The following is a 68,614-nucleotide window of genomic DNA, read 5'->3' as shown; positions in this document are numbered from 1 at the left end:
ATGACCCAATACCCCATAATGACCCAATACCCCATAATGACCCAATACCCCATAATGACCCAATACCCCATAATGACCCAATACCCCATAATGACTAAATGAAAACAGGTTTTTAGAAATGTGTGCAAATGTATAAAGAAACTAAAACAGGAAGACCTTCTTTACCCTGATTAGCATTCAGACGCTTTGCTATGAGACTCGGAATTGAGCTCAGGTGCATCCTGTTTCCATTGATCATCCTGTTTCCATTGATGTTTCTACAACTTGATTGGAGTCCACCTGTGGTAAATTAAATTGATTGGACATGATTTGGAAAGGCACACACCTGTCTATATAAGGTCCCACAGTTGACAGTGCATGTCAGAGCAAAAACCAAGCCATGAGGTCGAAGGAATAGTCCGTAGAGATCCGAGACAGGATTGTGTCGAGGCACAGATCTGGGGAAAGGTACCAACACATTTCTGCAGCATTGAAGATCTCCAAGAACCATCATTCTTAAATGGAAGAAGTTTGGAACCACCAAGACTCTTCCTAGAGCTGGCCGCCCGGCCAAACTGAGCAATCGGGGGAGAAGGGCCTTGGTCAGGGAGGTGACCAAGAACCTGATGGTCACTCTGACAGAGCTCCAGAGTTCCTCTGTGGAGATGGGAGAACCTTCCAGAAGGACAACCATCTCTGTAGCACTCAACCAATCAGGCCTTAATGGTAGAGTGGCCAGACGGAAGTCACTCCTCAGTAAAAGGTACATGACAGCCCGCTTGGAGTTTGCCAAAAGGCACCTAAAGACTCAGACCATGAGAAACAAGATTCTCTGGTCTGATGAAACCAAGATTGAACTCTTTGGCCTGAATGCCAAGCATCACGTCTGGAGGAAACCTGGCACCATCCCTACGGTGAAGCATGGTGGTGGCAGCATCATGCTGTGGGGATGTTTTCCAGTGGCAGGGACTGGGACACTAGTCAGGATCGAGGGAAAGATGAACGACGCAACGTATAGTGAAATCCTTGATGAAAACCTCCTCCAGAGCGCTCAGGACCTCAGACTGGGGCGAAGGTTCACCTTCCAACAGGACAACGACCCTAAGCACACAGCCAAGACAACGCAGGAGGGGCTTCAGGACAAGTCTCTGAATATTCTTGAACCCGATCGAACATCTCTGGAGAGACCTGAAAATAGCTGTGCAGCGACGCTCCCCATCCAACCTGACAGAGCTTGAGAGGATCTGTAACGTAACAAAATGTGGGAATAGTCAAGGGGTCTGAATACTTTCTGAATACACTGTATTTAAATTGCATCCCTGTTAATACATATTTAAATTGCTCATTAAATATAGGAAAAATAATCTTTGTTTTAGACGAGGGCCTGGAATATCTGGTACATAAGTGATCTGATGTGTATCCATGAACTGTATCGGTTCAGCCTTCCTCTCAGGCTGTTCAGACTCTGCTATTAAAAGCAGACAACTTGTCCAGAACACTGCAGCTGGGATTTGAACCAACACTAGAAGACATGAGCACATCACTCCAGTTGTATCTGCACTCCACTGGCTGCCTGTCAAGTCTCAGTCTGATTTTAAGGTCTTACTCTTAACTTCTAAGGCACTGCAGGGCCTCGGCCCCTCTGACCTGACAGACACGCTCGCTCCATACAACCCAGTGAGGGCGCTCCGTTCCCCAGGAGCCGGTCTGCTTACGGTTCCTAGATGCAGAACCAAGGAGCCGGTCTGCTTACGGTTCCTAGATGCAGAACCAAGGAGCCGGTCTGCTTACGGTTCCTAGATGCAGAACCAAGGAGCCGGTCTGCTTACGGTTCCTAAATGCAGAACCAAGGAGCCGGTCTGCTTACGGTTCCTAGATGCAGAACCAAGGAGCCGGTCTGCTTACGGTTCCTAGATGCAGAACCAAGGAGCCGGTCTGCTTACGGTTCCTAGATGCAGAACCAAGGAGCCGGTCTGCTTACGGTTCCTAAATGCAGAACCAAGGAGCCGGTCTGCTTACGGTTCCTAGATGTAGAACCAAGGAGCCGGTCTGCTTACGGTTCCTAGATGCAGAACCAAGGAGCCGGTCTGCTTACGGTTCCTAGATGCAGAACCATGTGCCGGTCTGCTTACGGTTCCTAGATGCAGAACCAAGGAGCCGGTCTGCTTACGGTTCCTAGATGCAGAACCAAGGAGCCGGTGTGGTTACGGTTCCTAGATGCAGAACCAAGGAGCCGGTCTGCTTACGGTTCCTAGATGCAGAGCCAAGGAGCCGGTGTGGTTACGGTTCCTATATGCAGAACCAAGGAGCCGGTCTGCTTACGGTTCCTAGATGCAGAACCAAGGAGCCGGTCTGCTTACGGTTCCTAGATGCAGAACCAAGGAGCCGGTCTGCTTACGGTTCCTAGATGCAGAACCAAGGAGCCGGTCTGCTTACGGTTCCTAGATGCAGAACCAAGGAGCCGGTCTGCTTACGGGTCCTAGATGCAGAACCAAGGAGCTGGTCTGCTTACGGTTCCTAGATGCAGAACCAAGGAGCCGGTCTGCTTACGGTTCCTAGATGCAGAACCAAGGAGCCGGTCTGCTTACGGTTCCTAGATGCAGAACCAAGGAGCCGGTCTGCTTACGGTTCCTAGATGCAGAACCAAGGAGCCGGTCTGCTTACGGTTCCTAAATGCAGAACCAAGGAGCCGGTCTGCTTACGGTTCCTAGATGCAGAACCAAGGAGCCGGTCTGCTTACGGTTCCTAGATGCAGAACCAAGGAGCCGGTCTGTTTACGGTTCCTAGATGCAGAACCAAGGAGCCGGTCTGCTTACGGTTCCTAGATGTAGAACCAAGGAGCCGGTCTGCTTACGGTTCCTAGATGCAGAACCAAGGAGCCGGTCTGCTTACGGTTCCTAGATGTAGAACCAAGGAGCCGGTCTGCTTACGGTTCCTAGATGCAGAACCAAGGAGCCGGTCTGCTTACGGTTCCTAGATGAAGAACCAAGGAGCCGGTCTGCTTACGGTTCCTAGATGCAGAACCAAGGAGCCGGTCTGCTTACGGTTCCTAGATGCAGAACCAAGGAGCCGGTGTGGTTACGGTTCCTAGATGCAGAACCAAGGAGCCGGTCTGCTTACGGTTCCTAGATGCAGAACCAAGGAGCCGGTCTGCTTACGGTTCCTAGATGCAGAACCAAGGAGCCGGTCTGCTTACGGGTCCTAGATGCAGAACCAAGGAGCCGGTCTGCTTACGGGTCCTAGATGCAGAACCAAGGAGCCGGGTCTGCTTCCACGGTTCCTAGATGCAGAACCAAGGAGCCGGTCTGCTTACGGTTCCTAGATGCAGAACCAAGGAGCCGGTCTGCTTACGGTTCCTAGATGCAGAACCAAGGAGCCGGTCTGCTTACGGTTCCTAGATGCAGAACCAAGGAGCTGGTCTGCTTACGGTTCCTAGATGCAGAACCAAGGCTGGGGGCGGAGCGTTCTCTATTAAAGCCCCTCAGGTGTGGAGCGTCTTGCCCTGTCAGGTAATAGGGGCCGACATCATTGAGGTTTTTAAATCCCACCTTTTTAGCCGTGCTTTTAATAAGCGATTGTTTTACACATCCTCAGCTTTGGGTTATTTAATTATTGTTTTCATGTAAAGTGTGTTGCAATTTGAAATGCACTTTTAAATAAAGTTTGATTTGATTTGACCTGTTTAGGTCGGTACACTCTTAGAAAAAAGGGTTCCAAAAGGGTTCTTCGGCTGTTCCAATAGGAGAACCATTTTTGGTTCCAGATAGAACCCTTTTTGGTTCCAGATAGAACCCTTTTTGGTTCCAGGTAGAACCATTTTTGGTTCCAGATAGAACCCTTTTTGGTTCCAGGTAGAACTCTTTTTGGTTCCAGATAGAACCCTTTTTGGTTCCAGATAGAACCCTTTTTGGTTCCAGGTAGAACTCTTTTGGGTTCCATGTAGAACCCTCTGTGTAAAGGGTTCTACCTGGAACCAAAAATAGTTATTCAAAGGGACAGCCGAAGAACCCTTTAGGTTCTAGATAGTGTGCTGAATAACACACACTGGCTGAACACAGATATGAATCCCTTTATTAAATCACAGATATGAATCCCTTTATTAAATCACAGATATGAATCCCTTTATTAAATCACAGATATTAATCCCTTTATTAAATCACAGATATGAATCCCTTTATTAAATCACAGATATGAATCCCTTTATTAAATCACAGATATGAATCCCTTTATTAAATCACAGATATGAATCCCTTTATTAAATCACAGATATTAATCCCTTTATTAAATCACCGATATGAATCCCTTTATTAAATCACAGATATGAATCCCTTTATTAACTCACAGATATGAATCCCTTTATTAAATCACAGATATGAATCCCTTTATTAAATCACAGATATGAATCCCTTTATTAAATCACAGATATGAATCCCTTTATTAAATCACCGATATGAATCCCTTTATTAAATCACAAATATGATTCCCTTTATTAAATCACAGACATGAATCCCTTTATTAAATCACAGATATGAATCCCTTTATTAAATCACCGATATCAAACCCTTTAATAAATCACAGACATCAAACTCTTTATTAAATCACAGGAATAAAACCCTTTATTAAAACACATATATCAAACTTGTATTAAATCACAGGAATCACAGGAATTAGGACAGTGTGTACCTTTCATAAAGAAAGAAGCCGTAATGCCTCTTGATATTTACTGCCTGTTGCAATGATGAATTTCTGCTAGCTTGTAATATGATATACATAGCGTAATTGCGTGTCCTATTTTGCATACTTTGAATATATTTAGCATTTTTTTTGAATATATTTAGCATTTTTTTGAATATATTTAGCATGTGTTGAATATATTTAGCATGTGTTGACTGAAAGCCTCTCCTCTGATCATTTGCTTCTGTACTGCAGCGTCGACACATATCCTATCTATGGTCATTTAATTTCTCTCCGGGATATATTTTCCTCTTAAATAGTAACTTCATAGTTGGTCTTACGGTGAAATGATGTTTAATATAATAAAGGTGTTAAACGATTCATAAGAGCTGCCAGTAGAGGTCTTTGAGAAAACAGATCCCTTTCCCCCGACTCACATCTATATCATATGATCTGCTAGCTATCTCCTCCATTCTGTTTTATGCTTCAGTATGAATGGGATATTATTGTGCCTCTGTTTCCTTCACTGTTTAGACTCAGAAGAGCTTTGTTTTAACTGTTTGAAGCCAGCCTAACACTGTAACCCTGTAACTGCGCCTGAAGCCCTTTAGGTTGTGTCCTAAACGACACCCTATTCCCTAAGGTGCACTACTTTAGACCAGAGCATTATAAAACACCCTATTCCCTAAGGTGCACTACTTTAGACCAGAGCATTATAAAACACCCTATTCCCTAAGGTGCACTACTTTAGACCAGAGCATTATAAAACACCCTATTCCCTAAGGTGCACTACTTTAGACCAGAGCATTATAAAACACCCTATTCCCTAAGGTGCACTACTTTAGACCAGAGCATTATAAAACACCCTATTCCCTAAGGTGCACTACTTTAGACCAGAGCATTATAAAACACCCTATTCCCTAAGGTGCACTACTTTAGACCAGAGCATTATAAAACACCCTATTCCCTAAGGTGCACTACTTTAGACCAGTGCATTATAAAACACCCTATTCCCTAAGGTGCACTACTTTAGACCAGAGCATTATAAAACACCCTATTCCCTAAGGTGCACTACTTTAGACCAGAGCATTATAAAACACCCTATTCCCTAAGGTGCACTACTTTAGACCAGTGCATTATAAAACACCCTATTCCCTAAGGTGCACTACTTTAGACCAGAGCATTATAAAACACCCTATTCCCTAAGGTGCACTACTTTAGACCAGAGCATTATAAAACACCCTATTCCCTAAGGTGCACTACTTTAGACCAGAGCATTATAAAACACCCTATTCCCTAAGGTGCACTACTTTAGACCAGAGCATTATAAAACACCCTATTCCCTAAGGTGCACTACTTTAGACCAGAGCATTATAAAACACCCTATTCCCTAAGGTACACTACTTTAGACCAGAGCATTATAAAACACCCTATTCCCTAAGGTGCACTACTTTAGACCAGAGCATTATAAAACACCCTATTCCCTAAGGTTGCACTACTTTAGACCAGAGCATTATAAAACACCCTATTCCCTAAGGTGCACTACTTTAGACCAGAGCATTATAAAACACCCTATTCCCTAAGGTGCACTACTTTAGACCAGAGCATTATAAAACACCCTATTCCCTAAGGTGCACTACTTTAGACCAGAGCATTATAAAACACCCCTATTCCCTAAGGTGCACTACTTTAGACCAGAGCATTATAAAACACCCTATTCCCTAAGGTGCACTACTTTAGACCAGAGCATTATAAAACACCCTATTCCCTAAGGTGCACTACTTTAGACCAGAGCATTATAAAACACCCTATTCCCTAAGGTGCACTACTTTAGACCAGAGCATTATAAAACACCCTATTCCCTAAGGTGCACTACTTTAGACCAGAGCATTATAAAAGGAATAGGGTGCCGTTTGGGATGCATCCTTAACCTGCATGGAATCAGAGCTCTCTCTCTCTCAGCTCTGTCTCAGATCTGTCTCTGTCTCAGCTCTCTCTCTGTCTCAGATCTGTCTCTCTCTCTCTCAGCTCTGTCTCAGCTCTGTCTCTGTCTCAGCTCTGTCTCTGTCTCAGATCTGTCTCTGTCTCAGATCTGTCTCTGTCTCAGCTCTGTCTCTGTCTCAGCTCTGTCTCTGTCTCAGATCTGTCTCTCTCTCTCTCAGCTCTGTCTCAGCTCTGTCTCTGTTTCAGCTCTGTCTCTGTCTCAGCTCTGTCTCTGTCTCAGCTCTGTCTCTATCTCAGCTCTCTCTCTCTCAGCTCTGTCTCAGCTCTGTCTCTGTCTCAGCTCTGTCTCTGTCTCAGATCTGTCTCTGTCTCAGCTCTGTCTCTGTCTCAGCTCTGTGTCTGTCTCAGCTCTGTCTCAGCTCTGTCTCTGTCTCAGCTCTGTCTCTGTCTCAGATCTGTGTCTGTCTCAGCTCTGTCTCTGTCTCATCTCTGTCTCTCTCTCAGCTCTCTCTCTGTCTCTGTCTCTGTCTCTGTCTCTCTCTGTCTCTCTCTCTGTCTCAGCTCTGTCTTTGTCTCAGCTCTGTCTCTGTCTCAGCTCTTCCTCTGTCTCTCTCTCTGTCTCTTCCTCTGTCTCTGTCTCAGCTCTGTCGCTCTCTCAGCTCTGTCTCTTTCTCAGCTCTGTCTCTTTCTCTGTCTTAGCCCTGTCTCTCTCTCTCTGTTTCTCTCTCTCTCTGTCTCAGGTTTGTCTCAGCTCTGTCTCTGCTCTGTCTCTGTCTCAGGTCTGTCTCAGCTTTGTATTTCTCAGCTCTGTCTCTGTCTTTCTCAGCTCTGTCTCTGTCTTTGCTCTCTCTCTCTCTCTCTCTCTCTCTCTCTCTCTCTCTCTCTCTCTCTCTCTCTCTCTCTCTCTCTCTCTCTCTCTCTCTGTCTCTCTCTCAGCTCTCTCTCTGTCTCTGTCTCTGTCTCTGTCTCTCTCTCTCTGTCTCTCTCTCTGTCTCAGCTCTGTCTTTGTCTCAGCTCTGTCTCTGTCTCAGCTCTTCCTCTGTCTCTCTCTCTGTCTCTTCCTCTGTCTCTGTCTCTCTCTCTGTCTCAGATCTGTCTCTGTCTCAGCTCTGTCTCTGTCTCAGCTCTGTCTCTGTCTCAGCTCTGTCTCTGTCTCAGCTCTGTCTCTGTCTCAGCTCTGTCTCTGTCTCAGATCTGTGTCTGTCTCAGCTCTGTCTCTGTCTCAGCTCTGTCTCTCTCTCAGCTCTCTCTCTGTCTCTGTCTCTGTCTCTGTCTCTCTCTGTCTCTCTCTCTGTCTCAGCTCTGTCTTTGTCTCAGCTCTGTCTCTGTCTCAGCTCTTCCTCTGTCTCTTTCTCTGTCTCTTCCTCTGTCTCTGTCTCAGCTCTGTCGCTCTCTCAGCTCTGTCTCTTTCTCAGCTCTGTCTCTTTCTCTGTCTTAGCCCTGTCTCTCTCTCTCTGTTTCTCTCTCTCTCTGTCTCAGCTCTGTCTCAGGTTTGTCTCAGCTCTGTCTCTGCTCTGTCTCTGTCTCAGGTCTGTCTCAGCTTTGTCTTTCTCAGCTCTGTCTCTGTCTTTGCTCTCTCTCTCTCTCTCTCTCTCTCTCTCTCTCTTGTCTCTGTCTCTGTCTCAGCTCTGTCTTACCTTTTTCTCTGTCTTAGCTCTGTCTCAGCTCTGTCTCTGTCTCAGCTCTGTCTCTCTCTCAGCTCTGTCTCTCTCTCAGCTCTGTCTCTGTCTCTGTCTCTGTCTCTGTCTCATCTCTGTCTCTGTCTCTGTCTCTGTCTCAGCTCTGTCTCTGTCTCAGCTCTGTCTCTGTCTCTGTCTCTCTCTGTCTCAGCTCTGTCTCTGTCTCAGCTCTGTCTCTGTCTCAGCTCTGTCTCTGTCTCAGCTCTGTCTCTGTCTCAGCTCTGTCTCTGTCTCTGTCTCAGTTCTGTCTCTGTCTCAGCTCTGTCTGGCTCAGCATACATTAGAGACAACACTGTTATGAGTTGAGTAGTGTTCTATCTTCCCACAGAGCTGAGAGAGTCCTGTTTCTGTTTCAGGCTGTAGTGCACTATGTAGGGTATAGGGTATAGGGTATAGGGTATAGGGTATAGGGTATAGGGTGTAGGGTCTAGGGTGCCATTTGGAATTAATGAACACCAGGAGAGAGAGTGCACTATGTAGGGTCTAGGGTGCCATTTGGAATGAATGAACACCAGGAGAGAGAGGAGTTGACAGAGTTAACAACTCCAGTCCGTTCAATCTGATAAAACATGCAAGCTTAGTCGGACTGATTCCATGGCTGATTTTTGGAACTAATCAGTGCCTCCCAGTTTTTCCCCCCGGCTTGACAAAGGCTGCTTGTCTCAGCTATTAAAGGGAAACTGCATCATGTGATTCTGCAGTTCTTATGGCAGTAGTGCCCATGCCAATTAAATGTTCCTTTGTTTAGAAAACGTTTGATTTTTTAACAGAATAACGAGGTAGCATGTGGAGTTGGACTGTGGTCTCCATATTCTGGAATTGTTATCTTCACAACATCATCCCTCAATAACTTCAAGAGAAGCCTGGGGGGTCAGCCTGATGAACCAAACGACTCAGTAATCTCCTCCATGAAGACTGGGGGTCAGCCTGATGAACCAAACGACTCAGTAATCTCCTCCATGGAGACTGGGGGTCAGCCTGATGAACCAAACTACTCAGTAATCTCCTCCATGGAGACTGGGGGTCAGCCTGATGAACCAAACTACTCAGTAATCTCCTCCATGAAGACTGGGGGTCAGCCTGATGAACCAAACTACTCAGTAATCTCCTCCATGGAGACTGGGGGGATCAGCCTGATGAACCAAACTACTCAGTAATCTCCCCCATGAAGACTGGGGGGTCAGCCTGATGAACCAAACTACTCAGTAATCTCCTCCATGAAGACTGGGGGGTCAGCCTGATGAACCAAACTACTCAGTAATCTCCTCCATGGAGACTGGGGGTCAGCCTGATGAACCAAACTACTCAGTAATCTCCTCCATGAAGACTGGGGTCAGCCTGATGAACCAAACTACTCAGTAATCTCCTCCATGAAGACTGGGGGTCAGCCTGATGAACCAAACTACTCAGTAATCTCCTCCATGGAGACTGGGGGATCAGCCTGATGAACCAAACTACTCAGTAATCTCCTCCATGAAGACTGGGGGATCAGCCTGATGAACCAAACTACTCAGTAATCTCCTCCATGAAGACTGGGGGTCAGCCTGATGAACCAAACTACTCAGTAATCTCCTCCATGGAGACTGGGGGTCAGCCTGATGAACCAAACTACTCAGTAATCTCCTCCATGAAGACTGGGGGTCAGCCTGATGAACCAAACTACTCAGTAATCTCCTCCATGAAGACTGGGGGGTCAGCCTGATGAACCAAACTACTCAGTAATCTCCTCCATGAAGACTGGGGGTCAGCCTGATGAACCAAACTACTCAGTAATCTCCTCCATGAAGACTGGGGGTCAGCCTGATGAACCAAACTACTCAGTAATCTCCTCCATGGAGACTGGGGGTCAGCCTGATGAACCAAACTACTCAGTAATCTCCTCCATGGAGACTGGGGGTCAGCCTGATGAACCAAACTACTCAGTAATCTCCTCCATGAAGACTGGGGGTCAGCCTGATGAACCAAACTACTCAGTAATCTCCTCCATATAGACTGGGGGTCAGCCTGATTAACCAAACTACTCAGTAATCTCCTCCATGAAGACTGGGGGTCAGCCTGATGAACCAAACTACTCAGTAATCTCCTCCATGAAGACTGGGGGTCAGCCTGATGAACCAAACTACTCAGTAATCTCCTCCATGAAGACTGGGGGGTCAGCCTGATGAACCAAACTACTCAGTAATCTCCTCCATGAAGACTGGGGGTCAGCCTGATGAACCAAACTACTCAGTAATCTCCTCCATGGAGACTGGGGGATCAGCCTGATGAACCAAAGACTGGGGGTCAGCCTGATGAACCAAACTACTCAGTAATCTCCTCCATGTAGACTAACTCTCACACACTCACATGCACACACACATTTAAACAAAACACATATTTATTTATTTCCTGATTACCTGATGAATTCATTTATACATTTATAATTAGTAGGTTTTGTTATCTGTTTTTTTTTTGTACTTATTGTATTTAGTTTATTTGTGGTGTGGTATTTATATAAGCACTTGGGTTTCCAACCTCACCTTTATCTGTATGGTTGTCTATCACTTGTTTTCTTTGGTGCAAATAAATACATTCTCCAGCTCCCAATAGCTCTTCAGAGCTCAGTGTAATTATCAATCAATCAAACAGTAACAGCTAAATGCTTCAAGCTCTTCCTCAACAACGCAGTGATCAATATCTAGAAGATCCTGAATAGATCTTAAAAAGCACGAAATCAATACTAGGTCAAATTTTAAAACACGAGAAATAAAACACCAGAGAATGTACGCTATATACAAGGTTATTACCAGTATTACATTTAAGTCATTTAGCAGACGCTCTTATCCAGAGCGTCTTACAGGAGCAATTAGGGTTAAGTGCCTTGCTCAAGGGCACATCGACAGACTTTTCACCTAGTCGGCTCGGGGATTAGAACCAGCGACCTTTCGGTTACTGGCACAACGCTCTTAACCACTAAGCTACCTGCCTCCCCTCCCAGTATCATATCAATGTGCAGGGATACACTATATACAAGGTTATTACCAGTATCATATCAATGTGCAGGGATACACTATATACAAGGTTATTACCAGTATCATATCATTGTGCAGGGATACACTATATACAAGGTTATTACCAGTATCATATCAATGTACAGGGATACACTATATACAAGGTTATAACCAGTATCATATCAATGTGCAGTCTCCAGTATCCAGCCTACAGCAGTCATGAAGTGAACCATATAATTAGCAGCCTTCCATAACTCAGGATGGTTATACCCTCAGTCTCTAGAAGACATGTGGTGCATCATAGAGGAAGGACTTGGTAGAAATCAACATCAGAACAGGGAAGTGCTGCTCATTGTGTGACTATTATCATAATCACCAGCCAGGAGGTTCTGAACAGTGATAAATACTGATTATGTTTCCCTGACTGACTGACTGACTGACTGACTGGCTGGATGACTGGCTGACTGGCTGGCTGGTTGACAGGGAGAGGAGAGGAGAGGAGAGGAGAGGAGAGGAGAGGAGAGGAGAGGAGAGGAGAGGAGAGGAGAGGAGAGGAGAGGAGAGGAGAGGAGAGGAGTTATATCACAACACTTTATATCACAACACTTTATATCAGTTTATATGAGCCATCCTGACTGACAGGTGTCATGTTAAAACAGCAGTTTGGTTCTGTAGTAAAACCTCATATAAACCTCATATCCCACAGATCTGGACTGTAACACAGAGATACATGATCATTGTATTGGCATTGCAGAGTGTTTCAGCTAGGCTCCAGCCTCTGCTTCACGGCCTGAGGTGAACAGTGTGAGTGTTTCAGCTAGGCTCCAGCCTCTGCTTCACGGCCTGAGGGGAACAGTGTGAGTGTTTCAGCTAGGCTCCAGCCTCTGCTTCACGGCCTGAGGGGAACAGTGGGAGTGTTTCAGCTAGGCTCCAGCCTCTGCTTCACGGCCTGAGGGGAACAGTGGGAATGTTGTCCGGCAGTACGGAGGGATAAACCCATTCAAACGGTGTCTGTATTGTGGTGCAGGTTCATCAAAGCAGGAGTGACTGAAGAGCCGTATATAAAACAGTGAAGCTGGTTCAGAAGGGAAACCCCAGTGTCTGTGTCAGCTGAGATTGCACCAATCAGATGTTAACAATACTTCCTACCTTAATATGGCGGTCTAGTCAAGCTGACCGCTTCTGCTCACACATCCTCTGCTGTCGCTTCCTGCTACTGCTAGGATGTTCTGATTCACACATCCTCTGCTGTCTCTTCCTGCTACTGCTAGGATGTTCTGATTCACACATCCTCTGCCGTCTCTTCCTGCTACTGCTAGGATGTTCTGATTCACATATCCTCTGCTTTCTCTTCCTGCTACTGCTAGGATGTTCTGATTCACACATCCTCTGCTGTCTCTTCCTGCTACTGCTAGGATGTTCTGATTCACACATCCTCTGCCGTCTCTTCCTGCTACTGCTAGGATGTTCTGATTCACATATCCTCTGCTTTCTCTTCCTGCTACTGCTAGGATGTTCTGATTCACACATCCTCTGCTGTCTCTTCCTGCTACTGCTAGGATGTTCTGATTCACACATCCTCTGCTGTCTCTTCCTGCTACTGCTAGGATGTTCTGATTCACATATCCTCTGCTGTCTCTTCCTGCTACTGCTAGGATGTTCTGATTCACACATCCTCTGCTGTCTCTTCCTGCTACTGCTAGGATGTTCTGATTCACACATCCTCTGCTGTCTCTTCCTGCTACTGCTAGGATGTTCTGATTCACACATCCTCTGCTGTCTCTTCCTGCTACTGCTAGGATGTTCTGATTCACACATCATCTGCTGTCTCTTCCTGCTACTGCTAGGATGTTCTGATTCACACATCCTCTGCTGTCTCTTCCTGCTACTGCTAGGATGTTCTGATTCACACATCCTCTGCTGTCTCTTCCTGCTACTGCTAGGATGTTCTGATTCACACATCCTCTGCCGTCTCTTCCTGCTACTGCTAGGATGTTCTGATTCACACATCCTCTGCTGTCTCTTCCTGCTACTGCTAGGATGTTCTGATTCACACATCCTCTGCTGTCTCTTCCTGCTACTGCTAGGATGTTCTGATTCACATATCCTCTGCTGTCTCTTCCTGCTACTGCTAGGATGTTCTGATTCACACATCCTCTGCCGTCTCTTCCTGCTACTGCTAGGATGTTCTGATTCACACATCCTCTGCTGTCTCTTCCTGCTACTGCTAGGATGTTCTGATTCACACATCCTCTGCTGTCTCTTCCTGCTACTGCTAGGATGTTCTGATTCACACATCCTCTGCTGTCGCTTCCTGCTACTGCTAGGATGTTCTGATTCACACATCCTCTGCTGTCGCTTCCTGCTACTGCTAGGATGTTCTGATTCACACATCCTCTGCTGTCTCTTCCTGCTACTGCTAGGATGTTCTGATTCACACATCCTCTGCTGTCGCTTCCTGCTACTGCTAGGATGTTCTGATTCACACATCCTCTGCCGTCTCTTCCTGCTACTGCTAGGATGTTCTGATTCACACATCCTCTGCCGTCTCTTCCTGCTACTGCTAGGATGTTCTGATTCACATATCCTCTGCCGTCTTTTCCTGCTACTGCTAGGATGTTCTGATTCACACATCCTCTGCCGTCTCTTCCTGCTACTGCTAGGATGTTCTGATTCACACATCCTCTGCTGTCTCTTCCTGCTACTGCTAGGATGTTCTGATTCACACATCCTCTGCTGTCTCTTCCTGCTACTGCTAGGATGTTCTGATTCACACATCCTCTGCCGTCTCTTCCTGCTACTGCTAGGATGTTCTGATTCACATATCCTCTGCCGTCTCTTCCTGCTACTGCTAGGATGTTCTGATTCACACATCCTCTGCTGTCTCTTCCTGCTACTGCTAGGATGTTCTGATTCACACATCCTCTGCTGTCTCTTCCTGCTACTGCTAGGATGTTCTGATTCACATATCCTCTGCTGTCTCTTCCTGCTACTGCTAGGATGTTCTGATTCACACATCCTCTGCTGTCTCTTCCTGCTACTGCTAGGATGTTCTGATTCACACATCCTCTGCTGTCTCTTCCTGCTACTGCTAGGATGTTCTGATTCACACATCCTCTGCTGTCTCTTCCTGCTACTGCTAGGATGTTCTGATTCACACATCCTCTGCTGTCTCTTCCTGCTACTGCTAGGATGTTCTGATTCACATATCCTCTGCTGTCTCTTCCTGCTACTGCTAGGATGTTCTGATTCACACATCCTCTGCTGTCTCTTCCTGCTACTGCTAGGATGTTCTGATTCACACATCCTCTGCTGTCTCTTCCTGCTACTGCTAGGATGTTCTTTCTTGCTCCCCACCTCCACCTGTTAGTTCTGTTCTCCTTCCTGTAGTGGGATTGGTACAGAATACCGTGCTCACTGCCTGTAGTGATATATTGACGCTGTGCTCTGGCAGTGAGCTACCCTGAAGGAGCGGAGCCTATCACCAAGACCTAATGTATTGGTGATATTTTCTAAGAAATGGTCAAACCAATACATGGTGTTTCCTTTCTGAAGCATGTTTCTGTCTGTCTTCATGTTCTTAAAGGACTTCTCTCTCTCTCTGATAAATAACATGTCTCTCCTCTGTCCCTCTAGGACTAGTGATGACGGGGACCAGAAGCGTGTGTCGGTGCTGTCTTTCCCCCAGTATTGTTGCTACATATACTCTGTACTGGGTTTCTGTCTGTCTTTATCCATGTTGTTAATCCCTGTCTGTCTGTCTCTCCTCTGTCCCTCTAGGTGATGACGGGGACCAGAAGCGTGTGTCGGTGCTGTCTTACCCCCAGTATTGTCGCTACCGTTCCCTATTGGCCCGGCTGAGAGAGAGACCCTCCTCCCTCCTCACCTCACAGGTGGTTCTGGCCCTGGGGGGCGTGACCTCACTCACAGACCACACCCACATCCTGTACTGCAGGGACACCTTTGAACACCCCACCCTCATCGACAACGACAGTGTCTGTGACGAGTTCGGTGAGTGGCTGAAATATTACTACCACTGAGCTGAAATACCCCTGTGCTGAAATACCACCCTGTTGCACTGAGATGCTCTGTCCTGTCAAGCGGTGACACTGTTCTCCACACCTCTGACCCTGCTTGTCACTTCCTGGTTTGAGTAGGCAACCCACCAACGTTAACATGGGCTGATGTTTCCATGGCGCTGAGCCTAATGCTACTGTATGTTACTGATACTGATGGTACAGATGATGGGGAGGAGGATACGGTGCCATTTGGGAAGCAGCTCCCCTCGAGGGCTGATTAGCACAGCCTGCCTGGTCTCCTTCAGGTCCTCCTGCCTCAACATTCTATAATGACATCATACAGCTAATGACCTTTAACCTCCAGAACTAGAAAATTCAAACTGCCGTCGGCACGGTTACTGTAACCATCTGTAAACGTCTGTTGTTTCTCCAACGGTGAAGGATGATCCTCACCATGTTAGTTGTGCGTGTGTTGTTTGTATTGTATGGTGATATTGGCGGCAGGTAGCTTAGTGGTTAAGAGCGTTGTGCCAGTAAACGAAAGGTCGCTGGTTCTAATTCCCAAGCCGACTAGGTGAAACATCTGTCAATGTGCCCTTGAGCAAGGCACTTAAACCTAATTGCTCCTGTAAGTCGCACTGGATAAGAGCGTCTGCTAAATGACTAAAAAAATTATAAAAAAATGAGCATGTCATTAGTGTGATATTGGAATATTACCAGATCATCCTCTGGTTCGGTACAGGGGACTAAAGGTTTAGTGTGATATTGGGATATTACCAGATCATCCTCTGGTTCAGTACAGGGGACTAAAGGTTTAGTGTGATATTGGGATATTACCAGATCATCCTCTGGTTCAGTCCAGGGGACTAAAGGTTTAGTGTGATGTTGGGATATTACCAGATCATCCTCTGGTTCAGTACAGGGGACTAAAGGTTTAGTGTGATATTGGGATATTACCAGATCATCCTCTGGTTCAGTACAGGGGACTAAAGGTTTAGTGTGATATTGGGATATTACCAGATCATCCTCTGGTTCAGTACAGGGGACTAAAGGTTTAGTGTGATATTGGGATATTACCAGATCATCCTCTGGTTCAGTACAGGGGACTAAAGGTTTAGTGTGATGTTGGGATATTACCAGATCATCCTCTGGTTCAGTACAGGGGACTAAAGGTTTAGTGTGATGTTGGGATATTACCAGATCATCCTCTGGTTCAGTACAGGGGACTAAAGGTTTAGTGTGATATTGGGATATTACCAGATCATCCTCTGGTTCAGTACAGGGGACTAAAGGTTTAGTGTGATATTGGGATATTACCAGATCATCCTCTGGTTCAGTACAGGGGACTAAAGGTTTAGTGTGATATTGGGATATTACCAGATCATCCTCTGGTTCAGTCCAGGGGACTAACGGTTTTACGTTACAGCAGTATAGCTGGTCCTCAGACTGGGATCACAATCAGACAAGGAAAATAAGGAAACGGCCGTTACAGCGCTCACAATGGAAATGGATTTCAGATGGTGTACATGAAGACAGGAACATTTCTGGACCGTGTTAATGTTCTGTTTGGAATGTGTTCTCTATGACTTTGTTGTCATGTTAAAGGGAGATGTGAGCAGGACTGACAGGCGTCGGCATGTTAACTGCCCTGATTGCCCTCCTGAGTGGTTTAAACAGTGTTTGGCTAGGGGTAACAGAATCCAAATGGGACGTACACTGTGTTTAATCCACTGCTGAATGGTGTTTATTAAGGACAGATCTCAGCAGTATGAAGTCATTGTTCATGTTACAGAACTTCACCACACAATGGAGTTATTCTAAAGAACACATCGAAGACATGTTCAGAATGAGGGTTAGTTGGTGGGAAATCTGCTGCATTTAGAGTAGCCATTAACTTCCAGCCCTGTGTCCTCAATGGCATCCTATTCCCTATTTAGTGCACTACCCCATGGGCCTTGGTCAAAAGTAGTGCAGTATATAGAAAATAGGGTGCCATTTGGGACGTATGACATAATTGTAAAGCCCTTTGGCAACAGAGTAACAACATGAGTTAGTATGAAGAAGCAGAATAAAGAGAAAATAATACGGTGGCTCTGCCTCTCACACTGTTCTGACTGCTTCTCAGTCATTCCTGGAGTGCTCCTGATATAACTAAACACAGAGTGCTCCTGATATAACTAAACACAGAGTGCTCCTGATATAACTAAACACAGAGTGCTCCTGATATAACTAAACACAGAGTGCTCCTGATATAACTAAACACAGAGTGCTCCTGATCTAACTAAACACAGAGTGCTCCTGATATAACTAAACACAGAGTGCTCCTGATATAACTAAACACATAGTGCTCCTGATATAACTAAACACAGAGTGCTCCTGATATAACTAAACACAGAGTGCTCCTGATATAACTAAACACAGAGTGCTCCTGATATAACTAAACACAGAGTGCTCCTAATATAACTAAACACAGAGTGCTCCTGATATAACTAAACACAGAGTGCTCCTGATATAACTAAACACACAGTGCTCCCAAACTAACTAAACACAGAGTGCTCCTGATATAACTAAACACAGGGTGCTCCCAATCTAACTAAACACAGAGTGCTCCTGATATAACTAAACACAGAGTGCTCCCAAACTAACTAAACACAGAGTGCTCTTGATCTAACTAAACACAGAGTGCTCCTAATCTAACTAAACACACAGTGCTCCTGATATAACTAAACACAGAGTGCTCCTGATCTAACTAAACACAGAGTGCTCCCAAACTAACTAAACACAGAGTGCTCCTGATCTAACTAAACACAGAGTGCTCCTAATCTAACTAAACACACAGTGCTCCTGATATAACTAAACACAGAGTGCTCCCAAACTAACTAAACACAGAGTGCTCCTAATCTAACTAGACACAGAGTGCTCCCGATCTAACTAAACACAGAGTGCTCCTGATATAACTAAACACAGAGTGCTCCTGATATAACTAAACACAGAGTGCTCCTGATATAACTAAACACACAGTGCTCCTAATCTAACTAAACACAGAGTGCTCCTGATATAACTAAACACACATTGCTCCCAAACTAACTAAACACAGAGTGCTCCTGATATAACTAAACACAGGGTGCTCCCAATCTAACTAAACACAGAGTGCTCCTGATATAACTAAACACAGAGTGCTCCCAAACTAACTAAACACAGAGTGCTCCTGATCTAACTAAACACATAGTGCTCCTAATCTAACTAAACACACAGTGCTCCTGATATAACTAAACACAGAGTGCTCCTGATCTAACTAAACACAGAGTGCTCCCAAACTAACTAAACACAGAGTGCTCCTGATCTAACTAAACACAGAGTGCTCCTAATCTAACTAAACACACAGTGCTCCTGATATAACTAAACACAGAGTGCTCCCAAACTAACTAAACACAGAGTGCTCCTAATCTAACTAAACACAGGGTGCTCCCAATCTAACTAGACACAGAGTGCTCCTAATCTAACTAAACACAGAGTGCTCCTAATCTAACTAGACACAGGGTGCTCGCAATCTAACTAAATACAGAGTGCTCCTGATCTAACTAAATACAGAGTGCTCCCAATCTAACTAAATACAGAGTGCTCCCAATCTAACTAAATACAGAGTGCTCCCGATCTAACTAGACACAGAGTGCTCCCGATCTAACTAAACACACAGTGCTACTGATCTAACTAAATACAGAGTGCTCCTAATCTAACTAAATACAGAGTGCTCCTAATCTAACTAAACACAGAGTGCTCCTGATCTAACTAAATATACAGTGCTCCTAATCTAACTAAACACAGAGTGCTCCTGATCTAACTAAACACACAGTGCTCCTAATCTAACTAAAGACACAGTGCTCCCAATCTAACTAAATACAGAGTGCTCCTGATCTAACTAAATTCAGAGTGCTCCCAATCTAACTAAATACAGAGTGCTCCCAATCTAACTAAATACAGAGTGCTCCCGATCTAACTAGACACAGAGTGCTCCCGATCTAACTAAACACACAGTGCTACTGATCTAACTAAATACAGAGTTCTCCTAATCTAACTAAACACAGAGTGCTCCTGATCTAACTAAATATACAGTGCTCCTGATCTAACTAAATACACAGTGCTCCTAATCTAACTAAACACAGAGTGCTCCTGATCTAACTAAACACACAGTGCTTCTAATCTAACTAAAGAAAGAGTGCTCCCAATCTAACTAAACACAGAGTGCTCCCAATCTAACTAAAGACAGAGTGCTCCTAATCTAACTAAAGACAGTGCTCCTAATCTAACTAAAGACAGAGTGCTCCTAATCTAACTAAATACAGAGTGCTCCTAATCTAACTAAATACACAGTGCTCATAAGCTAACTAAATGTAGAGTGCTCCTAATCTAACTAGACATGGACTGCTCCTAATCTAATTAACGACAGAGTGCTCCTAATATAACTAAACACACAGTGCTCATAAGCTAACTAAATGTAGAGTGCTCCTAATCTAATTAAAGACAGAGTGCTCCTAATCTAACTAAACACAGAGTGCTCCTAATATAACTAAACACAGAGTGATCCTAATCTAACTAAATACAGAGTGCTCCTAATCTGACTAAAGACAGAGTGCTCCTAATCTAACTAAAGACAGAGTGCTCCTAATCTAACTAGACACAGAGTGCTCCTAATCTAATTAAAGACAGAGTGCTCCTAATCTAACTATACACAGAGTGCTCCTAATCTAACTAAAGACAGAGTGCTCCTAATCTAACTAAAGACAGAGTGCTCCTTTATTTATTTATTTATTTCACCTTTATTTAACCAGGTAAGCCAGTTGAGAACAGGTTCTCATTTACAACTGCGACCTGGCCAAGATAAAGCAAAGTAGTGCAATAAAAACAACACAGAGTTACATATGGGGTAAAAAACATAAAGTCAGAAATACAACAGAAAATATATATACAGTGTGTGCAAATGTAGCAAGTTATGGAGGTAAGGCAATAAATAGGCTATAGTGCAGAATAATTACAATAGTATTAACACTGGAATGCTAGATGTGCAAGAGATTATGTGCAAATAGAGATACTGGGGTGCAAAAGAGCAAATTAAATAACAATATAGGGATGAGGTAGTTGGGTGGGCTAATTTCAGATGGGCTGTGTACAGGTGCAGTGATCGGTAAGGTGCTCTGACAACTGATGCTTAAAGTTATTGAGGGAGATAAGAGTCTCCAGCTTCAGAGATTTTTGCAATTCATTCCAGTCATTGGCAGCAGAGAACTGGAAGGAATGGCGGCCAAAGGAGGTGTTGGCTTTGGGAATGACCAGTGAGATATACCTGCTGGAGCGCAGACTACGGGTGGGTGCTGCTATGGTGACCAATGAGCTAAGATAAGGCGGGGATTTGCCTAGCAGTGATTTATAGATGGCCTGGAGCCAGTGGGTTTGACGACGAACATGTAGTAAGGACCAGCCAACAAGAGCGTACAGGTCACAGTGGTGGGTAGTGTATGGGGCTTTGGAGACAAAACGGATGGCACTGTGATAGACTACATCCAATTTGCTGAGTAGAGTGTTGGAGGCTATTTTGTAAATTACATCGCCGAAGTCAAGGATCGGTAGGATAGTCAGTTTTACGAGGGCATGTTTGGCAGCATGAGTTCCTAATCTAACTGTGTCAGCGTTTGTTGCTGGCATGTCATACCCAAGTTTGCTAATCTTGCCAATGAAAAAATCATTAAAGTAGTTGGCAATATCAGTGGGTTTTGTGATGAATGAGCCATCTGATTCAATGAATGATGGAGCTGAGTTTGCCTTTTTGCCCAAAATGTCATTGAAGGTGCTCCAAAGCTTTTTACTATCATTCTTTATGTCATTTATCTTTGTTTCATAGTGTAGTTTCTTCTTTCTATTCAGTTTAGTCACATGATTTCTCAATTTACAGTAAGTTTGCCAATCGGTTGTGCAGCCAGACCTATTTTCCATCTCTTTTGCCTCATCTCTCTCAACCATACAATTTTTTAATTCCTCATCAACCCATGGGGATTTAATCGTTTGGACAGTCATTTTCTTAATGGGTGTGTGCTTATTAGTAACTGGAATAAGCTATTTCATAAATGTGTCAAGTGCAGTGTCTGTTTGCTCCTCATTACACACCACGGACCAGTAAATATTATTTACAACAACATAGGAATCACTACAAAACGTATTGTATGACCTCTTATACACTATATTAGGCCCAGCCTTTGGAACTTTGGTTTTCCTAGATATGACTACTATATTGTGATCACTACATCCAATGGATTTGGATACAGGGAAGGGGGACAGGGGAGGGTAGGGGGACAGGGGACGGTAGGAGGACAGGGGAGGGTAGGGGAACAGGGGACGGTAGGAGGACAGGGGAGGGTAGGGGGAGGGGGACAGGGGAGGTAGGGGGACAGGGGAAGGGGGACAGGGGAGGGGGGACAGGGGGAGGGTAGGGGGACAGGGAGGGGGACAGGGAGGGGACAGGGGAGGGTAGGGGGACAGGGGAGGGGGGACAGGGGAGGGTAGGGGGACAGGGGAGGGTTGGGGGACAGGGGACGGTAGGGGGACAGGGGAGGGTAGGGGGACAGGGGACGGTAGGAGGACAGGGGAGGGGGGACAGGGAGGGTAGGGGGACAGGGGAGGGTTGGGGGGACATGGGGAGGGTAGAAAGGACAGGGGAGGGTAGGGGGACAGGGGACGGTAGGGGGACAGGGGACGGTAGGGGGACAGGGGACGGTAGGAGGACAGGGGAGGGTAGGGGGACAGGGGACGGTAGGAGGACAGGGGAGGGAGGGGGACAGGGGACTGTAGGGGGACAGGGAGGGGGACATGTGAGGGTAGGGGGACAGGGGACGGTAGGGGGACAGGGGGCGGTAGGGGGACAGGGGAGGGTAGGGGGACAGGGGGACAGGGGAGGGGGACAGGGGAGGGTAGGGGGACAGGGGGGGGGACAGGGGAGGGGGACAGGGGAGGGTAGGGGGACAGGGGACGGTAGGAGGACAGGGGAGGGGGACAGGGAGGGGGACAGGGGACGGTAGGGGGACAGGGGAGGGTAGGAGGACAGGGGAGGGGGCAGGAGGGGACAGGGGACGGTAGGGGGACAGGGGACGGTAGGGGGACAGGGGAGGGTAGGGGGACAGGGGACGGTAGGAGGACAGGGGAGGGGGGACAGGGGAGGGGGGACAGGGGACGGTAGGGGGACATGGGAGGGTAGGGGGACAGGGGAGGATAGGGGGGTGTGAACTAGAGAGAGAGGCAGAAAGAGATTCATTTTATGTTAGTTAGATAATTATTCAATGCCAGTTAGTCATGAGTTAATAATGCTGGGTGACTGTAATAAGCCTGTGTGTGTTTGGACAGTGCGCTGACCATATCTGGAACAGGAACACGTGACATAACAGAACACAGTGACAGAACCTGGGTCTATACATCCATCCACTCTGGCTGGGTGGCCTCCTCAGTCCGTCCACACGTTTCTCTACTACATGTTTAGTCATTTAGCAGACGCTCTTATCCAGAGCGACTTACAGGAGCAATTAGGGTTAAGTGCCTTGCTCAAGGGCACATCGACAGATTTTTCACCTAGTCTGCTCAGGGATTAGAACCAGCGACCTTTCGGTTACTGGCACAACGCTCTTAACCACTAAGCTACCTGCCACCCTACTACCGTGTGTGTGTGTGTGTGTGTGTGTGTGTGTGTGTGTGTGTGTGTGTGTGTGTGTGTGTGTGTGTGTGTGTGTGTGTGTGTGTGTGTGTGTGTGTGTGTGTGTGTGTGTGTGTGTGTGTGTGTGTGTGTGTGTGTGTGTGTGTGTGTGTGTGTTTACTGCAGTCTTTAGCACTGCGCTGCCACTGTACTGAATCATCATGGGACTTTCAGGTCCACGTCAGCAGCAGCACTCTAGCTGCAGCACCCCTTGTTAGGGACACTGAGTCCCAAATGGCACCCTATTCCGTATGTGGTGCACTACTTTTGACCAAAGGTAGTGCACTATACAGGTTAAAAATATTGCACTATATAGGAAATAGGGTACCATTTGGAACTCACTCCCTCTCTGTGACATTGCCTCATTGTTCAGACAATCTGTTTATATTGTAAAACTATAAATGTTCATGGATCACAAAGAAGCCTGATAATATTCTCCCTTTTCATCAGTCGGCCTCAGAACTGAACCTTCCTCCTCCTTAGAGGACGTATCTCAGAACTGAACCTTCCTCCTTCTTAGAGGACGTATCTCAGAACTGAATCTTCCTCCTCCTTAGAGGACGTATCTCAGAACTGAATCTTCCTCCTCCTTAGAGGACGTATCTCAGAACTGAACCTTCCTCCTCCTTAGAGGACGTATCTCAGAACTGAACCTTCCTCCTCCTTAGAGGACTTCTCTCAGAACTGAACCTTCCTCCTCCTTAGAGGACGTATCTCAGAACTGAACCTTCCTCCTCCTTAGAGGACGTATCTCAGAACTGAACCTTCCTCCTCCTTAGAGGACTTATCTCAGAACTGAACCTTCCTCCTCCTTAGAGGACGTATCTCAGAACTGAACCTTCGTCCTCCTTAGAGGACTTATCTCAGAGCTGAACCTTCCTCCTCCTTAGAGGACTTATCTCAGAACTGATATCTAAGATAAAGAGAAGGACCAGTTGTCAGATCAGATGGGAGTTTATCCAAAGCGACTTACAGTCATGTGTGCATACATTTTTGTGTATGGTTGGTCCCGGGGATCGAACCCACTACTTTGGCGTTACAAGCGCCGTGCTCTACCAGCTGAGCTACAGAGGACCACATTTATCATTTATTTATCATTTATTCATGTTGTATGTTTTCCTCCTTCTGGGCCTCAATACGCCATCTGCTGTATATAACTGTATAAAAAATCACAGAGGGAGAGATGGGTGGAAAGAGAGAGAGAGTGAGAGAGACGGGGAGAGACAGAGTGAGAGAGAGAGACAGATGGAGGGAGGGAGGGAGGGAGTGGGGAGAGAGGGAGAGAGGGAGAGAGTGGGGAGGAAGGAAGGAAGAGAGGAGAGAGAGAGAGAGAGAGAGAGAGAGAGAGAGAGAGAGAGAGAGAGAGAGAGAGAGAGAGAGAGAGAGAGAGAGAGAGAGAGAGAGAGAGAATAGAGGTCGATTTATCTCCTTGCAGATGGTGTGCTGTGTACTGCTGATGTGTAATAGGTTGGAGGACAGATTGCTGTGGTGTGATTGGCTGGTGGACAGATTGCTGTGGTGTGATTGGCTGGTGGACAGATAGCTGGTGTGTGATAGGCTGCTAGACAGATCCGAAGTGACATCTCCTCTCTCTCTCTCAGCTGTAACACATTGATATGAATGTTTCTGGAGATTGGTGGTGTATTATGGTGCAGCTGGGATCAGGATGTGGAGGTTGATGGTTGTGAATGTTTCTGGAGATTGGTGGTGTATTATGGTGCAGCTGGGATAAGGATGTGGAGGTTGATGGTTGTGAATGTTTCTGGAGATTGGTGGTGTATTATGGTGCAGCTGGGATAAGGATGTGGAGGTTGATGGTTGTGAATGTTTCTGGAGATTGGTGGTGTATTATGGTGCAGCTGGGTTAAGGATGTGGAGGGGAGGAGGGGGTCTGCTTTGAGGGTCTAAGGTTCCTCTGGGTTTGTCCCAACTAAGTGGCACCCTATTCCCTATATAGTGCACTACTTTAGACCAGAGCCCTATGACACCCTATTCCCTATATAGTGCACTACTTTAGACCAGAGCCCTGTGACACCCTATTCCCTATATAGTGCACTACTTTAGACCAGAGCCCTATGACACCCTATTCCCTATATAGTGCACTACTTTAGACCAGAGCCCTATGACACCCTATTCCCTATATAGTGCACTACTTTAGACCAGAACCCTATGACACCCTATTCCCTATATAGTGCACTACTTTAGACCAGAGCCCTATGACACCCTATTCCCTATATAGTGCACTACTTTAGACCAGAGCCCTATGACACCCTATTCCCTATATAGTGCACTACTTTAGACCAGAGCCCTATGACACCCTATTCCCTATATAGTGCACTACTTTAGACCAGAGCCCTATGACACCCTATTCCCTATATAGTGCACTACTTTAGACCAGAGCCCTATGACACCCTATTCCCTATATAGTGCACTACTTTAGACCAGAGCCCTATGGCACCCTATTCCCTATATAGTGCACTACTTTAGACCAGAGCCCTATGGCACCCTATTCCCTATATAGTGCACTACTTTAGACCAGAGCCCTATGACACCCTATTCCCTATATAGTGCACTACTTTAGACCAGAGCCCTATGACACCCTATTCCCTATATAGTGCACTACTTTAGACCAGAGCCCTATGGCACCCTATTCCCTATATAGTGCACTACTTTAGACCAGAGCCCTATGACACCCTATTCCCTATATAGTGCACTACTTTAGACCAGAGCCCTATGGCACCCTATTCCCTATATAGTGCACTACTTTAGACCAGAGCCCTATGACACCCTATTCCCTATATAGTGCACTACTTTAGACCAGAGCCCTATGACACCCTATTCGCTATATAGTGCACTACTTTAGACCAGAGCCCTATGACACCCTATTCCCTATATAGTGCACTACTTTAGACCAGAGCCCTATGACACCCTATTCCTTATATAGTGCACTACTTTAGACCAGAGCCCTATGACACCCTATTCCCTATATAGTGCACTACTTTAGACCAGAGCCCTATGACACCCTATTCCCTATATAGTGCACTACTTTAGACCAGAGCCCTATGGCACCCTATTCCCTATATAGTGCACTACTTTAGACCAGAGCCCTATGACACCCTATTCCCTATATAGTGCACTACTTTAGACCAGAGCCCTATGGCACCCTATTCCCTATATAGTGCACTACTTTAGACCAGAGCCCTATGACACCCTATTCCCTATATAGTGCACTACTTTAGACCAGAGCCCTATGACACCCTATTCGCTATATAGTGCACTACTTTAGACCAGAGCCCTATGACACCCTATTCCCTATATAGTGCACTACTTTAGACCAGAGCCCTATGACACCCTATTCCCTATATAGTGCACTACTTTAGACCAGAGCCCTATGACACCCTATTCCCTATATAGTGCACTACTTTAGACCAGAGCCCTATGACACCCTATTCCCTATATAGTGCACTACTTTAGACCAGAGCCCTATGGCACCCTATTCCCTATATAGTGCACTACTTTAGACCAGAGCCCTATGACACCCTATTCCCTATATAGTGCACTACTTTAGACCAGAGCCCTATGGCACCCTATTCCCTATATAGTGCACTACTTTAGACCAGGACACGTAGGGGTATAGGGAGCCATTTGGGACGCAGTCTCTAGGGGGAATTAAACCCTTGAGCTGAAGAACCTCTGAGTCTGTCAGGTGACCAAGTTCTGCAACCCAAGGTTGAGAGAGAGATATATTTAGGTAGAGCACTTTAATGCCTGCTTGTCTTACCACTGGGCAAAATCTAGATCCGTTTTTCCACTCACTGTGGAGAGGGGAGGTACATCCTCCATATTGTGTTGATACATTGTCAATCCCAATCCCCAAATCAATGGCCACTTTAGAAAACCAATGCTTTCATTTAGTATTGATGGAATAGATGAGATGTATTGTCTCAGTCTCTGTCATGTGTTCAGTTCTGTTCAGTGACTAGAGGAGATGTATTGTCTCAGTGGTTAGAGGAGATGTATTGTATCAGTGGTTAGAGGAGATGTATTGTATCAGTGACTAGAGGAGATGTATTGTATCAGTGACTAGAGGAGATGTATTGTATCAGTGACTAGAGGAGATGTATTGTATCAGTGACTAGAGGAGATGTATTGTATCAGTGACTAGAGGAGATGTATTGTATCAGTGACTAGAGGAGATGTATTGTATCAGTGACTAGAGGAGATGTATTGTATCAGTAGTTAGAGGAGATGTATTGTATCAGTCACTAGAGGACATGTATTGTATCAGTGGTTAGAGGAGATGTATTGTATCAGTGACTAGAGGACATGTATTGTATCAGTGGCTAGAGGAGATGTATTGTATCAGTGGCTAGAGGAGATGTATTGTATCAGTGACTAGAGGAGATTTATTGTATCAGTGGTTAGAGGAGATGTATTGTATCAGTGGTTAGAGGAGATATATTGTATCAGTGGTTAGAGGAGATGTATTGTATCAGTGACTAGAGGAGATGTATTGTATCAGTGGCTAGAGGAGATGTATTGTATCAGTGGTTAGAGGAGATGTATTGTATCAGTGACTAGAGGAGATGTATTGTATCAGTGGCTAGAGGAGATGTATTGTATCAGTGGCTAGAGGAGATGTATTGTATCAGTGGCTAGAGGAGATGTATTGTATCAGTGACTAGAGGAGATTTATTGTATCAGTGGTTAGAGGAGATGTATTGTATCAGTGGTTAGAGGAGATATATTGTATCAGTGGTTAGAGGAGATGTATTGTATCAGTGACTAGAGGAGATGTATTGTATCAGTGGCTAGAGGAGATGTATTGTATCAGTGGTTAGAGGAGATGTATTGTATCAGCGACTAGAGGAGATGTATTGTATCAGTGACTAGAGGAGATGTATTGTATCAGTGACTAGAGGAGATGTATTGTATCAGTGACTAGAGGAGATGTATTGTATCAGCGACTAGAGGAGATGTATTGTATCAGCGACTAGAGGAGATGTATTGTATCAGTGACTAGAGGAGATGTATTGTATCAGTGACTAGAGGAGATGTATTGTATCAGTGACTAGAGGAGATGTATTGTATCAGTGACTAGAGGAGATGTATTGTATCAGTGACTAGAGGAGATGTATTGTATCAGTGACTAGAGGAGATGTATTGTATCAGTGACTAGAGGAGATGTATTGTATCAGTGACTAGAGGAGATGTATTGTATCAGTGACTAGAGGAGATGTATTGTATCAGTGACTAGAGGAGATGTATTGTATCAGTGACTAGAGGAGATGTATTGTATCAGGGACTAGAGGAGATGTATTGTATCAGCGACTAGAGGAGATGTATTGTATCAGTGACTAGAGGAGATGTATTGTATCAGTGACTAGAGGAGATGTATTGTATCAGTGACTAGAGGAGATGTATTGTATCAGTGACTAGAGGAGATGTATTGTATCAGTGACTAGAGGAGATGTATTGTATCAGTGACAAGAGGAGATGTATTGTATCAGTGACTAGAGGAGATGTATTGTATCAGTGACTAGAGGAGATGTATTGTATCAGTGACTAGAGGAGATGTATTGTATCAGTGACTAGAGGAGATGTATTGTATCAGTGACTAGAGGAGATGTATTGTATCAGCGACTAGAGGAGATGTATTGTATCAGCGACTAGAGGAGATGTATTGTATCAGTGACTAGAGGAGATGTATTGTATCAGTGACTAGAGGAGATGTATTGTATCAGTGACTAGAGGAGATGTATTGTATCAGTGGTTAGAGGAGATGTATTGTATCAGCGACTAGAGGAGATGTATTGTATCAGTGGTTAGAGGAGATGTATTGTATCAGCGACTAGAGGAGATGTATTGTATCAGTGACTAGAGGAGATGTATTGTATCAGTGACTAGAGGAGATGTATTGTATCAGCGACTAGAGGAGATGTATTGTATCAGTGACTAGAGGAGATGTATTGTATCAGTGACTAGAGGAGATGTATTGTATCAGTGACTAGAGGAGATGTATTGTATCAGTGACTAGAGGAGATGTATTGTATCAGTAGTTAGAGGAGATGTATTGTATCAGTGACTAGAGGAGATGTATTGTATCAGCGACTAGAGGAGATGTATTGTATCAGTGACTAGAGGAGATGTATTGTATCAGTGACTAGAGGAGATGTATTGTATCAGTGACTAGAGGAGATGTATTGTATCAGTGACTAGAGGAGATGTATTGTATCAGTGACTAGAGGAGATGTATTGTATCAGTGACTAGAGGAGATGTATTGTATCAGTGACTAGAGGAGATGTATTGTATCAGTGACTAGAGGAGATGTATTGTATCAGTGACTAGAGGAGATGTATTGTATCAGTGACTAGAGGAGATGTATTGTATCAGCGACTAGAGGAGATGTATTGTATCAGTGACTAGAGGAGATGTATTGTATCAGTGGTTAGAGGAGATGTATTGTATCAGTGACTAGAGGAGATGTATTGTATCAGTGACTAGAGGAGATGTATTGTATCAGTAGTTAGAGGAGATGTATTGTATCAGTGACTAGAGGAGATGTATTGTATCAGTGGCTAGAGGAGATGTATTGTATCAGTGACTAGAGGAGATGTATTGTATCAGTGACTAGAGGAGATGTATTGTATCAGTGACTAGAGGAGATGTATTGTATCAGTGACTAGAGGGAGATGTATTGTATCAGTGACTAGAGGAGATGTATTGTATCAGTGACTAGAGGAGATGTATTGTATCAGTGACTAGAGGAGATGTATTGTATCAGTGACTAGAGGAGATGTATTGTATCAGTGACTAGAGGAGATGTATTGTATCAGTGACTAGAGGAGATGTATTGTATCAGCGACTAGAGGAGATGTATTGTATCAGTGACTAGAGGAGATGTATTGTATCAGTGGTTAGAGGAGATGTATTGTATCAGTGACTAGAGGAGATGTATTGTATCAGTGACTAGAGGAGATGTATTGTATCAGTAGTTAGAGGAGATGTATTGTATCAGTGACTAGAGGAGATGTATTGTATCAGTGGCTAGAGGAGATGTATTGTATCAGTGACTAGAGGAGATGTATTGTATCAGTGACTAGAGGAGATGTATTGTATCAGTGACTAGAGGAGATGTATTGTATCAGTGACTAGAGGAGATGTATTGTATCAGCGACTAGAGGAGATGTATTGTATCAGTGACTAGAGGAGATGTATTGTATCAGTGGCTAGAGGAGATGTATTGTATCAGTGACTAGAGGAGATGTATTGTATCAGTGACTAGAGGAGATGTATTGTATCAGTCACTAGAGGAGATGTATTGTATCAGTGACTAGAGGAGATGTATTGTATCAGTGGTTAGAGGAGATGTATTGTATCAGTGACTAGAGGAGATGTATTGTATCAGTGACTAGAGGAGATGTATTGTATCAGTGACTAGAGGAGATGTATTGTATCAGTGACTAGAGGAGATGTATTGTATCAGTGACTAGAGGAGATGTATTGTATCAGTGACTAGAGGAGATGTATTGTATCAGTGACTAGAGGAGATGTATTGTATCAGTGACTAGAGGAGATGTATTGTATCAGTGACTAGAGGAGATGTATTGTATCAGTAGTTAGAGGAGATGTATTGTATCAGTGACTAGAGGAGATGTATTGTATCAGTGACTAGAGGAGATGTATTGTATCAGTGACTAGAGGAGATGTATTGTATCAGTGACTAGAGGAGATGTATTGTATCAGTGACTAGAGGAGATGTATTGTATCAGTGACTAGAGGAGATGTATTGTATCAGCGACTAGAGGACATGTATTGTATCAGTGACTAGAGGAGATGTATTGTATCAGTGACTAGAGGAGATGTATTGTATCAGTGACTAGAGGAGATGTATTGTATCAGTGACTAGAGGAGATGTATTGTATCAGTGACAAGAGGAGATGTATTGTATCAGTGACTAGAGGACATGTATTGTATCAGTGACAAGAGGAGATGTATTGTATCAGTGACTAGAGGACATGTATTGTATCAGTGACTAGAGGAGATGTATTGTATCAGTGACTAGAGGAGATGTATTGTATCAGTGACTAGAGGAGATGTATTGTATCAGCGACTAGAGGAGATGTATTGTATCAGTGACTAGAGGAGATGTATTGTATCAGTGACTAGAGGAGATGTATTGTATCAGTGGTTAGAGGAGATGTATTGTATCAGTGACTAGAGGAGATGTATTGTATCAGTGACTAGAGGAGATGTATTGTATCAGTGACTAGAGGAGATGTATTGTATCAGTGACTAGAGGAGATGTATTGTATCAGTGACTAGAGGAGATGTATTGTATCAGTGACTAGAGGAGATGTATTGTATCAGTGACTAGAGGAGATGTATTGTATCAGTGACTAGAGGAGATGTATTGTATCAGTGACTAGAGGAGATGTATTGTATCAGTAGTTAGAGGAGATGTATTGTATCAGTGACTAGAGGAGATGTATTGTATCAGTGACTAGAGGAGATGTATTGTATCAGTGACTAGAGGAGATGTATTGTATCAGTGACTAGAGGAGATGTATTGTATCAGTGACTAGAGGAGATGTATTGTATCAGTGACTAGAGGAGATGTATTGTATCAGTGACTAGAGGAGATGTATTGTATCAGTAGTTAGAGGAGATGTATTGTATCAGTGACTAGAGGAGATGTATTGTATCAGTGACTAGAGGAGATGTATTGTATCAGTGGCTAGAGGAGATGTATTGTATCAGTGACTAGAGGAGATGTATTGTATCAGTGACTAGAGGAGATGTATTGTATCAGTGGCTAGAGGAGATGTATTGTATCAGTGACTAGAGGAGATGTATTGTATCAGTGACTAGAGGAGATGTATTGTATCAGTGACTAGAGGAGATGTATTGTATCAGTGACTAGAGGAGATGTATTGTATCAGTGACTAGAGGAGATGTATTGTATCAGTGACTAGAGGAGATGTATTGTATCAGTGGTTAGAGGAGATGTATTGTATCAGTGACTAGAGGAGATGTATTGTATCAGTGACTAGAGGAGATGTATTGTATCAGTGACTAGAGGAGATGTATTGTATCAGTGACTAGAGGAGATGTATTGTATCAGTGACTAGAGGAGATGTATTGTATCAGTGGTTAGAGGAGATGTATTGTATCAGTGACTAGAGGAGATGTATTGTATCAGTGGCTAGAGGAGATGTATTGTATCAGTGACTAGAGGAGATGTATTGTATCAGTGACTAGAGGAGATGTATTGTATCAGTGACTAGAGGAGATGTATTGTATCAGTGACTAGAGGACATGTATTGTATCAGTGACTAGAGGAGATGTATTGTATCAGTGACTAGAGGAGATGTATTGTATCAGTGACTAGAGGAGATGTATTGTATCAGTGACTAGAGGAGATGTATTGTATCAGTGACTAGAGGAGATGTATTGTATCAGTGACTAGAGGACATGTATTGTATCAGTGACTAGAGGACATGTATTGTATCAGTGACTAGAGGAGATGTATTGTATCAGTGACTAGAGGAGATGTATTGTATCAGTGACTAGAGGAGATGTATTGTATCAGTGACTAGAGGAGATGTATTGTATCAGTGACTAGAGGAGATGTATTGTATCAGTGACTAGAGGACATGTATTGTATCAGTGACTAGAGGAGATGTATTGTATCAGTGACTAGAGGAGATGTATTGTATCAGTGACTAGAGGAGATGTATTGTATCAGTGGTTAGAGGAGATGTATTGTATCAGTGACTAGAGGAGATGTATTGTATCAGTGACTAGAGGAGATGTATTGTATCAGTGACTAGAGGAGATGTATTGTATCAGTGACTAGAGGCTGGTTGTAATTAATTGGTCTGTAGAATAATGAGGAGTTGATGAAACATTGTCTGACATTACAAGAACATTTCTCTGCATTATAAATGAAGTCATCAGAAGAGGACATTTTGCATTTACGTCATTTAGCAGACGCTCTTATCCAGAGTGACTTACAGGAGCAATTAGGGTTAAGTGCCTTGCTCAAGGGCACATCGACAGATTTTTCACCTAGTCGGCTCGGGGATTAGAACCAGCGACCTTTCGGTTAATGGCACAACACTCTTAACCACTAAGCTACCTGCCGCATTGGTTGCATTGATCTGGTCTGGGAAACATTGGTATGCTGCTTATCACACCTCTAGAGACACACAGAACCCTACAGGTTATCACACCGCTAGAGACACACAGAACCCTACAGGTTATCACACCGCTAGAGACACACAGAACCCTACAGGTTATCACACCGCTAGAGACACACAGAACCCTACAGGTTATCACACCTCTAGAGACACACAGAACCCTACAGGTTATCACACCGCTAGAGACACACAGAACCCTACAGGTTATCACACCTCTAGAGACACACAGAACCCTACAGGTTATCACACCTCTAGAGACACACAGAACCCTACAGGTTATCACACCGCTAGAGACACACAGAACCCTACAGGTTATCACACCGCTAGAGACACACAGAACCCTACAGGTTATCACACCGCTAGAGACACACAGAACCCTACAGTTTATCACACCGCTAGAGACACACAGAACCCTACAGGTTATCACACCGCTAGAGACACACAGAACCCTACAGGTTATCACACCTCTAGAGACACACAGAACCCTACAGGTTATCACACCGCTAGAGACACACAGAACCCTACAGGTTATCACACCTCTAGAGACACACAGAACCCTACAGGTTATCACACCTCTAGAGACACACAGAACCCTACAGGTTATCACACCTCTAGACACACAGAACCCTACAGGTTATCACACCAATAGAGACACACAGAACCCTACAGGTTATCACACCGCTAGAGACACACAGAACCCTACAGGTTATCACACCGCTAGAGACACACAGAACCCTACAGGTTATCACACCGCTAGAGACACACAGAACCCTACAGGTTATCACACCGCTAAAGACACACAGAACCCTACAGGTTATCACACCGTTAGACACACACAGAACCCTACAGGTTATCACACCGCTAGACACACACAGAACCCTACAGGTTATCACACCGTTAGACACACACAGAACCCTACAGGTTATCACACCGTTAGACACACACAGAACCCTACAGGTTATCACACTGCTAGAGACACACAGAACCCTACAGGTTATCACACCGCTAGAGACACACAGAACCCTACAGGTTATCACACCGCTAGAGACACACAGAACCCTACAGGTTATCACACCTCTAGAGACACACAGAACCCTACAGGTTATCACACCGCTAGAGACACACAGAACCCTACAGGTTATCACACCGCTAGAGACACACAGAACCCTACAGGTTATCACACCGCTAAAGACACACAGAACCCTACAGGTTATCACACCGTTAGACACACACAGAACCCTACAGGTTATCACACCGCTAGACACACACAGAACCCTACAGGTTATCACACCGTTAGACACACACAGAACCCTACAGGTTATCACACCGTTAGACACACACAGAACCCTACAGGTTATCACACTGCTAGAGACACACAGAACCCTACAGGTTATCACACCGCTAGAGACACACAGAACCCTACAGGTTATCACACCGCTAGAGACACACAGAACCCTACAGTTTATCACACCGCTAGAGACACACAGAACCCTACAGGTTATCACACCGCTAGAGACACACAGAACCCTACAGGTTATCACACCTCTAGAGACACACAGAACCCTACAGGTTATCACACCGCTAGAGACACACAGAACCCTACAGGTTATCACACCTCTAGAGACACACAGAACCCTACAGGTTATCACACCTCTAGAGACACACAGAACCCTACAGGTTATCACACCTCTAGACACACAGAACCCTACAGGTTATCACACCAATAGAGACACACAGAACCCTACAGGTTATCACACCGCTAGAGACACACAGAACCCTACAGGTTATCACACCGCTAGAGACACACAGAACCCTACAGGTTATCACACCGCTAGAGACACACAGAACCCTACAGGTTATCACACCGCTAAAGACACACAGAACCCTACAGGTTATCACACCGTTAGACACACACAGAACCCTACAGGTTATCACACCGCTAGACACACACAGAACCCTACAGGTTATCACACCGTTAGACACACACAGAACCCTACAGGTTATCACACCGTTAGACACACACAGAACCCTACAGGTTATCACACTGCTAGAGACACACAGAACCCTACAGGTTATCACACCGCTAGAGACACACAGAACCCTACAGGTTATCACACCGCTAGAGACACACAGAACCCTACAGGTTATCACACCTCTAGAGACACACAGAACCCTACAGGTTATCACACCGCTAGAGACACACAGAACCCTACAGGTTATCACACCGCTAGACACACACAGAACCCTACAGGTTATCACACCGTTAGACACACACAGAACCCTACAGGTTATCACACCGCTAGAGACACACAGAACCCTACAGGTTATCACACCATTAGACATACACAGAACCCTACAGGTTATCACACCGCTAGACACACACAGAACCCTACAGGTTATCACACCGCTAGAGACACACAGAACCCTACAGGTTATCACACCGCTAGAGACACACAGAACCCTACAGGTTATCACACCGCTAGAGACACACAGAACCCTACAGGTTATCACACCGCTAGAGACACACAGAACCCTACAGGTTATCACACCGCTATAGACACACAGAACCCTACAGGTTATCACACCTCTAGAGACACACAGAACCCTACAGGTTATCACACCGCTAGAGACACACAGAACCCTACAGGTTATCACACCGCTAGACACACACAGAACCCTACAGGTTATCACACCGTTAGACACACACAGAACCCTACAGGTTATCACACCGCTAGAGACACACAGAACCCTACAGGTTATCACACCATTAGACATACACAGAACCCTACAGGTTATCACACCGCTAGACACACACAGAACCCTACAGGTTATCACACCGCTAGAGACACACAGAACCCTACAGGTTATCACACCGCTAGAGACACACAGAACCCTACAGGTTATCACACCGCTAGAGACACACAGAACCCTACAGGTTATCACACCGCTAGACACACACAGAACCCTACAGGTTATCACACCGCTAGAGACACACAGAACCCTACAGGTTATCACACCGCTAGAGACACACAGAACCCTACAGGTTATCACACCGCTAGACACACACAGAACCCTACAGGTTATCACACCGCTAGAGACACACAGAACCCTACAGGTTATCACACCGCTAGAGACACACAGAACCCTACAGGTTATCACACCACTAGAGACACACAGAACCCTACAGGTTATCACACCGCTAGAGACACACAGAACCCTACAGGTTATCACACCGCTAGAGACACACAGAACCCTACAGGTTATCACACCTCTAGAGACACACAGAACCCTACAGGTTATCACACCGCTAGAGACACACAGAACCCTACAGGTTATCACACCGCTAGAGACACACAGAACCCTACAGGTTATCACACCGCTAGAGACACACAGAACCCTACAGGTTATCACACCGCTAGAGACACACAGAACCCTACAGGTTATCACACCGCTAGAGACACACAGAACCCTACAGGTTATCACACCGCTAGAGACACACAGAACCCTACAGGTTATCACACCTCTAGATACACACAGAACCCTACAGGTTATCACACCGCTAGAGACACACAGAACCCTACAGGTTATCACACCGCTAGAGACACACAGAACCCTACAGGTTATCACACCGCTATAGACACACAGAACCCTACAGGTTATCACACCGCTAGAGACACACAGAACCCTACAGGTTATCACACCGCTAGAGACACACAGAACCCTACAGGTTATCACACCGCTAGAGACACACAGAACCCTACAGGTTATCACACCGCTAGAGACACACAGAACCCTACAGGTTATCACACCTCTAGAGACACACAGAACCCTACAGGTTATCACACCGCTAGAGACACACAGAACCCTACAGGTTATCACACCTCTAGAGACACACAGAACCCTACAGGTTATCACACCGCTATAGACACACACAGAACCCTACAGGTTATCACACCGCTAGAGACACACAGAACCCTACAGGTTATCACACCGCTAGAGACACACAGAACCCTACAGGTTATCACACCTCTAGAGACACACAGAACCCTACAGGTTATCACACCGCTAGAGACACACAGAACCCTACAGGTTATCACACCTCTAGAGACACACAGAACCCTACAGGTTATCACACCGCTAGAGACACACAGAACCCTACAGGTTATCACACCGCTAGAGACACACAGAACCCTACAGGTTATCACACCGCTAGAGACACACAGAACCCTACAGGTTATCACACCGCTAGAGACACACAGAACCCTACAGGTTATCACACCGCTAGAGACACACAGAACCCTACAGGTTATCACACCGCTAGAGACACACAGAACCCTACAGGTTATCACACCGCTAGACACACAGAACCCTACAGGTTATCACACCTCTAGAGACACACAGAACCCTACAGGTTATCACACCGCTAGAGACACACAGAACCCTACAGGTTATCACACCGCTAGAGACACACAGAACCCTACAGGTTATCACACCTCTAGAGACACACAGAACCCTACAGGTTATCACACCGCTAGAGACACACAGAACCCTACAGGTTATCACACCGCTAGAGACACACAGAACCCTACAGGTTATCACACCTCTAGAGACACACAGAACCCTACAGGTTATCACACCGCTAGAGACACACAGAACCCTACAGGTTATCACACCGCTAGAGACACACAGAACCCTACAGGTTATCACACCGCTAGAGACACACAGAACCCTACAGGTTATCACACCGCTAGAGACACACAGAACCCTACAGGTTATCACACCTCTAGAGACACACAGAACCCTACAGGTTATCACACCGCTAGAGACACACAGAACCCTACAGGTTATCACACCGCTAGAGACACACAGAACCCTACAGGTTATCACACCGCTATAGACACACAGAACCCTACAGGTTATCACACCGCTAGAGACACACAGAACCCTACAGGTTATCACACCGCTAGAGACACACAGAACCCTACAGGTTATCACACCGCTAGAGACACACAGAACCCTACAGGTTATCACACCGCTAGAGACACACAGAACCCTACAGGTTATCACACCTCTAGAGACACACAGAACCCTACAGGTTATCACACCGCTAGAGACACACAGAACCCTACAGGTTATCACACCGCTAGAGACACACAGAACCCTACAGGTTATCACACCTCTAGAGACACACAGAACCCTACAGGTTATCACACCGCTAGAGACACACAGAACCCTACAGGTTATCACACCGCTAGAGACACACAGAACCCTACAGGTTATCACACCGCTAGAGACACACAGAACCCTACAGGTTATCACACCGCTAGAGACACACAGAACCCTACAGGTTATCACACCTCTAGAGACACACAGAACCCTACAGGTTATCACACCGCTAGAGACACACAGAACCCTACAGGTTATCACACGCTAGAGACACACAGAACCCTACAGGTTATCACACCGCTAGAGACACACAGAACCCTACAGGTTATCACACCGCTAGAGACACACAGAACCCTACAGGTTATCACACCGCTAGAGACACACAGAACCCTACAGGTTATCACACCGCTAGAGACACACAGAACCCTACAGGTTATCACACCTCTAGAGACACACAGAACCCTACAGGTTATCACATCGCTAGAGACACACAGAACCCTACAGGTTATCACACCTCTAGAGACACACAGAACCCTACAGGTTATCACACCTCTAGAGACACACAGAACCCTACAGGTTATCACACCTCTAGAGACACACAGAACCCTACAGGTTATCACACCGCTAGAGACACACAGAACCCTACAGGTTATCACACCGCTAGAGACCCACAGAACCCTACAGGTTATCACACCGCTAGAGACACACAGAACCCTACAGGTTATCACACCGCTAGAGACAGACAGAACCCTACAGGTTATCACACCGCTAGAGACACACAGAACCCTACAGGTTATCACATCGCTAGAGACACACAGAACCCTACAGGTTATCACACCTCTAGAGACACACAGAACCCTACAGGTTATCACACCTCTAGAGACACACAGAACCCTACAGGTTATCACACCTCTAGAGACACACAGAACCCTACAGGTTATCACACCGCTAGAGACACACAGAACCCTACAGGTTATCACACCGCTAGAGACCCACAGAACCCTACAGGTTATCACACCTCTAGAGACACACAGAACCCTACAGGTTATCACACCGCTAGAGACACACAGAACCCTACAGGTTATCACACCGCTAGAGACACACAGAACCCTACAGGTTATCACACCGCTAGAGACACACAGAACCCTACAGGTTATCACACCTCTAGAGACACACAGAACCCTACAGGTTATCACACCGCTAGAGACACACAGAACCCTACAGGTTATCACACCGCTAGAGACACACAGAACCCTACAGGTTATCACACCACTAGAGACACACAGAACCCTACAGGTTATCACACCACTAGAGACACACAGAACCCTACAGGTTATCACACCGCTAGAGACACACAGAACCCTACAGGTTATCACACCTCTAGAGACACACAGAGGAGAAATGTAATTCTAGAGCAGTAGTAGACATCCCTGTTCCTGGAGGGCCGCAGGTTCAACTAGGCTCCACACCTGACAAACTGATGCTAAATGGCCCGTAGCCTAGTGGTTAAGAGCGTTGGCCCACTAACCGAAAGGTCACTGGTACGAATCCCCGAGCCAACTAGCTGAAAAAACTGTCGATGTGCCCTTGAGCAAGGCACTTAACCCTAATTGCTCCTGTAAGTCTCTCTGAATAAGAGTGTCTGCTAAATGACTAACATGTAAATATATATATATATATTATATTACATATATGATTAATTGATCAGTTCATTGATTGGCTGGTCTTCCAGGTCGGTTAAATCAGAGAGGAAGAGAGGATGCAAGAGGTATAACTGGGCCCAGAATCTGTCTTCTCCAGCAGGTGGAGGTGTTTTCCGCTCACCAAGCGAGGAGTTTCTGGACGGAGGCCGACGAGAGAGTGGCTTATTTGATCCAATAGAAGTTTGGTAATGATTCGGTTATTATGAGTGTCCTGATATATATACGTGGCATCAGGGAAACTTTGAGAAAAAACACTTTATATCAGAGTTGTGCCTGGTCGGTCACTAGTTATCACATACCAAAAAGTTAAAAAAATAATTATAATAGCCATTTTGACTTTGTGGCTGTGGTAACCGTTGTTCACGTGCGTATCTGCCCTCTCATTGGCTAGAATGCTCCCACCTGATCTTGCCTCCTGCCGACTGCCTTCCATTTTTTGAAGACATTTATTTCCATTGTTAGAGCGGCCACTAGAGTATCTGGCCAAGATAATGGAGAATCTGTGGTTCAATCAAAACCCCTCCAGGACCAGGGTTGCCCCCTCCAGGACCAGGGTTGCCCCCTCCAGGACCAGGGTTGCCCCCTCCAGGACCAGGGTTGTCCCCTCCAGGACCAGGGTTGCCCCCTCCAGGACCAGGGTTGCCCCCTCCAGGACCAGGGTTGCCCCCTCCAGGACCAGGGTTGCCCCCTCCAGGACCAGGGTTGCCTACCCTGTAAGAGAAGACATAATAACCAAGTGGTAGGATGGTAATACACAGTGGTAGGATGGTAATACCCAGTGGTAGGATGGTAATAACCAGTGGTAGGATGGTAATACCCAGTGGTAGGATGGTAATACCCAGTGGTAGGATGGTAATACCCAGTGGTAGGATGGTAATACCAGTGGTAGGATGGTAATACCCAGTGGTAGGATGGTAATAACCAGTGGTAGGATGGTAATACCCAGTGGTAGGATGGTAATACCCAGTGGTAGGATGGTAATAACCAGTGGTAGGATGGTAATAACCAGTGGTAAGATGGTAATACCCAGTGGTAGGATGGTAATACCCAGTGGTAGGATGGTAATACCCAGTGGTAGGATGGTAATACCCAGTGGTAGGATGGTAATACCCAGTGGTAGGATGGTAGTACCCAGTGGTAGGATGGTAATAACCAGTGATAGGATGGTAATAACCAGTGGTAGGATGGTAATACCCAGTGGTAGGATGGTAATACCCAGTGGTAGGATGGTAATAACCAGTGGTAGGGACGGTAATACCCAGTGGTAGGATGGTAATACCCAGTGGTAGGATGGTAATACCCAGTGGTAGGATGGTAATAACCAGTGGTAGGATGGTAATATGTATCAAGTATTCTAATCAACTCTGGTCTCTCTTGAGATACCGACACTTGAATTGTTCATACATTTATGCCGCAGCATTTCCATTAAATAAGTGGATAAGAAATGCAATTGGTACTTTATCAAGTCCTCAGCTCTCAGCACATCGATCGAGTTATTTTGAGAAATACAAACTGGATTTTTTTTATTTTTTTTTATTTTTATTTCACCTTTATTTAACCAGGTAAGCCAGTTGAGAACATGTTCTCATTTACAACTGCGACCTGGCCAAGATAAAGCAAGTAGTGCAATAAAAACAACACAGAGTTACATATGGGTAAAAAAACATAAAGTCAGAAATACAACAGAAAATATATATACAGTGTGTGCAAATGTAGCAAGTTATGGAGGTAAGGCAATAAATAGGCTATAGTGCAGAATAATTACAATAGTATTAACACTGGAATGCTAGATGTGCAAGAGATGATGTGCAAATAGAGATACTGGGGTGCAAAAGAGCAAAATAAATAACAATATAGGGATGAGGTAGTTGGGTGGGCTAATTTCAGATGGGCTGTGTACAGGTGCAGTGATCGGTAAGGTGCTCTGACAACTGATGCTTAAAGTTATTGAGGGAGATAAGAGTCTCCAGCTTCAGAGATTTTTGCAATTCGTTCCAGTCATTGGCAGCAGAGAACTGGAAGGAATGGCGGCCAAAGGAGGTGTTGGCTTTGGGAATGACCAGTGAGATATACCTGCTGGAGCGCAGACTACGGGTGGGTGCTGCTATGGTGACCAATGAGCTAAGATAAGGCGGGGATTTGCCTAGCAGTGATTTATAGATGGCCTGGAGCCAGTGGGTTTGACGACGAACATGTAGTGAGGACCAGCCAACAAGAGAGTACAGGTCACAGTGGTGGGTAGTGTATGGGGCTTTGGAGACAAAACGGATGGCACTGTGATAGACTACATCCAATTTGCTGAGTAGAGTGTTGGAGGCTATTTTGTAAATGACATCGCCGAAGTCAAGGATCGGTAGGATAGTCAGTTTTACGAGGGCATGTTTGGCAGCATGAGTGAAGGAGGCTTTGTTGCGAAATAGGAAGCCGATTCTAGATTTAACTTTGGATTGGAGATTCTTTATGTGAGTCTGGAAGTTGAGTTTACTGTCTAACCAGACACCTAGATATTTGTAGTTGTCCACATACTCTAGGTCAGACCCGTCGAGAGTGGTGATTCTAGTCGGGTGGCGGGCGCTAGCAGCGTTCGATTGAAAAGCATGCATTTAGTTTTACTAGTGTTTAAGAGCAGTTGAAGGCTACTGAAGGATTGTTGTATGGCATTGAAGCTCGTTTGGAGGTTTGTTAACACAGTGTCCAATGAAGGGCCAGATGTATACAAAATGGTGTCGCTCTGCGTAGAGGTGGATCTGAGAGTCACCAGCAGCAAGAGCGACATCATTGATATACACAGAGAAAAGTGTCGGCCCAAGAATTGAACCCTGTGGCACCCCCATAGAGACTGCCATAGGTCCAGACAACAGGCCCTCCGATTTGACACACTGAACTCTATCTGAGAAGTAGTTGGTGAACCAGGCGAGGCAGTCATTTGAGAAACCAAGGCTATTTAGTCTGCCAATAAGAATGCGGTGGTTGACAGAGTCGAAAGCCTTGGCCAGGTCGATGAAGACGGCTGCACAGTACTGTCTATTATCAATCGTGGTTATAATATCGTTTAGGACCTTGAGCGTGGCTGAAGTGCACCCGTGACCAGCTCGAAACCGGATTGCATAGCGGAGAAGGTACGGTGGTATTCGAAATGGTCGATGATCTGTTTGTTGACTTGGCTTTCGAATACTTTCGAAAGGCAGGGCAGGATGGATATAGGTCTGTAGCAGTTTGGATCTAGAGTGTCACCCCCTTTGAAGAGGGGGATGACCGCGGCAGCTTTCCAATCTCTGGGGATCTCAGACGTTATGAAAGAGAGGTTGAACAAACTAGTAATAGGGGTTGCGACAATTTCGGCGGCTAGTTTTAGAAAGAAAGGGTCCAGATTGTCTAGCCCAGCTGATTTGTAGGGGTCCAGATTTTGCAGCGCTTTCAAAACATCAGCCGTCTGAATTTGTGTGAAGGAGAAGCGGGGGGGGCATGGGCAAGTTGCAGCAGAGGGTGCAGAGTTGGTGGCCGGGTTAGTGGTAGCCAGATGGATTGTTTCTGCCATGAAGCATAAACGGATATGATTAAGGGCATTTACACATATTTTACTGCACTGTACCATATCGTGGAGAGGAGAGGAGAGGAGAGGAGAGGAGAGGAGAGGAGAGGAGAGGAGAGGAGAGGAGAGGAGAGGAGAGGAGAGGAGAGGAGTGGAGGGGTGGTCATCTATGAACGTTTGTTCTTCAAGATGCTCAATCTGGCCTTAAATGGCCATGTACTCTTATAATCTCCACCGGCACAGCCAGAATAGGACTGGCCACCCCTCAGAGCCTGGTTCCTCTCTAGGTTTCTTCCTAGGTTCCTGCCTTTCTAGGGAGTTTTTCCTAGCCACCGTGCTTCTACATCTGCATTGCTTGCTTTTTGGTGTTTTAGACAGGATTTCTGTATAAGCACTTTGTGACATCTGCTGATGTAAAAAGGGCTTTATAAATACATTTGATTGATTGATTGGAGGAGTAGAGGGGTGGAGGAGTAAAGGGGTGGAGGAGAGGAGGAGTAGAGGGGTAGAGGGGTGGAGGAGTGGAGGAGTAGAGGGGTGGAGGAGTAGAGGGGTGGAGGAGTAGAGGAGTAGAGGGGTGGAGGAGTAGAGGAGTAGAGGGGTGGAGGAGTGGAGGAGTAGAGGGGTGGAGGAGTAGAGGGGTGGAGGAGTAGAGGAGTAGAGGAGTAGAGGGGTGGAGGAGTAGAGGAGTAGAGGGGTGGAGGAGTGGAGGAGTAGAGGGGTGGAGGAGTAGAGGGGTGGAGGAGTAGAGGAGTAGAGGGGTGGAGGAGTAGGGGGGTGGAGGAGTAGAGGAGTAGAGGGGTGGAGGAGTGGAGGAGTAGAGGAGTAGAGGGGTGGAGGAGTAGAGGGGTGGAGGAGTAGAGGAGTAGAGGGGTGGAGGAGTAGAGGGGTGGAGGAGTAGGGGAGTAGAGGGGTGGAGGAGTAGAGGGGTGGAGGAGTAGAGGGGTGGAGGAGTGGAAGGGGTGGAGGAGTAGAGGGGTGGAGGAGTGGAGGGGTGGAGGAGTGGAGGAGTGGAGGGGTGGAGGAGTAGAGGGGTGGAGGGGTGGAGGAGTAGAGGGGTGGAGGAGTAGGGGAGTAGAGGGGTGGAGGAGTAGAGGGGAGGAGGAGTAGAGGGTGGAGGAGTAGAGGAGTGGAGGGGGTGGAGGAGTGGAGGAGTAGAGGGGTGGAGGGGTGGAGGAGTAGAGGGGTGGAGGAGTAGAGGGGTGGAGGAGTAGAGGAGTAGAGGGGTGGAGGAGTAGAGGGGTGGAGGGGTGGAGGAGTAGAGGGTGGAGGAGTAGAGGGGTGGAGGAGTGGAGGAGTAGAGGGGGTGGAGGGGTGGAGGAGTAGAGGGGTGGAGGAGTAGAGGGGTGGAGGAGTAGAGGGGTGGAGGAGTAGAGGGGTGGAGGAGTGGAAGAGTAGAGGGGTGGAGGAGTAGAGGGGTGGAAGAGTAGAGGGGTGGAGGGGTGGAGGAGTAGGGGAGTAGAGGGGTGGAGGAGTAGAGGGGTGGAGGAGTAGAGGAGTAGAGGGGTGGAGGAGTAGAGGGGAGGAGGAGTAGAGGGTGGAGGAGTAGAGGAGTGGAGGGGTGGAGGAGTGGAGGAGTAGAGGGGTGGAGGAGTAGAGGGGTGGAGGAGTAGAGGGGTGGAGGAGTGGAGGGGTGGAGGAGTAGAGGGGTGGAGGAGTGGAGGAGTAGAGGGGTGGAGGAGTAGAGGGGTGGAGGAGTAGAGGGGTGGAGGGGTGGAGGAGTAGGGGAGTAGAGGGGTGGAGGAGTAGAGGAGTAGAGGGGTGGAGGAGTAGAGGGGTGGAGGGGTGGAGGAGTAGAGGGGTGGAGGGGTGGAGGAGTAGAGGGGTGGAGGAGTAGAGGAGTGGAGGAGTAGAGGGGTGGAGGAGTGGAGGAGTAGGGGGGTGGAGGAGTAGGGGAGTAGAGGGGTGGAGGAGTAGAGGAGTAGAGGGGTGGAGGAGTGGAGGAGTAGAGGAGTAGGGGAGTAGAGGGGTGGAGGAGTGGAGGAGTAGAGGGGTGGAGGGATGGAGGAGTAGAGGGGTGCATTCGGAAAGCATTCAGACCCCCTGACTTTTTCGACATTTTGTTACGTTACAACCTTATTCTAAAATGGATTAAATTAATTTTTCTTCATCAATTTTTTACATTTTTTTTTTCAATCTACACACAATACCCCATAATGACAAAGCAAAAACAGGTTTTTATTTTTTTTTGCAAATTTCTTACAAATAAAAAACAGAAAAACCTTATTTACGTAAGTATTCAGACCGTTTGCTATGAGACTCGAAATTGAGCTTAGGTGCATCCTGTTTCCATTGATCATCCTTGAGATGTTTCTACACGTTAATTGGAGTCCACCTGTGGTAAATTCAATTGATTGGACATGATTTGGAAAGGCACACACCTGTCTGTATAAGGTCCCACAGTTGACGGTGTATGTCAGAGCAAAACCAAGCCATGAGGTCGAAGGAATTGTCCGTAGCGCTCAGAGACAGGATTGTGTCGAGGCACAGATCTGGGGAAGGGTACAAAAAAATGTCTGCAGCATTGAAGGTCCCCAAGAACACAGTGGCCTCCATCATTCTTAAATGGAAGAAGTTTGGAACCACCAAGACTCTTCCTAGAGCTGGCCGCCCAGCCAAACTGAGCAATCGGGGAGAAGGGCCTTGGTCAGGGAGGTGACCAAGAACACGATGGTCACTCTGACAGAGCTCAAGACTTCCTCTGTGGAGATGGGAGAACCTTCCAGAAGGGCAACAATCTCTGCAGCACTCCAACAAACAGGCCTTTATGGTAGAGTGGCCAGACGGAAGCCACTCCTCAGTAAAAGGCACATGACAGCCCGCTTGGAGTTTGCCAAAAGGCACCTAAAGATTCTCTGGTCTGATGAACCAAGATTGAACTCTTTGGTCTGAATGCCGAGCATCACGTCTGGAGGAAACCTGGCACCATCCCTACGGTGAAGCATGGTGGTGGCAGCATCATGCTGTGGGGATGTTTTTCAGCGGCAGGGACTGGGAGACTAGTCAGGATTGAGGCAAAGATGAACGGAGCAAAGTACAGAGAGATCCTTGATCCCTGCATTGTTGGTTAAGGGCTGTAAGTAAGCATTTCCCTGTAAGGTCTACACCAGTTGTATTCGGCGCATGTGACAAATACAATTTGATTTGATTTGATGAAAACCTGCTCCAGAGCTCTCAGGACCTCAGACTGGAGCGAAGGTTCACCTTCAAACAGGACAACGACCCTAAGCACACAGCCAAGACAACACAGGAGTGGCTTCGGGACAAGTCTCTGAATGTCCTTGAGTGGCCCAGCCAGAGCCCGATCGAACATCTCTGGAGAGACCTGAAAATAGCTGTGCAGCGACGCTCCCCATCCAACCTGACAGAGCTTGAGAGGATCTGCAGAGAAGAATGGGAGAAACTCACCAAATACAGGTGTGCCAAGCTTGTAGTGTCATACCCAAGAAGACTCGAGGCTGTAATCTCTGTCAAAGGTGCTTCAACAAAGTACTGAGTAAAGGGTCTGAATACTTATGTTAATTGGGGTGCAAAAAAATCTAAACATGTGTTTTTTGTCATTATGGGGTATTGTGTGTAGATTGATGAGGGAAAAAAAAAATGTAATCAATTTTATAATAAGGCTGTAACCTAACAAAATGTGGAAAAAGTCAAGGGGTCTGAATACTTTCCGAATGCACTGTACATATTCACACCCCTGAGTCAATACATGTTAGAATCACCTTTTGCAGTCTCTAAGCACTTTGCACACCTGGATTGTACCATATTTGAACATTATTCTTTAAAAAATTCTTCAAGCTCTGTCAAGTTGGTTGTTGATCATTGCTACACAGCCATTTTCAGGTCTTGCCATAGATTCTCAAGCCAATTTAAGTCAAAACTGTAACTAGGCCACTCAGGAACGTTCGATGTCATCTTGGTAAACAACAACAGTGTAGATTTGGCCTTGGGTTTTAGGTTTTTGGATTCAGGACATTAAGTTCATTTCTTTGCCACCTTTGTTTATAGTTTTCCTTTAGTGCCTCACTGCAAACAGGATGCATGTTTTGGATTAGTTTTATTCTGGACAGACTTCCTGCTTTTCACTCCGTCCTTTAGGTTAATATTGTGGAGTAACTACAGTGTTGTTGATCCATCCTCAGTTCTCTCCTATCACAGCCATTAAACTCTGTAACTGTTACAGATAATTGTATGTGTTGGGGTACAGAGATGAGGTAGTCATTCAAAAATCACGTTAAACACTATTATTGCACACAGTGAGTCCGTGCAACTTACTATGTGACTTGTTCAGCACATTTTTACTCCTGAACTTATTTAGGCTTGCCATAACAAAGGGGTTGAATACTTATTGACTCAAGACATTTTTCATTTTTAATTCATAAAAAAATAAATGATAGAAAACATAATTCCACTTTGACATTATGGGGTACTGTGTGCAGGCCAGTGAATGTTTGACATTATGGGGTATTGTGTGCAGGCCAGTGAATGACAGACATTATGGGGTACTGTGTGCAGGCCAGTGAATGTTTGACATTATGGGGTACTGTGTGCAGGCCAGTGAATGTTTGACATTATGGGGTATTGTGTGCAGGCCAGTGAATGTTTGACATTATGGGGTATTGTGTGCAGGCCAGTGAATGTTTGACATTATGAGGTATTGTGTGCAGGCCAGTGAATGTTTGACATTATGGGGTACTGTGTGCAGGCCAGTGAATGTTTGACATTATGGGGTATTGTGTGCAGGCCAGTGAATGTTTGACATTATGGGGTACTGTGTGCAGGCCAGTGAATGTTTGACATTATGGGGTATTGTGTGCAGGCCAGTTGTCACGGTCGTCTGACGAATGAGTAGACCAAAGCGCAGCGCGTTGAGTGAACATGATGACTTTATTTAATCAAAGCAACCACGAAAACAAATAAACGAATGACGATAGTGAAGTCCACAGTGACAAATGACTGTACATGGAACAAAAACCCACCAACACACAGTGAAACCACAACAGTTTAAATATGGCTCCCAATCAGAGATAACGAGCCGACAGCTGTCACTCGTTACCTCCGATTGGGAGTCACATGAATAATCAAGAACCACCACAACATAGAAATGCACAACTAGAAATCCCAACATAGAAATACACCCAAATGAAAATGAACAACCCTGGCTCCATAAATCAGAGTCCCTGGAGCCAGAGTGTCACAGTACCCCCCCCTAAAGGTGCGAACTCCGAGCGCACCAGCATACAGTCTAGGGGAGGGTCTGGGTGGGCGTCTGTCCATGGTGGCGGCTCTGGCACTGGTCGTGGTCCCCACCCCACCATAGTCACTACCCGCTTACGTAGCCTCCTCCAAATGACCACCCTCCAATATAACCCCACTGGATTAAGGGGCAGCACCGGACTAAGAGGCAGCACCGGACTAAGGGGCAACACCGGACTAAGGGACAGCACCAGGAGAAGGGGCAGCACCAGGATAAGGGGCAGCACCAGACTAAGGGGCAGCACCAGACTAAGGGGCAGCACCAGACTAAGGGGCAGCACCAGGATAAGGGGCAGCACCAGGATAAGGGGCAGTACCGGACTAAATGGCGGATCCTGGCTGGCTGGCTCTGGCAGATCCTGGCTGGCTGGCGGATCCTGGCTGGACGGCTCTGGCGGATCCTGGCTGGACGGCTCTGGCGGATCCTGGCTGGACGGCTCTGGCGGATCCTGGCTGGACGGCTCTGGCGGATCCTGGCTGGACGGCTCTGGCGGATCCTGGCTGGACGGCTCTGGCGGATCCTGGCTGGACAGCTCTGGCGGATCCTGGCTGGACGGCTCATGGCTGGCTGACGGATCTGGCTGCTCATGGCTGGCTGACGGATCTGGCTGCTCATGGCTGGCTGACGGATCTGGCTGCTCATGGCTGGCGGAAGGCTCTGGCTGCTCATGGCTGGCTGACGGATCTGGCTGCTCATAGCTGGCGGAAGGCTCTGGCTGATCCTGTCTGGCGGAAGGCTCTGGCTGATCCTGTCTGGCGGAAGGCTCTGGCTGATCCTGTCTGGCAGACGGCTCTGGCTGATCCTGTCTGGCGGAAGGCTCTAGCGGCTCCTGTCTGGCGGAAGGCTCTAGCGGCTCCGATCTGGCGGACGGCTCTGAAGGCTCATGGCAGACGGGCGGCTTTGCAGGCTCAGTACAGACGGGCGGCTTTAGCGCCGTAGGGGCAGACGGGTAGTTCAAGCGCCGTTGGGCAGACGGGCAGTTCAGGCACCGTTGGGCAGACGGGCAGTTCAGGCGCCGTTGGGCAGACGGGCAGTTCAGGCCCCGTTGGGCAGACGGCAGATTCTGGCCGTCTGAGGCGCACCGTAGGCCTGGTGCGTGGTGCCGGAACTGGAGGTACCGGGCTGAGGACACGCATCTCAGGGCTAGTGCGGGGAGAAGGAACAGGGCATGCTGGGCCCTGGGGACGCACCGTAGGCCTGATGCGTGGTGCCGGAACTGGTGGTCCCAGGCTGAGGACACGCATCTCAGGGCTTTTATGGTGCGTGGAGCAGGAACAGGCCGGGCTGGGCTGGCGACGCGCACCGTATCCCTGGTGCGAGTGGCCGGAACAGGCCGGGCCGGGCTGGCGAAGCGCACCGTATCCCTGGTGCGTGGAGCAGGAACAGGCCGGGCTGGGCTGGCGACGCGCACCGTATCCCTGGTGCGAGTGGCCGGAACAGGCCGGGCCGGGCTGGCGAAGCGCACCATATCCCTGGTGCGTGGAGCAGGAACAGGCCGGGCTGGGCTGGCGACGCGCACCGTATCCCTGGTGCGAGTGGCCGGAACAGGCCGGGCCGGGCTGGCGGCGCACCATATCCCTGGTGCGTGAGCAGGAACCGGCCGGGCTGGGCTGGCGACGCACACCGTAGGTTCTGTGCGTGGAGCAGGAACAGGCCGGGCTGGGCTGGCGACGCACACCGTAGGTTCTGTGCGTGGAGCAGGAACAGGCCGGGCTGGGCTGGCGACGCACACCTTAGGTTCTGTGCGTGGAGCAGGAACAGGCCGGGCTGGGCTGGCGACGCACACCGTAGGTTCTGTGCGTGGAGCAGGAACAGGCCGGGCTGGGCTGGCGACGCACACCGTAGGTTCTGTGCGTGGAGCAGGAACAGGCCGGGCTGGACTGGCGACGCACACCGTAGGTTCTGTGCGTGGAGCAGGAACAGGCCGGGCTGGACTGGCGACGCACACCGTGGGCTTGATGCGTGGAGTAGGAACAGGCCGGTCCGTACTGGGAACACACACCACTGGCTTTAACTGGGGATCAGGAACGGGCCGGACCGGACTGGTAACACACATCAGTCTCTCACGCCGTGCCGCAACAACTTCCCTTCCTCTACTCGCCAATGGCTCCCGTAATCCGATAGCCTTCTCTCCACGTCTCCCTGTGGCAGCCTCCTGCTGCCCAGCCGCCTAAGCCATGTGCCCCCCAAAAAACTTTTTGGGGTTGCCTCTCGTCCTTCCAACGATGACCCTGCTGACGCCGTTGCTCCTCTCTCGCCAGGGCCTTGATCTTCCCCCAAGGTCCCTTGCCCCCGAGCATGTCCTCCCAGGACCACGATTTGCCCACCTGGGCCATCGCCAGCCTCTCGATCTCCTTACCCGGCGCCTCCTCCCATGTCCAGTCTCTTTGCTCCTGGACACGCTGCTTGGTCCTTTTATGGTGGGTTTTTCTGTCACGGTCGTCTGACGAATGAGTAGACCAAAGCGCAGCGCGTTGAGTGAACATGATGACTTTATTTAATCAAAGCAACCACGAAAACAAATAAACGAATGACGATAGTGAAGTCCACAGTGACAAATGACTGTACATGGAACAAAAACCCACCAACACACAGTGAAACCACAACAGTTTAAATATGGCTCCCAATCAGAGATAACGAGCCGACAGCTGTCACTCGTTACCTCCGATTGGGAGTCACATGAATAATCAAGAACCACCACAACATAGAAATGCACAACTAGAAATCCCAACATAGAAATACACCCAAATGAAAATGAACAACCCTGGCTCCATAAATCAGAGTCCCTGGAGCCAGAGTGTCACACCAGTGAATGTAATAGCGTTGCCGTTGAGTGCGGTATTGAGCTGTAGTGATTTGTGTTCATCCTGTGTGTTCATATCACATGGTTCATATGTCATCAGGCAGCGGTACAGTAAAGAGCAGGGTAGTAGAACCCTGTGTTCCCTCTCATCAGTAAAGAGCAGGGGAGTAGAACCCTGTGTTCCCTCTCATCTCTCATCTCCACCTGATTTAATCATCACTGAAACTCATTCTACCACCTGCCTCAATAGGAGGAGCTCATTGGCCTGTTCCACTTTAGTTCCCCAGTTTGAATAAAGGAGGGTTGAGATGTTACCAGGCCTTAGTCTGTGTTTGTGTGGCTGACACTTGACCCCAGTGTGTTTCTGTCCCCCTGTCTCCCCAGATTCCACTGTGTATCTGACTCCACTGTCTCTCAGTGTATCTGACTCCACTGTGTCTCTGTGTCTCTGACTCCACTGTGTCTCTGACTCCGCTGTGTCTCTGTGTCTCTGACTCCGCTGTGTCTCTGTGTCTCTGACTCCTCTGTGTCTCTGACTCCTCTGTGTCTCTGACTCCTCTGTGTCTCTGACTCCACTGTGTCTCTGTGTCTCTGACTCCTCTGTGTCTCTGACTCCACTGTGTCTCTGACTCCGCTGTGTCTCTGTGTCTCTGACTCCGCTGTGTCTCTGTGTCTCTGACTCCTCTGTGTCTCTGACTCCACTGTGTCTCTGTGTCTCTGACTCCACTGTGTCTCTGTGTCTCTGACTCCGCTGTGTCTCTGTGTCTCTGACTCCGCTGTGTCTCTGTGTCTCTGACTCCTCTGTGTCTCTGACTCCACTGTGTCTCTGTGTCTCTGACTCCACTGTGTCTCAGTGTATCTGACTCCACTGTGTCTCTGTGTCTCTGACTCCGCTGTGTCTCTGTGTCTCTGACTCCGCTGTGTCTCTGTGTCTCTGACTCCACTGTGTCTCTGTGTCTCTGACTCCGCTGTGTCTCTGTGTCTCTGACTCCGCTGTGTCTCTGTGTCTCTGACTCCGCTGTGTCTCTGTGTCTCTGACTCCTCTGTGTCTCTGACTCCACTGTGTCTCTGTGTCTCTGACTCCGCTGTGTCTCTGTGTCTCTGACTCCTCTGTGTCTCTGACTCCTCTGTGTCTCTGACTCCACTGTGTCTCTGTGTCTCTGACTCCACTGTGTCTCAGTGTATCTGACTCCACTGTGTCTCTGTGTCTCTGACTCCGCTGTGTCTCTGTGTCTCTGACTCCGCTGTGTCTCTGTGTCTCTGACTCCACTGTGTCTCTGTGTCTCTGACTCCGCTGTGTCTCTGTGTCTCTGACTCCTCTGTGTCTCTGACTCCTCTGTGTCTCTGACTCCACTGTGTCTCTGTGTCTCTGACTCCACTGTGTCTCAGTGTATCTGACTCCACTGTGTCTCTGTGTCTCTGACTCCGCTGTGTCTCTGTGTCTCTGACTCCGCTGTGTCTCTGTGTCTCTGACTCCACTGTGTCTCTGTGTCTCTGACTCCGCTGTGTCTCTGTGTCTCTGACTCCGCTGTGTCTCTGTGTCTCTGACTCTTCTGTGTCTCTGACTCCACTGTGTCTCTGTGTCTCTGACTCCGCTGTGTCTCTGTGTCTCTGACTCCTCTGTGTCTCTGACTCCTCTGTGTCTCTGACTCCACTGTGTCTCTGTGTCTCTGACTCCGCTGTGTTTCTGTGTCTCTGACTCCACTCTGTTGACAACAGTGTTTCTCTCTCGCTCTCCTCTAGCTCCCAACCTGAAGGGCCGGCCTCGGAAAAAGAAGCTGTCCGTCTTGCAACGCCGCGACTCCCAGAATACACCAGCAGGCAAGGAGACGGCCAACACAGAGGGCAAGGCCCCCGCCAAGGTACAGCATATGATAGCAATAGCATTAGCACTTGTCTCTCCTGTGGGCCCCCAGGTATAGCATTCATTAGTATTTAGTATTTAGTATTTTATTAGGATCCCCAATACTACTAACGCAGCAGCTACTCTTCCTGGGGTCCACACATAACATAAAACATGACAAAATACACAACATCAAAATACAATAACTCAAGGACTGAACTACATAGATTTAAAATAGTATGTTCACACTTACGCCGACACATACAGTACCAGTCAAAAGTTTGAACACACCTACTCATTCCAGGGATTTTCTTTATTTTTTACTATTTTCTACATTGTAGAATAATAGTGAAGACATCAAAACTATGAAATAACACATATGGAATCATGTAGTAACCAAAAAAGTTTTAAACAAATAAAATGTATATGTTATATTTGAGATTCTTCAAATAGCCACCCTTTGCCTTGACAACAGCTCTTCTGGGAAGGCTTTCCAGTGGATGTTGAAATATTGCTGTGGGGACTGGCTTCCATTCAGCCACAAGAGCATTAGTGAGGTCGGGCACTGATGTTGGGCGATTAGGCCTGGCTCGCAGTCTGGGGATGAGGTCAGGGTCCCAGTCAAGACAAACCATTTCTGTATGGAGCTAGCTTTGTGCACGGGAGCATTGTCATGCTGAAACAGGAAAGGGCCTTCCCAAACTGTTGCCACAAAGCTGGAAGCACAGAATCGTCTAGAATGTCATTGTATGCTGTAGCGTTAAGATTTCCCATCACTGGAACTAAGGGGCCTAGCCCGAATCATGAAAAACAGCCCCAGAGCATTATTCCTCCTCCACCAAACTTTACAGTTGGCACTATGCATTCGGGCAGGTAGCGTTCTCCTGGCATCCGCGAAACCCAGATTTGTCCGTCAGACTGCCATATGATGAAGCATGATTCATCACTCCAGAGAACACGTTTCCACTGCTCCAGAGTCCAATGGCGGCGAGCTTTACACCACTCCAGCTGACGCTTGGTGTTGCGCATGGTGATCTTAGGCTTGTGTGTGGCTGCTCTGCCATGGAAACCCATTTCATGAAGCTCCCCATGAACAGTTCTTGTGCTGACGTTGCTTCCAGAGGCAGTTTGGAATTTAGTAGTGAATGTTGCAACCGCAGACAGAAGATTTTTACGCGCTACGCGCTTCAGCACTCAGCGGTCCCGTTCTGTGAGCTTGTGTGGCCTACCACTTCGCGGCTGAGGTGTTGTTGCTCCTAGAGTCGTTTCCACTTCACATTAACAGCACTTACAGTTGACCGGGGCAGCTCTAGCAGGGCAGAAATTTGACGAACTGACTTGTTGGAAAGGTGGCATCCTATGACGGTGACATGTTGAGAGTCACTGAGCTCTTCAGTATTGATTTGACTTTCCATTGATTCTGCTCATCTCTTCCCTCATGTCCTTGTCTGTCTGCAGGTGAAGCCTGAGTCCAAGGCAGAGGGGCCCAGGGGACCTAGAGGCAGCAGCTGCTGTCAGAGGGTCTCCCCCTCCTCTAAAAGAAGAACAGGTGAAGGAGGTGAGGAGTGTCCTGCTGACGAACAAGCCTTTCTAGTAGCTCTGTATAAATACATGAAGGAGAGGAAGACGCCCATAGAGAGGATCCCCTACCTGGGCTTCAGACAGAGTAAGTAGAACCCTCCTTCTTTTACTGCCTCTATCGTTCTATCCTCGAGAGGAGGAGAGGAGAGGAGAGGAGAGGAGAGGAGAGGAGAGGAGAGGAGCGGAGGAGATGAGATGAGAGGGGAGAGGAGGAGAGGAGAGGAGGAGATGAGAGGGGAGAGGAGAGGAGGATGGAGAGGAGAGGAGAGGATGAAGAGGAGAGGAGAGGATGAAGAGGAGAGGAGAGGAGAGGAGAGGAGAGGAGAGGAGAGGAGAGGAGAGGAGAGGAGAGGAGAGGAGAGGAGAGGAGAGGAGAGGAGAGGAGAGGGAGAGGGAGAGGAGAGGAGGATATGGGGTTAGGAGAGGAGAGAGAAGGCCATCCTGACAAATGCATTGAATCCTGATGAAAGCCAGATTGATCAGCCTCTCTGGAGTCCATCAGTAATATTCAGATGCCTTTTAGAGAATGTCATTGACAGACACTACAGTCTGGAATTGGCCTATACTTTCTAATTCATATGTTAATATTACAGTATTACAAACAGGTTTTCTTTTTCATGTAAGAAGTGTTGACATTTCAATAACACCTTAAATCCCTTTGTGAAGACAACACTATTAAATGTTGTTGTTATGACGGACTGACTGACTGTATTATATAGACAGTGTATGCCAGCTGGGTTTGTCTTGGTGTTATTGTCTTATTGATCCCAATATTATTGTCCCTCTAACAGTAAACCTTTGGACTATGTTTCAAGCAGCAGAGACACTGGGAGGATATGAGCTGGTAAGTGACTTCTCTGTCTAAATCATGGTGAAATAAAGGCTTTCTGTGTCCCTCAGTGTTTCCTCTGGCTACACAACAGTCCCTGAGAAAGAACCAGAGAGACTTTAACATGTTTAAGACTGCGTACCAAATGGCACCCTATTCCCTGTATAGTGCACTGCTTTTGACCAGAGTCCTACGTAGTGCACTATAGAGGGAATAGGGTGCAGTTTAGGACACACCCTACGACTAGCTGCGAAATGAGTGTTTGCTAGCCAGGGCTTGGCTGGAGCCTCAGCCAGATTCAACATCCAGCCAGAGTGATGGGGTTGTTATAGAATCTACAGCTGGAAAACATGTGGAACTCTGTTGGTTGGGATTGTACTGTACTCTACCCACACTGGGATGGTGAAAGGACCATTATAGTATGGTGTAACAGACTAGAGACAGTAAAGGACCATTATAGCATGGTGTAACAGACTAGAGACAGTAAAGGACCATTATAGTATGGTGTAACAGACTAGAGACAGTAAGGGACCATTATAGTATGGTGTAACAGACTAGAGACAGTAAAGGACCATTATAGTATGGTGTAACAGACTAGAGACAGTAAAGGACCATTATAGTATGGTGTAACAGACTAGAGACAGTAAAGGACCATTATAGCATGGTGTAACAGACTAGAGACAGTAAAGGACCGTTATAGTATGGTGTAACAGACTAGAGACAGTAAAGGACCATTATAGTATGGTGTAACAGACTAGAGACAGTAAAGGACCATTATAGTATGGGTGTAACAGACTAGAGACAGTAAAGGACCATTATAGTATGGTGTAACAGACTAGAGACAGTAAAGGACCATTATAGTATGGTGTAACAGACTAGAGACAGTAAAGGACCATTATAGTATGGTGTAACAGACTAGAGACAGTAAAGGACCATTATAGTATGGTGTAACAGACTAGAGACAGTAAAGGACCATTATAGTATGGTGTAACAGAATAGAGACAGTAAAGGACCATTATAGCATGGTGCAACAGACTAGAGACAGTAAAGGACCATTATAGTATGGGTGTAACAGACTAGAGACAGTAAAGGACCATTATAGCATGGTGTAACAGACTAGAGACAGTAAAGGACCATTATAGCATGGTGTAACAGAATAGAGACAGTAAAGGACCATTATAGTATGGTGTAACAGACTAGAGACAGTAAGGACCATTATAGTATGGTGTAACAGACTAGAGACAGTAAAGGACCATTATAGCATGGTGTAACAGACTAGAGACAGTAAAGGACCATTACTAGTATGGTGTAACAGACTAGAGACAGTAAAGGACCATTATAGTATGGTGTAACAGACTAGAGACAGTAAAGGACCATTATAGCATGGTGTAACAGACTAGAGACAGTAAAGGACCATTATAGTATGGTGTAACAGACTAGAGACAGTAAAGGACCATTATAGTATGGTGTAACAGACTAGAGACAGTAAAGGACCATTATAGTATGGTGTAACAGACTAGAGACAGTAAAGGACCATTATAGTGTGGTGTAACAGACTAGAGAAACAGTTAATGGATTCCACTTGGCAGTTCATTACATTTACATTTACATTTACGTCATTTAGCAGACGCTCTTATCCAGAGCGACTTACAAATTGGTGCATTCACCCTATAGCCAGTGGGATAACCACTTCACAATTATTATTATTATTATTATTATTATTATTATTATTATTTTATTTTATTTTATTTTTTAGGTGCGGGGGGTAGAATGATTACTTTATCCTATCTGACATACAGCTCATCTCTGCTATGACGAAACCATTAGGGTCATCACAGTCAAAACATGCAGCGTTATTCAGATATCCTAAACGATAGCGTTGTTATTGATAGCACTGATGACAGAAAGGACCATGGAAAGAGAGCGAGAGATAGTGAGAGACAGAGAAGCAGCCAAAATGTTTGTGTGATGATGAACACAACAGGAAACTATTTATTTGAACTAAAAGCTTCTGTGAAGTCGTTAATAATGTATTGACATATGGAAAGAGCTGCTACAGGAAGCTCTTTATAACATATTGACGTATTGATAGAGCTGCTACAGGAAGCTCTTTATAACATATTGACGTATTGATAGAGCTGCTACAGGAAGCTCTTTATAACATATTGACGTATTGATAGAGCGGCTACAGGAAGCTCTTTATAACATATTGACGTATTGATAGAGCTGCTACAGGAAGCTCTTTTTATAACATATTGACGTATTGATAGAGCTGCTACAGGAAGCTCTTTATAACATATTGACGTATTGATAGAGCTGCTACAGGAAGCTCTTTATAACATATTGACGTATTGATAGAGCTGCTACAGGAAGCTCTTTATAACATATTGACGTATTGATAGAGCTGCTACAGGAAGCTCTTTATAACATATTGACGTATTGATAGAGCTGCTACAGGAAGCTCTTTATAACATATTGACGTATTGATAGAGCTGCTACAGGAAGCTCTTTATAACATATTGACGTATTGATAGAGCTGCTACAGGAAGCTCTTTATAACATATTGACGTATTGATAGAGCTGCTACAGGAAGCTCTTTATAACATATTGACGTATTGATAGAGCTGCTACAGGAAGCTCTTTATAACATATTGACGTATTGATAGAGCTGCTACAGGAAGCTCTTTATAACATATTGACGTATTGATAGAGCTGCTACAGGAAGCTCTTTATAACATATTGACGTATTGATAGAGCGGCTACAGGAAGCTCTTTATAACATATTGACGTATTGATAGAGCTGCTACAGGAAGCTCTTTATAACATATCGACGTATTGATAGAGCTGCTACAGGAAGCTCTTTATAACATATTGACGTATTGATAGAGCGGCCAGCGAAGCTCTTTATAACATATTGACGTATTGATAGAGCTGCTACAGGAAGCTCTTTATAACATATTGACGATTGATAGAGCTGCTACAGGAAGCTCTTTATAACATATTGACGTATTGATAGAGCTGCTACAGGAACTCTTTATAACATATTGACGTATTGATGAGCTGCTACAGGAAGCTCTTTATAACATATTGACGTATTGATAAGAGCTGCTACAGGGAAGCTCTTTATAACATATTGACGTATTGATAGAGCTGCTACAGGAAGCTCTTTATAACATATTGACGTATTGATAGAGCTGCTACAGGAAGCTCTTTGCATAACATATTGACGTATTGATAGAGCTGCTACAGGAAGCTCTTTATAACATATTGACGTATTGATAGAGCTGCTACAGGAAGCTCTTTATAACATATTGACGTATTGATAGAGCTGCTACAGGAAGCTCTTTATAACATATTGACGTATTGATAGAGCTGCTACAGGAAGCTCTTTATAACATATTGACGTATTGATAGAGCTGCTACAGGAAGCTCTTTATAACATATTGACGTATTGATAGAGCTGCTACAGGAAGCTCTTTATAACATATTGACGTATTGATAGAGCTACTACAGGAAGCTCTTTATAACATATTGACGTATTGATAGAGCTGCTACAGGAAGCTCTTTATAACATATTGACGTATTGATAGAGCTGCTACAGGAAGCTCTTTTTATAACATATTGACGTATTGATAGAGCTGCTACAGGAAGCTCTTTTTATAACATATTGACGTATTGATAGAGCTGCTACAGGAAGCTCTTTATAACATATTGACGTATTGATAGAGCTGCTACAGGAAGCTCTTTATAACATATTGACGTATTGATAGAGCTGCTACAGGAAGCTCTTTATAACATATTGACGTATTGATAGAGCGCTACAGGAAGCTCTTTATAACATATTGACGTATTGATAGAGCTGCTACAGGAAGCTCTTTATAACATATTGACGTATTGATAGAGCTGCTACAGGAAGCTCTTTATAACATATTGACGTATTGATAGAGCTGCTACAGGAAGCTCTTTATAACATATTGACGTATTGATAGAGCTGCTACAGGAAGCTCTTTACAACATATTGACGTATTGATAGAGCTGCTACAGGAAGCTCTTTATAACATATTGACGTATTGATAGAGCTGCTACAGGAAGCTCTTTATAACATATTGACGTATTGATAGAGCTGCTACAGGAAGCTCTTTATAACATATTGACGTATTGATAGAGCTGCTACAGGAAGCTCTTTATAACATATTGACGTATTGATAGAGCTGCTACAGGAAGCTCTTTATAACATATTGACGTATTGATAGAGCTGCTACAGGAAGCTCTTTATAACATATTGACGTATTGATAGAGCTGCTACAGGAAGCTCTTTATAACATATTGACGTATTGATAGAGCTGCTACAGGAAGCTCTTTATAACATATTGACGTATTGATAGAGCTGCTACAGGAAGCTCTTTATAACATATTGACGTATTGATAGAGCTGCTACAGGAAGCTCTTTATAACATATTGACGTATTGATAGAGCTGCTACAGGAAGCTCTTTATAACATATTGACGTATTGATAGAGCTGCTACAGGAAGCTCTTTTATAACATATTGACGTATTGATAGAGCTGCTACAGGAAGCTCTTTATAACATATTGACGTATTGATAGAGCTGCTACAGGAAGCTCTTTATAACATATTGACGTATTGATAGAGCTGCTACAGGAAGCTCTTTATAACATATTGACGTATTGATAGAGCTGCTACAGGAAGCTCTTTATAACATATTGACGTATTGATAGAGCTGCTACAGGAAGCTCTTTATAACATATTGACGTATTGATAGAGCTGCTACAGGAAGCTCTTTATAACATATTGACGTATTGATAGAGCTGCTACAGGAAGCTCTTTATAACATATTGACGTATTGATAGAGCTGCTACAGGAAGCTCTTTATAACATATTGACGTATTGATAGAGCTGCTACAGGAAGCTCTTTTATAACATATTGACGTATTGATAGAGCTGCTACAGGAAGCTCTTTATAACATATTGACGTATTGATAGAGCTGCTACAGGAAGCTCTTTATAACATATTGACGTATTGATAGAGCTGCTACAGGAAGCTCTTTATAACATATTGACGTATTGATAGAGCTGCTACAGGAAGCTCTTTATAACATATTGACGTATTGATAGAGCTGCTACAGGAAGCTCTTTATAACATATTGACGTATTGATAGAGCTGCTACAGGAAGCTCTGTATAACATATTGACGTATTGATAGAGCTGCTACAGGAAGCTCTTTATCAACATATTGACGTATTGATAGAGCTGCTACAGGAAGCTCTTTATAACATATTGACGTATTGATAGAGCTGCTACAGGAAGCTCTTTATAACATATTGACGTATTGATAGAGCTGCTACAGGAAGCTCTTTATAACATATTGACGTATTGATAGAGCTGCTACAGGAAGCTCTTTATAACATATTGACGTATTGATAGAGCTGCTACAGGAAGCTCTTTATAACATATTGACGTATTGATAGAGCTGCTACAGGAAGCTCTTTATAACATATTGACGTATTGATAGAGCTGCTACAGGAAGCTCTTTATAACATATTGACGTATTGATAGAGCTGCTACAGGAAGCTCTTTATAACATATTGACGTATTGATAGAGCTGCTACAGGAAGCTCTTTATAACATATTGACGTATTGATAGAGCTGCTACAGGAAGCTCTTTATAACATATTGACGTATTGATAGAGCTGCTACAGGAAGCTCTTTATAACATATTGACGTATTGATAGAGCGCTACAGGAAGCTCTTTATAACATATTGACGTATTGATAGAGCTGCTACAGGAAGCTCTTTATAACATATTGACGTATTGATAGAGCTGCTACAGGAAGCTCTTTATAACATATTGACGTATTGATAGAGCGGCTACAGGAAGCTCTTTATAACATATTGACGTATTGATAGAGCGGCTACAGGAAGCTCTTTATAACATATTGACGTATTGATAGAGCGGCTACAGGAAGCTCTTTATAACATATTGACGTATTGATAGAGCTGCTACAGGAAGCTCTTTATAACATATTGACGTATTGATAGAGCTGCTACAGGAAGCTCTTTATAACATATTGACGTATTGATAGAGCTGCTACAGGAAGCTCTTTATAACATATTGACGTATTGATAGAGCTGCTACAGGAAGCTCTTTATAACATATTGACGTATTGATAGAGCGGCTGCAGTCCCAATTGGCTTTCTATTCCCTATATGGGCACTACTTTTGACCAAGAGGATAATTATATTACCTCAGAACACCATCTAATAGACACACCATTGACATTATTGTGGTCCGGTTCAATCTGCCTCAGAATCTGAATCAGTTTGGACCAGCTGACATCAGAGCATCTGCAGACCCGCTAGCTGTTGTGTTTTCTGACATTTTTGGACATCTCTCTCTAGTTCATGCTGTTATCCCAACCTGCTTTAAGGGCTCCACTATCATCCCCGTGACCAAGAAAGGGAAAGTAACTGAACTGAATGACTACCGACCCGTAGCTCACTTCCGTCATCATGAAGCGCCGAGAGGCTAGTCAAAGACCACATCACCTCCTCCCTCCCTGAAACACTCCGAGAGGCTAGTCAAAGACCACATCACCTCCTCCCTCCCTGAAACACTCCGAGAGGCTAGTCAAAGACCACATCACCTCCTCCTCCCTGAAACACTCCGAGAGGCTAGTCAAAGACCACATCACCTCCTCCCTCCCTGAAACACTCCGAGAGGCTAGTCAAAGACCACATCACCTCCTCCCTCCCTGAAACACTCCGAGAGGCTAGTCAAAGACCACATCACCTCCTCCCTCACTGAAACACTCCGAGAGGCTAGTCAAAGACCACATCACCTCCTCCCTCCCTGAAACACTCCGAGAGGCTAGTCAAAGACCACATCACCTCCTCCCTCCCTGAAACACTCCGAGAGGCTAGTCAAAGACCACATCACCTCCTCCCTCCCTGAAACACTCCGAGAGGCTAGTCAAAGACCACATCACCTCCTCCCTCCCCCGACACACTCCACCCTCTGCAATTCGCCTACCCCCCTGACAGATCCACGGACGATGCAATCGCCATTCCACTGCACACTGCCCTTACCCACCTGGGCAAAATGAAAGCCTATGTAAGGATGCTGTTCTTCGACTACAGCTCAGCCTTCAACACCATAGTGCCCTCCAAGCTCACCACAAAACTCACGGCCCCCTGGGGCTGAACTCCTCCATATGCAACTGGGTCCTGGACTTCCTGACGGCAGCCCCCCAGGTGGTAAAGGTAGGCAACATTACCACCGAGACGCTGATTCTCAACACGGAGGCCCCAAAGGGTGCGTCCTCAGTCCCCTCCTGTACTCCCTGTATACCCACAACTGCGTGGCCTCACATAGTTCCAACTCCATCATCAAGTTTGCTGACGACACGACAGTAGTAGATCTGATTACCAACAACAACGAGACGACCTACAGGGAGGAGGTAGACACTCTGACAGTGTGGTGCCAGGTAAACAACCTCTCCCTCAACGTCAGCAAAACAAAGGAGCTGATTGTGGACTTCCAGGAGTAACCATCCTCATCAACGGGGTTGCCGTGGAGATGATCAAAAAACGTCAAGTTCCTCAGTGTTCGCATCTCCAGTGAGCTGAAATGGTCAGACCACATTGACACCGTGGTGAAGAAGGCTGGCAGCGACTCATCAACCTCAGGAGGCTGAAGAAATGTGTCATGTCCTCGAAGACCCTCATATGTTCTGGAGGAGCACCATCGAGAGCATCCTGTCAGGCTGCATCACGGCCATGAACGGCAACTCCACCGCTGTGGACTGCAAGGCGCTACAGAGGGTGGTATGCTCAGCTGAACGCACCATTGTGTGCACGCTAGTGACGTTACGTTTGATACCAGGAGCTCCGAGCCATGCGTCAAAATCGCTAAGCAGTTTACTTGAAGCAGTGTGCCGATGCCTGTATCACTTTATCAGAAGCATGTGATCAATGACATCCGAGCGTTGTTTCGTTGAACAACCACTTGATAGGTTTGGTATTGGTTTTGGTAGAAGACAAAAAGGCTACTCTGAACACGCGCTAAAGCGTTTGGGTCGTCATCTATAATCATTTGGCTGCTATAAATTCTTTTGACCAGCAGGTGCCACTAGTGTTCACTGTGTTGATCAAAGCCTTGAGTAATGAATCTATTTTGGACACAATTGGCTGGAAAGGCTCAACGCTTCAGGAAGCTTCGTTACCCCATCACTAGTGCACACTGCCTGCCCTCCAGAACACCTACAGCACCAGGTGTCACAGAAAGGCCAAGAAGATAATCAGGGACCCCAGCCACCACTAGCCACGGTCTGTTCTCCCAGGGACCCCAGCCACCATAGCCACGGTCTGTTCTCCCAGGGACCCCAGCCACAGCCACGTCTGTTCTCCCAGGGACCCCAGCCACCATAGCCACGGTCTGTTCTCCCAGGGACCCCAGCCACCATAGCCACGGTCTGTTCTCCCAGGGACCCCAGCCACCATAGCCACGGTCTGTTCTCCCAGGGACCCCAGCCACCATAGCCACGGTCTGTTCTCCCCGCTTCCATCAGACACGGCCAGGAGGAGGAGCATCATGGCAAACACTGTCAGACTGGCCAAGAGCTTCTACCCCCAGATCATCAGGCTGCTGAATAGCCAGTAGGCAGCAACCTACTCCCCCATCCCCCTGCTGCTCCCCCATCCCCCTGCTGCTCCCTGTCCCCCTGCAGCTCCCCCATCCCCCCTGCAGCTCCCCCATCCCCCTGCTACTCCCCCCTACTCCCCCATCCCCCTGCAGCTCCCCCATCCCCTGCTACTCCCCCCTACTCCCCCATCCCCTGCTACTCCCCCATCCCCTGCAGCTCCCCCATCCCCCTGCTACTCCCCCCTACTCCCCCATCCCCCTGCTGCTCCCCCAACCCCCTGCTGCTCCCCCACCCCCCTGCTGCTCCCCCATCCCTGCTACTCCCCCGTCCCCCTGCTACTCCCCGTCCCCTGCTACTCCCCCATCCCCTGCTGCTCCCCCCACCCCCTGCTGCTCCCCCATCCCCCTGCTACTCCCCATCCCCCTGCTACTCCCCCCATCCCCCTGCTACTCCCCGTCCCCCTGCTACTCCCCATCCCCCTGCTGCTCCCCCCACCCCCTGCTGCTCCCCCACCCCCTGCTGCTCCCCCATCCCCCTGCTGCTCCCCCCACCCCCCTGCTGCTCCCCCAACCCCCCTGCTCCCCCTCCCCCCAGCCTTGCTGCTTCCTCCCCCCCCCCTGCCTTGCTTCCTCCTCCCCCCTCCCCTCCCCCTCCCCCTCCCCCTGTCTTGCTGCTTCCTCCCCCCCCCCCTCCCTTGCTGCTTCCTCCCCCTCCCCCCTGCCTTGCTGCCTCCTCCCCCTCCCCCTCCCTCCCCCTGCCTTGCTGCCTCCTCCCCCTCCCTCCCCCTGTATATATAGTATTGACTGGTGAGTGTATATATATAGTATTGACTGGTAGTGTATATATAGTATTGACTGGTAGTGTATATATGTAGTATTGACTGGTAGTGTATATATATATAGTATTGACTGGTAGTGTATATATATAGTATTGACTGGTAGTGTATATATATAGTGTGATGTCACGAGAGGCTGTGTCCTGGAGGGACGTTACATCCCCTGAGGTGGCTGCAAACCCAGACAGCTATGGCTCCATCTGCTGGTATGGTCGGGAACTCCCACCCTCTATGGCCAATCTTCCCACGCAGCTGAAACAAATGAGGAGCTGATGAGCTGAAGGTTTGGGAAGGGAAGAGACACAGTCTCCAACCTGGGCTCTCTGGAGGACAAGAGTGCTGCACGTCCACTTCCATGAGGAATATAAGGATTTGGAGATACTTACCTTGGGAAATACTCACCTTTGGATATATGCACCTGTGGAAATACGTGAGAGACATTTGGAAGGACTTTTTTGCTGGGTTGGCCACTAGCTGCAACGTGGACTACAGTAAGGCTGGGGAAAAGTTATCTGAGCGAGTGAGAATTATGATTTTGGATGTGGAAGAGACATCCCTGAACTGCTAACCCTTAAAGAGCCACAAGAGAACAGAATTCTGTTATATTTTCGTTAATTTCCCAAGACCTATAATAAAATCCTTGTTTTGTTTGAACCTTGTCTCCTTGCACTACTTGAGCAATCCCGCTGAAAGCTGTGTAGCCTCTCGTGACGTCACAGATGGTGGAGAATACGGGAACGCTCAGCTGTTAATAGTGCATGTCAGAGGAGGATACCGAAGGTTTGATCACCCAGTTTTCCCAGTTGGCCGTAGGCTCCCCGCCGACTGAAATGGAGGACATATTGAAAGCCCTTGTTGCTGGCCAGCAAGCCCAGATGCAAGCAAACGTGGCTCTCTTGGAGGAGCAAAAGAAAGCCAACCTTCTGAAGGCAGAGGAATTGCAGTTGCAGAGACAGAGGGTGGTCCAAAATACCCGCCCAATAAAGGCAAGTGACTTTATATCTAAGATGGGAGCTACCGATGACATTGAGGCATACCTGCATGCATTTGAGGCCACGGCCACTAGGGAAGCCTGGCCCAAGCAACAGTGGGTTGGTCTGTTAGCCCCCCTTTCTAACCGGGAATCGCTGAATGCTGTCCGGGACCTGGGCCCTGACCAGGTTACCGACTATGATGCCCTGAAGTCTGAGATCCTCAGCAGATATGGACTCACAAAGTTTGGTATGGCCCAGCGCTTTCACAGCTGGACCTTCCAACCAGACCAACCTCCCCGGGCGCAGATGCATGAACTTGTCCGAATCGGCAAAGGAAAATGGCTGGATCCGCATGAGGAATACAGCAGCGGCGGTGGTGGAGGCCGTTGTGGTGGATCGTTACTCACGCGCCCTGCCTTATGAGGCAAAACGGGTTCATCAGTCAACGGGCCCTTGACCACGGCTGATCTGACCGTGGAAGCTGTGGGGAAAAGTACCAGGCCACAGCGGGAGATGCTGAATGCTTCCCGAAAAGACCCCAGGAGGGCGGCCCCACCACAAATGGGAAGAACCCGTCCAAAGGACCCCAAGGGTCTCGAACCCAGCCCACGTCAGGACTTATCCCGGCTCCAGGGGGAGCCAGAAACCAGGCGGGTCCAAGAAGAGTACACCAGGAGGGGGAAACTTCGACAGTGTTACGTGTGGGGAGATGGGACATATCTCCTGGCAGTGTGGGAAACCAGCCGATGAACCTATGCCCAGAGTCCTCCAGCTCAGCACCCACACACCGTTTTGCCTCCTCTTGGGAGTCGTAGATGGCGGCCCAGATCGACCCCCCACCTGCCCGGTAACTGTGAATCACCATGATGTGGGAGGCCTTACTGGATTCTGGTGGCCGGGCCACCCTGGTGCGTAAGGCATTTGGTGGGCCCAACGTGTCTGACCCCGGGGAAAGTCCTCCCCAGTTTCCTGTGTCCATGGGGACACCAGAGAATACCCCATTACTGAACTTACAATGACCAGCACACGGGGAACCATACACACGACGGCGGGGGTGGTTGATTCCCTCCCGTCCCTGTCCCAATTGGACGAGACTGCCCAGCCTTTTACCCACTCTGGAGAGATCTCAGGAGAGATAACCGAGTACCTCGGAAACGAGAGGCAAGACTCATCCTGGGAAGGCTCCGGTGCAATCCTCCGAAGTTACTCACTCCCGCCCGGGCTCTGATAGGGATGGCAGGTGCCCAGACCGACACAGAGACGGAGCTACAGAATCTGGACAAAGAACTGTCTGGTCTGAAGGGGACCGCTGAGAGGTATCGTTTGTTAAAGCAACAGTTAGACATGAAGACAGAAGAGTTAGATATCCTCCAGGCTAAACTCCAACAGAGCTCCTTCCCTAAGCAACAGGAGGAGCTGGAGAGGCTGCGCAGGACCATCGAGGTGTGAGGAGACCCTGCGCAGTAGTAAGGGAGGTCCAGAAGAAGGCAGAGGAGAAGTACAAGGTGTTGGAGAACAAGATGAAGAATGCGGAGGCAGAGAGAGAGAAGGAACTGAAAGCTGCTCAACAGAAGCTAAACTCTGCTAAAAACCAAGGCTGATGCGTTCGTAAGAAACTCAAGGAGAGACAACAGGAGGCTGAGTCCCTGGTCCTAGAGTTGGAGGAGTTGAAGAGAGAGCAGTCTGGCAAGCACCACGGCAATGCGGACGCCCTCTCCCGGCGTGATGCCTTCTTCGCTGCCTTTACCCCGACGAGGACGTCGGTCCCGAGGAGGGATGTGTGATGTCACGAGAGGCTGTGTCCTGGAGGGACGTTACATCCCCCTGAGGTGGCTGCAAACCCAGACAGCTATGGGCTCCATCTGCTGGTATGGTGGGGAACTCCACCCCTCTATGGCCAATCTTCCCACGCAGCTGAAACAAATGAGGAGCTGATGAGCTGAAGGTTTGGGAAGGGAAGAGACACAGTCTCCAACCTGGGCTCTCTGGAGGACAGAGTGCTGCACGTCCACTTCCATGAGGAATATAAGGATTTGGAGATACTTACCTTTAGGGAAATACTCACCTTTGGATATATGCACCTGTGGAAATACGTGAGAGACATTTGGAAGGACTTTTGCTGGGTTGGCCACTAAGCTGCAACGTGGACTACAGTAAGGCTGGGGAAAAGTTATCTGAGCGAGTGAGAATTATGATTTTGGATGTGGAA

General features: G+C 46.8%; 1 protein-coding gene across 1 annotated transcript; it reads left to right on the top strand.

Annotated features, from left to right (window-relative positions):
- Nucleotides 1-14,910: 14,910 nt before the first annotated feature.
- Nucleotides 14,911-55,949, top strand: LOC123488996 (AT-rich interactive domain-containing protein 5B-like; the record flags this gene model as incomplete). The annotated part of the gene is made up of 5 exons (XM_045219718.1): nucleotides 14,911-14,932; nucleotides 15,047-15,277; nucleotides 53,425-53,543; nucleotides 54,983-55,190; nucleotides 55,897-55,949. Coding segments are annotated over exons 1-5 (633 nt in total), but the record flags the coding sequence as incomplete, so codon positions are not given.
- Nucleotides 55,950-68,614: the final 12,665 nt, after the last annotated feature.

This window comes from Coregonus clupeaformis, unplaced genomic scaffold (assembly GCF_020615455.1).
Source record: "Coregonus clupeaformis isolate EN_2021a unplaced genomic scaffold, ASM2061545v1 scaf2661, whole genome shotgun sequence".
Taxonomy (NCBI): Eukaryota; Metazoa; Chordata; class Actinopteri; order Salmoniformes; family Salmonidae; genus Coregonus; species Coregonus clupeaformis.
The sequence above is the reverse complement of the archived record's forward strand: the minus strand, read 5'-3'. Positions and strand labels throughout refer to the sequence as shown.